We start from the raw sequence: 72,089 nt of genomic DNA, 5'->3' as shown, positions 1-72,089 counted from the left end.
AAGTAATTAGCCTCCAATTAAAATAAATAAATTTATATTTAAAAAAAATAAGTCAAAGATGACAGAAATGAATGGAAACATATACCATATTCTTGGTTAGAAAGAATCTATATTGTGAAAATGACTATACTACCCAAAGCAATATACAGATTCATTGCAATCTCTGTCAAATTACCAGTACCATTTTTCACAGAATTAAAACAAAAATTTTTATAATTTGCATGGAAACTCAAAAGATCCTGAATAGCCAAAGCAATTATGAGAAAGAAAACTGGAGCTGGAGGAATCAGGTACCTTGATTTCTGGCTATACTACAAAGCTACAGTAATCAAGACAGTATGGTACAGGCACAAAAACAGAACTATAGATCGATGGAACAGGATAGAAATCCCAGAGATAAACCAATCCACCTATGGTCACCTAATCTTTGACAAACGAGGCAGGAATATTCAATGGAGAAAAGACAGTTTCTTCAATAAATGGTGCTGGGAAAACTGGATAGCTACATGTCAAAGAATGAAATTAGAATACTTTCCAACACCATACACAAAAATAAATTTTAAATGGATTAAATGTAAGGTCAGAAACTATGAAACTCTTAGAGGAAAACATAGGCAGAACACTCATTGACACAAATCATAGCAAGATCTTTTTTGACCCATCTCCTAAAGTAGTGAAAATAAAAACAAATAATTAAACTTAATTAAAAGCTTTTGCACAGCAAAAGAAATAGTCAACAGGATGAAAAAACAACCCTCAAAATGGGAGAATATATTTGCAAACAAAGCAACTGACAAAGGATTAACTTTCAAAATATACAAACAGCTCATGCAGCTCAGTTTCAAGAAGATAAACAACCCAATCAAAAAATGGGCAGAAGACCTAAATAGACATTTCTCCAAAGAAGACATAAATATGGCCATCGAACACATAAAAAGATGTTCAACATTACATAGTTGTGTCTGACTCTCTGCCATCCCATGGACTGTAGCCCACCAGGCTCCTCTGTCCATGGGATTCTCTAGACAAGAATTTTAGAGTGGGTTGCCATTTCATTCTCCAGGGATCTTCCCAACCCAGGGACTGAACCTGGGTCTCCCACATTGCAAGGAGACTCTTTACCGACTGAGCCACCAGGGAAGACCACTAATTACTTAAGAAATGGAAATCAAAACTGGGGCTTCCCAGGTGGCACGAGTGGTAAAGAAAACACATGCAAATCCAGGAAACTTAAGAGAAGTGGATTTAATCCCTGGGTCAGGAAGATCCCCTGGAGGAGAAAATGGCAACTCACTCCAGTTTTCTTGCCTGGAGAATCTGATGGACAGAGGAGCCCAGTGGGCTATAGTCCATAGGGTCACAAACAGCAAGACACAACTGAAGCAACTAAACAGCATGCATACAAGTCAAAACAATGAACTATTACCTAATACTAGTTAGAATGGCTATCATCAAAATGTCTACAAACAATAAATACTGAAGAGAATGTGGAAAAAAGGGAACTGTCTTTTACTACCTGTGGGAATGTAATTTGATACAGCCACTATGGAGAACAGTATGGAGGTTCCTTAAAAAACTAAAAACAGAATTACTATATGATCCAGCAATAACACTGTTGGGCATATATCTGGAGAAAACCATAATTCTAATATATACATGCACCCCAGTGTTCATTGCAGCACTATTTACAATAGCCAGGATGTGGAAGCAACCTAAATGTCCACCAACAGAGGAATGGTAAAAGAAGGTGCGGTACAGATATGCAATGGAATATTACTTGCCCATTAAAAGGAATGAAGTTGTGTCATTTGCAGAGACATGGATGGACCTACAGACTATCATACAAAGTGAAGTTAATCAGAAAGAGAAAATGCATATCAAATATTAACATACATATTTGGAGTCTAGAAAAATGGTAGAGATGAACCTATTTGCAAAGTAGAAATTGAGACAGAGTCATAGAGAAAAATATATATGGACATCAAGGGGAAAAGTGGCGGGGAGGGATGAATTGGGAGATTGGGATTTACATATACACACTGCTAGGTATAAAGAGTAAAGTTGCTCAGTCGTGTCCAACTCTTGGCGACCCGATGGACTGTAGCCTACCAGGCTCCTCCATCCATGGGATTTTCCAGGCAAGAGTACTGGAGTGGGTTGCCATTGCCTTCTCCAGGAGATCTTCCTGACCCAGGGATTGAACCCGGTCTCCTGCATTGTAGGCAGACGCTTTACCATCTGAGCCACCAGGGAAGTCCCTGCTAGGTTAAACTAGATAACTAATAAGAACCTACTGTATAGCACAGGGAACTCTACTCAGTGTTCGGTGGTGACCTAAATGGGAAGGAGATTCAAAAAAGAGGGGAAATATGTATATGTATGGCTTATTAACTTTGTTGTACAGCAGAAACTGACACAGTAGTGTAAAGCAACTATACTCCAATAAAAAATAAGATACAGAGTACTACTATCAACCTAAAAATTCTCTTATCCATTTCTGATACATGCTCTTGCACCCCCCAGAAGCAATGGCTTCTATGATTTCCATTTCTTTAGCTTTTTTTCTTCTATGGTAACAATTTAAAAATGGAATTATGCAGTGAGTACTATTTGGGATCTAGGTTCTTTAACTGGGTGTACTTATACAATTCATCCATGTTGCGGGCATCTATAGTTCTTTCCTTTTGGTTGTTGAGCAGGAGTCCATTACTGATGTATCAAAATTTTCAATTATTTTTCATGCTGATGGATAGGTAGATAACTTTCAATGTATTTTGTATAAGTAAGGCTACCATGAACATTTTTATACAAATCTTTGTGTGGATATATCCTTTCATGTTTCTTGAGAAAATATCTAGGAGAGGAACTGCTTTGTCAGAAGGTGGGTAGTTATATGTTTAATCATAGCAGTTGCATCATTTTACACTCCATGTAAATGTATGAGAGATCCTATAGCTCTAAATCCTCTTCAACATTGGGCTCTGTTAATTTTTTGAAATTAAGTCATTCTAGTATACACAGTGGTATCTAATCATGGATGTGACTTGAATTTTCCTAATGATTTAAAGGCATTTGTACATCTTGTCATGTTTTGATTGGTCATTACCATTTCCTCTCCTGTGAAGTGTCTGTCTAAGACTTTTGCTTATTTTGCAATTTGGCTTGATTTTATTATTTATATATTCTATTTTATTTAAATATTCACAGGCACACACTTGGAGAGACGGTAGGAGGAGAGACATTTAAAAATTCTATCTGAAATGCAAATCAAAACCACAATGACTATCATCTTACTCCTGTCAGAATGGCTAACATAAAAAAAAAAAAACACAAATAACAAATACTGGCCAGGATATGAAGAAAAGGGAACACTTGCACACTGTTGGTGGGAATGGAAATTGGTGCAGTCACTGTGGAAAACAGTATGGTGGTTCCTCAAAAATTAAAAATATAGCTACCATAGGATCCAGCAATTTCACTCTTGGATACATATCAAAAAAAATTGAAAACACTAACTCAAAAACATACATGCATCCTAATGTTCCCAGCAACATTAGTCATAATGGCCAATATACAGAATAAATTCAAGTGTCCATCAACAGATGAAAGGATAAAGAAGCATATGTGTGTGTGTCCATAAGATGGATATCCATCTTATTCATAACATGTTACAGAAAAACCTGAGCAAACTTTTAGCCAACCCATATATATATATATATATATATATATATATACATACACACACACACATATATATATGTATATATACACACACATACACACAACTATACCCATATACCATGAAAGTCTCCCATTTGCAACAATGTGGATGGCAATATTATGGTTAGTGAAATGTCAGAGAGAAACAAACACATACATGTAATCTAAAAGATTATACAGATATAATGCAAATAAGAACTCACAGATCTGGAAAACAAGCCAACAAACTAGTGGATACCAGTGGGAAGAGTGAAGAGAGGAGGGACAAGACAGGTATGGGATTAGAAATACAAACTACTATGTATAAAAGAGATAAACAATAAGAATATATTGTATAGCACAGGGGAATGTAGCTATTATTTTATAACTGTGAATTGAATATGATCTATAAAAATATTGAATCACTAATGTGTACAACTAGAACTAACATAATATTTTAAATCCACTATACCTCAATAAAAATCCACTATACCTCAATAAAAATCCACTATACTTCAATAGATACACTTCTATCTATTTACACTCTGTGTAGTATCAATATACTAACACCTCACAACTCAGAGCATAGAGGGAAGCATCTTATCAGACATTTTGAATGCATTCACCCCCAGACCTTGGAAGTTTCAGGGAAAACGTAAGCAAGATTCAAATAGGAACATGGAATTTCTGAAAGAAAAGGAATAGCCACTCTTCCTAGACATTCAAAATTATCAATGCTTTGACCTTTGAATTGGGTAAGGCCTAAAGAAGATGCAAGAGTGAGGGAAAATGCAATATATCACATTCAGTATATTTCATACCAGGGCTGTGTCACTGGAGGGATGTATGATCTACTGACTGTGCACCATTAGTGCTAAAATGTATCTGATATCAGAAATCTTGAAACTCTGGGAAACTTTTGAAGCAAAGAGATCTTCAGATATATAAGTTGAAAGTGATATTATTAAAACTGTAATCTCTGAGGCTGGGGAAATTTTATTTTTGTGTATTTAGAGCTAGAATGGGATGAAGGCATATGCACATTTATTCCTTGACAAACCACTAAAGGGAGGAAGGGTAGAAATGGTACATGGATCCTCTTACCGAACTACTCATACTTCTTTGTTGTTTGTTGTTTAGTCACTAAGTTGAGTCCAACTCTTTTACAACCCCATGGACTGTAGCCTGCCAGGGTCCTCTGTCCATGGGATTTCCCAGGGAAGAGTACTAAGGTGGGTTGCCATGCCCTCTTCCAGAGGATCTTCCTAACCCAGGAATTCAACCTGTGTCTCCTGAACTGCAGGTGAATTGGTTTTGGGAAAACTGGCATTTATTTTGCCACAGTGGGGGGAACCATGGCAACAGTAAGAAATGTATGTATGTAGGGCTTCCCTGGTGGCTCAGATGGTAAAGAATCTGCCAGCAATGTGGGAGACGTGGGATCGATCCCTGGGTTGGGAAGATCCCCTGGAGGAAGGCATGGCAACCCATTCCAGTATTCTTGCCTGGAGAAGCCCCATGGACAGAGGAGCCTGGCGGGCTATAGTCCATGGGGTCACAAAGAGTTGGACACAACTGAGAAACTAAGCACTGCACAGTACAGAGTATCACTGGATGTGAAGGTGTTTGCTTGAGCTTTCTATTACTTCCTTTGAAAGGATACAAATCAATTATCTTTTTAACTCATAATTTCCCTTCTGAGTTGGGTGCCTTTGATGAAGCTACAGAGTAACATGCTGTGCATTTTTGTTCTTTACTTGCTTCTTGTCTTTTCCAAGGTCCTACTTAAACAGAATCATTGCAGCAAACTTATCATCAAAAAGCCACTCATCTGAGAAAGCAGACACTGTTCTTGCATGTGCTGACATAGCACAGATGTAGCCAAAAATCCCTCTCCAGCTTCAAATATACAACATCAGGATAAATGACACTGGGGTTCATACTCTTCCAACATCCTGTAGAATCTCTCTTCTGATTCTGACCTTTGAATACCAAGTTTTCCAGTTCTCCAGTTATTATTTCTTCTGGATATTATATGGTAAATAATGTTTCCTAGAAACAAAATTGTATTTTCACCTTTACCGAGGAAAGTTATCTTGATTTCTGAAAATGATTTTGTGTAGTCTAAAGAGAAGTAAGCTCATATGGGAATATAAGGCAGGAATGGGGTGGTCCCAGTAGGAACTAAGTGATCCTCTCAAGTAAATCTGTTATCTGGACGGAAGAACTGACAACACATTCATGGATTGAAAAAAGGATCATATACACCCAAGAATACCAATATGTATGTACAAATACAAAGATAGAGAAATAAACTGTAGGACAGAGATAAGTGAAAGGAGTTTAGTGGGGCTAATTGTAAAAGGCTTCATGGAAGGGATAAATTACTGCCAGGTTTTGTGAGATGTAAAATATGTGAATTGCTAATGTGGTCCTTCCTGGATTCCCCTTCACTAAGTGATACATGAAATATTTGGGATACTTCTGAGGAGGGAACAGGAGAACCAAGCTAGATCTCTGCTAGTAGAGTATGAAGAAAATGAACAAGAGTGGTGATGGCTTCATCGGTAAGAGGCAGGATTGATCACCAGAAACTTGATTATACAAATTGAAGAAGTTATGGATCAAACCTCATTTAATTCAGATACCTGTCAACAGGTATGGTGGGCTAGATGCCACATTAAGATTTCTGACAGTGATAGACCTCAGCATCCGGTGAAAAGCAGGTTACTATACAGCTGTAACTCATGAAAGGAATTGATGAATAATAAAAAGTTTGTGTAATCTCTAGGAGGAGTCTGAGGGCTCTCTGCAAAACAACTAGTGCCCATCCAGTTGAGGGAAATACAAAACCAGATGTCAACACCTGGAAGCAAATGTCGAAGTAAGCAAATTGGCTATGGTCATCTTTGTACAGACAACAGATTCAATAAATGACAACTTGGCTCCCAGGGCTCCGTTCAACTCTATGTCCTTGTCTAATTGGTATTTGGCATCCAAGGACTATATCTACATCCTATTTGCCAGTTTGGAGGAGACATCTTAATAGTTTATGGAGCAGTCTTCAATAAGAGATAAGCAGAAAGGCATGTGGGTTTCTGTATCCATGACTTGGGTACTCAGAGTTCATTTTAGCAGTTTCTTGCTTATTCATCAGATTCAGATGGGTGTATGTGAAGTGAAAAGCCAGTTTTCTTCCATGCTCTGCGTTTAAGAAAACTGGATTAATACATGCATGCTTTTAATACCAATCATCTGATACTACTTCCTCCTGGACCAAAGAAAACATTTTAAGCCTTCTCTCTCTTTTTTTTTTTTCTAACTGCATTAATCACTTTTTGCATTAAAAGTGTTACTTGACATGAATTGCAAATATGCTCATTCTTCCATTATCTTTTAAAATTATCAACTGCACTAACATATTTGGAGGCTTTAATTTGTATATATGCCCTATTTAGTTTAACCAATAAGATTAACTCCAGTAATAATTTTGCACACATTTACTTTAAAAATGAACATGTTGAAATAATTGTCAAATTAGTAAAGTATTGCTTCAGATATTTCAAACTGGGGCACAGCTAAATCTTTGCTACATATTGTATTGCAATTCAAATTAAACTACTCCAAGAACATTATTCGTTTTCTATAGAATAGATTTAGGCAAAGGAAAACTAACTTGCATTCCTTTCTAAATTAACAAAGAATCTCAGAGAATCATAAACTATTAAAAATAAATTGGACCACTACAATATTGTAATTAGCCTCCAATTAAATAAATAAATTTATATTAAAAAAATAAATTGGGCATTAAGAGCTATTATCCCCATTTACAAATTATGCAGCCTACATCTAGGGAGGAAATAACTGGTCTAAGATGACATAAACTAGTAGAGGAAATAAGGCAAGAACCCAGGTTGCTTGAAATCCAGCTCACCTTCGTCTATCATACAACTTGTCAACGTTGTAGAAGGGCTCCTTTAAGGTACTTAGGTTGGGGGTGGTGAACATTGGTCTTAGTATAGTATATTAGTATAGACTGGGCAAATGGATATCATTTAACAGTACCCGCATATTCCAAAACTGATTAAGGTCATGACAAATCCAGGATAAGAGCTAACCCTCCAACCTGTATGTATATCACTTTGGGCAGGCATTATTTGATTTTGTGGGTAGGTTGACAGAGGAGCCTAACAGAGAAGAAAAGACTGTAGAAGAAGGATGTGTGTGGAGGTAGGGTGGAGAAGGAGGGTGGTAAAAAATAGTAACTAGGCATCAGCCAGATTTTTATTTATCTAGATTGGCAGCAAAAATGCACATATTTGATATGAGTATCTTCTATTCTCTCCATTAATCCTCTGGTTACAATCCACTAAACACAAGTGGGCCATTATCCTTCATCATCATCACCATCCATAACATGAATGAAAAGGTGAATAACTACTACTCATAATCAAGCTGGATGGTCTTGTTAAATTTAATTTATGAATCATTTCAACATATAGCAAAGGAACAATTCCTTGAGGAGAATGTATTAATCACAAAAAGACTGACTCTTTGAAAACATGGAGGGGGTGGCAGATAAACTGCCTTCTGTCACTGAAGAAGATGATTTCTATAGAATGAATAATGGATGTCAAATATTAGAGATGACTAGCAATGTTATGGCATACCCACAGTCCAAAAATGAGTTAGAAAAATATTATTTCCTTTTATGTTAATTCATACTCTGGCATGATGGATTACTATATTTGAGGGCCATTTGACTCACTCATTTATTAAACATATATGTGCTGATTGTCTACACTATGAGCAAATGTTAGTCTAGACGCTGGACATATAATAGTGAACAATAAAGACATAATTTCTGTTCTTATAATTTCTACCTTCTAACAAGAGAGATAAAAAGAAACATGTTTTACACACATAGACACAAAGACTTGAATGAAGGGGATGATAATAATAGCAACTAGCATATCTTCAACATTGTATGCCACACACTTGCTAAGTGTTTAACATCCATTATCTCATCTATTCAGTCCTCTTAGATGAGGCTTTGAAGGGAATATTATTCATCCCTACTTTATAGATGAAGAAACTGATGTTCAGAGAGGTAAAATAATCTCCCTAAAGTTTCACAACATATGATAGAGATGGCATTCTAATCTTGATATAACAATGAAGTTTAAATTCTTGAGCATAATTTTAGGATTTGTTCAAATCATATTACTGCCTCACAGAAAATGAGGGCCAGATAAAATTTTTCCTTGTTAAGCAAACTGTGTCTTTGGTTAGTGGGTTTTTCTACATGCTTAAAATACACTGTTTAACAGCTCTGTCTACCTGGGCTCTAGGAAAGTTGTAGTAGCTTATAGATCAATGCTAACAATTTTTAAAGGGCAGATGGTAGCAGTTGTGTCTTGCAAGCAAAGTAAGGCTTCCTGGGCTACAGCAAAAAGGGAGCATCAATGCATGAGTGAAGTCTAATAAAAAGCTTTGGACTGGAATCCAGGTGTCTTGAGTTATAAATCTAACTTGTTTGCTTATATGCTATGGACATGGAGCAAGTCTCTAAAGAGTTATTACTCTGAAAATTACAAAGAACAGACTAGATATTTTTTCCTCTTATAATCTTTTGTTTATCAATCACATAAGAGAAGTTACAAAGACTAGGCATTTGCCTTCCACTCCAGTTAGGTTTCTTTCTAAGAAACAGCTTGTTCCTTTCCCTGCCCTTTCCTTTCTGTTTCTGGGTTATCAGGGGAGGAAGAGACAGTGAGGTGAGGTGAAAATCAACCATTTCTGCACAGATGGAATATACCTGGGCGTTTGTTTCTTCAAGTCTCACTCTAGGGAAGTACTCTTTGAGTTACACTTTTGGAAATGTGAATTTGGTGAATCTCAGGGCAGGCCAAGTATTGTGTCAATGGTATTTGGTAGTACCCCAGAGTAAGGTAAGGATTTGGGGTCTGGCCCATTATGGATGTTTATCAGCTGACATCTGTTCAACTGTCATTTACTGGTTGTTTCATTTTAATTCATTGACATTGTTGCTAGCCTTAACACAGGGGCCCTTTACAGACTAGGTCAAGTCTCTGATGCAATGAATGGGAAAGCATTTAGATCATGACTTTAAGAAATAAGAAATAACTCTGTTTATCTATCATGTGCCTTAGAAAAGGAAAACAAGTTTACATATGTCAAACAAAATGAAAGGCTGGGGAACAGAAAGGCCTCCATGGCTGAAAATGAAATACGAGGTTGCTTCCTAAAGAAGAGGATACAAATGAACTCACAAAACAAATGCAGACTCACAGACTTCGAGAACTAACTATGGTTGCCATAAGGAAAAGATGGGGGGAGGGATAGTTAGGGAGTTTGGGTACATGTACATACTGCTGTGTTTAAAATACATTACCAACAAGGACCTGCTATATAGCACATGGAACTCTGCTCAGTATTATATGGAAGCCTGGATGGGAGGGGAGTTTGGGGGAGAATGGATACATGTATATGTATGGCTGAGTCCCTTTGCTGTTCACCTGAAACTATCACAACGCTGTTAATCGGGATCTTCCCAACCCAGGGAGTGAACCTGGATCTCCTGCATTGCAGGTAGATTCTTCACTGTCTGAGCCATGGGGGAAGCCCCTAATCAGCTATGCTTCAATACAAAATTAAAAAGTTAAAAAAAGAATAAAAGAAGAGAAAAACTACTTTATGAAACAAATGGAGGAAGAGGTTAAAATTTTATATCCCCTAGGTCAAACGATGGAAATCAATTTCTGTTTACACAAGAGAAACAGAAGAATCTATTTTTTCCAAGAACTCTCACTGCAAAAACATACCTGGTGATTCTCACAAAGAACTTCCATATAAAATAGACAAGGGATTCATGGATACAGAATTATAGACATTGCATCTGGTGAAATCCACCTACTACATGCCACATCTAAGGATAATTATACCCCAAAAGGTGAAGGGACTTGTCCTGAAGTGCACAGCCATGAAGTGAGAGAGTCAGGCCAAAACAAGAGAGTGATTCCTAGTTTAGTTTTCTCTCCACTTTATCACAATGTCTTGTTTTTCCCACTGAAAGATAGGGGAAAGGAAGGGAAATTATATTTTCTCTTGTTGATCCTCATACGTCTGGTTTTATTCCTCTTAAAACAAAGTGACCCAATTCAAGTTCCCTACATTGCAAAGATGTTAAAGGGAGGTCACAAAAGATTCGATTGCTGAATGTGAATCATTTCATATGGAGGTGTATATCTGACTCAGAGGACTGCATGTTCTTGAAGGCAATCATGGGTGTGCTTTCTTGCCTTCTCTGCTTTTCTTACTGCCATAGCGTGAAATATTTAAGTACAGCAAATTTATATAAATGTGTAAATTAGCATCCTATATATGATTTTGTATTTATACATTTTACAAATATGAAATGGAAATGGGGTGGTTTTTTCAGAAAAATCCTATTACAGTATTAGTAATTCTTACAATCTTAAAGGTTAGAAGTGTGTTAAAATGATATATGATTATTGACTAACATTTAATATGGTCCAGTTTATATACACTAAAATATTCTCAAATAATGTCTTACCATTTACCTTTACTATAGTTTTCCTCTGAATTCATATCATTTTGTTAAATCCCCAAATAACAAAAGTGGATCAATGTTGTAAAACTTTGTGCATCAAAACATGAAAGCAATGATAAAGATAATGATATAAATGCTACAGCTCAGAAAAATCACAAATGCAAATTGTCCTTTTATATATTTGTGTATATATACATATAATGGGATTATGTATTTGAGAGTATATGATAGTAACATGAGACTTTGCAAGTGTGACGATTTTAAGGAAGTAGTAAAAAATGATGAGGTGGGTTAAAGATGAATTTGCTCAATTGGCACACCTCAGCAGGGACCCATTATCACAAATTTCTTATATATCAGTTATCATTTCAGGGGTATATAACCTATAATTTCAAGAATAAGTTATCTTGCTTATTTCTATGTTGAAGATAAAATAACAGAGCTGTATAAGAATACTCAGCTGTGATGAAAACAGTTTGATTACCAAGAGTTTGACTGTTTTGGAACAATTGGTAATATTCTTTACTCAGAGAAAAAAATAAATAACACTTATTTGGGCATACTCAAAAGCCAAATATACATGTTTCAAAATAATACTGAAACACATTCCCTAGAACTGAAAGAAACCTGAGAATAGATTGGCAATCCATTTATAGCTATCAGGCAGTGTGAACATGCAACCATCCAACTTTTGCTTATGATGTATTCATTAACTTAGCTATTGACAAGTGCTGAAAGTATTCTTAAGCTGGAAGTATCTTTTTAATAATTTGGGGTCTAAGTTGGGCACAAATAACTACCGATTTTTGATGGAGTAATGACACAACTATATTTCATAAGGAATATTAACAAGTGAAAAATTTTAAATTTCAATAAAATTAACAGTCTCCAAAAAATGACTCAATATAAAATCTGACCTATTGGTCAAACTATAATTGAGCAGGCTATGGATGCATATGTGCAAGTCTGAAACCAAAAAATTAATTGGAAATAATACTTTTGAAAATCATAATTTCTTTTGTACTTCCCTTAAAGTGATAGACTTGCACATAGCAAATATCCTTCAACTGTTGACTATACCTAAATTTCAGCAAACACGGATAGATGAATCTCTTATTCAGTCAAACTCACTGTTGATTCTTTTCTCTCACGTTTCTTCCATGTCAAAATCTTGCTTCTCTTGAATTAGTTATCTTAGGTACTAATGCCAATTTTCTGTTCAAGTTTCAAACTTTCTTCAATTTAAACTCATATCCTCTCTGTATGTATGGGCATAACCTCCTGTTGGACATGAGGTATCTAACAAAAATGTACACACAAATGGATTCATTGATATATTCCAGGGTTTTTTTAAACCTCTCTCTACCAATTTACCTTAGCTAATTTTGAGTTCAACATGGTGTGTGTTCAAGGAATGGTGTTGACTATCTTATCACAAATACTCTGGGCTATCAGAGTTAGGTAATACCGGATTTTAAAAAATGACAGATTCTTCATGTAGGTCAGTTAAATTCACACAGAGAAAACCTATTTCTCTATCTTATATTATACCCCTAAATGAGATCAGCTGTCTTACCAATGCCTGAAATTTCACTTCCCCCTTATCTTACTAGGACATGACTTTAGACACCATAAGAATATTATTATAATGAGTAAAATGGTTTTACACCCAGCTTTCTGTGTTCATACAGTTTTCCTCATACTACTTCATTTTTTAACTGCCCAGCTGACTCCCAGCTTGTTTAAATATGATCCATAGGATGACCCTTAAACAAAAAAATCAATCTTGCTACGCTTCTCATACCTTCTTAAAATAACCAGGAACATGTTTTGTCCCCAAACATATAAGCTCTATACCAATGGCTGTTCTACCTTCATCTCTCTCTTTGACACTGAGATGGTATGATCACTCACCTACAGTCAGACATTCTGGAGTGTGAAGCCAAGTAGGCCTTAGGAAGCAACACTATGAACAAAGCAAGTGGAGGTGATGGAATTCCAGCTAATCTATTTCAAATCCTAAATGATGCTGCTGCTAAAGTGCCATACTCAATATGCCAGCAAATTTGGAAAACTCAGCAGTGGCCACAGGACTGGAAAAGGTAAGTTTTCATTCCAATCCCCCAAAAGGGCAAACCCAAAGAATTTTCAAACTACCACACAATTGCACGCATCTCATGCACTAGCAAAGTAAGGCTCAAAATCCTCCAAGGTAGGCTTCAAAGCACATGAACCAAGAATTTCCAAATGTACAAGCTGGATTTAGTAAAGGCAGAGGAACCAGAGACCAAATTGCCAACATCCTTTGAATCATAGAAAAAGCAAGGGAATTCCAGAAGAACATCTACTTCTGCTTCATTGACTACGCTAAAGCCTTTGACTATGCAGATCACAACAAACTATGGAAAATTCTTAAAGCGATGGAAATACCAGACCACCTTACCTCCTCCTGAGAAACCTATTTGCAGGTCAAGAAACAATAGTTAGAGCCAGACACAGAACAATGGACTGGTTCAAAATTGGGGAAAGAGTATGTCAAGGCTGTATATTGTCACCCTATTTATTTAATCTATATGCAGAATACATCATGCAAAATGCTGGGCTAGAAGCACAAGCTGGAATCAAGGTTGCTGGGAGAAATATCAATAACCTCAGATCAGATGACATCACCCTTATGGCAGAAAGAGAAGAGGAACTAAAGAGCCTCTTGATGAAAGTGAAAGAGGAGAGTGAAAAAGTTGGCTTAAAACTCAACATTCAGAAAACTGAGATCATGGCATCCAGTCCCATCACCTCATGCCAAGTAGATGGGGAAACAATGAAAACAGTGACGAACTTTATTTTCTTGAGTTCCAAAATCACTGGATGGTGACTGCAGCCATGAAATTAAAAGACGCTTGCTCCTTGGAAGTAAAGCTTTTACAAACCTACACAGCATATTAAAAAGCAGATACATCACTTTGCTGACAAAAGTCCTTATAGTCAAATCTATGGTTTCTCCAGTAGTCATGTATGGATGTGAGAGTTGGAACATAAAGAAGGCTGAGCGCTGAAGACTCTCAAGAGTCCCTTGGACAGCAAGGAGATCAAACCAGTCAATCCTAAAGGAAATAAAACCTGAATATTCATTCAAAGGACTGAAGCTGCAGCTCCAATCCTTTGGCCACCCAATGCGAAGAGCTGAATCATTGGAAATGACTCTGATGCTAGGAAAGATTGAAGGCGGGAGGAGAAAGGGATGACAGAGGATGAGATGGTTGGATGTCATCACCAATTCAATGGACATGAGTTTGAGCAAACTCCAAGAGATAGTGAAGGACAGGGAAGCCTGGCATGCTTCAGTCCATGGGGCGCAAAGGGTTGGACACATCTGGACAACTAAGCAGTCTTCACCACTCTTTCTTAATAGTATTGACTTCTTGGCTTCCATAGTAACACTTCTTTTCTTGTAGGACACAGATTATGTAATGAAAAAGTACATACCAAGACAGTTCATGATCAGAGCTACATCTTTATTACCTTATTGTTTTATTAATTTATTACTTTATTACCTTATTATTATGTGCACTCAGTTCCAGGGTGGAACCAACTGAAAGTAAAATATTTTTCTCAATTTCTGGCTACTTGTCCCAACTGAAGAATAGAAAGTTTCTGGGAAGAAGTCTTGAATGATTTGCATAGGCTGATAACAGATGATAATTATCTTTGTAATGAATATCATTTCGCTGAGCAACATGTGCATATGAAGCTGACAGGGAAAGAAAGCACAATGAGTTTCCAAAACAAAAACAGAGGAATTAATTGTGAGAATGTCTTCTTCAAAACTTCTGTAGACCCTTCCCAAACAGTGGACGTAGTTACTGCTGCTATAATCAAGGAAGAAAGTGAAAGTGTTAGTCACTCAGTAACACCTGACTCTTTGTGACCCCGTGGGCTGTAAACCATCAGCCTCCTCTGTCCATGGAATTCTCCAAGCAAGAATACTGGAGTGGGTTGCCATTGTATTGCTAATAATCTTGGCAAGGAATGGTCTTTACTTTTAAGCAGAAAGTTTCCACATTCAGGAGAAAGGGGCCAAGTGCGTTGGAAAACTTAAAAAAAAAAAACAAAACACCAAGGAACAAAGCTCCTTCTGGTCGTTATTGCCCTCAGCCTTACAGAACTTCCTTGGGTGTTACATTTGACCATTTGTTCCCCTAACCAGCCCAGCTGCTCTCACCAGGATATTTTTCTGTCCTAGGAAACTTCCTGGTGTGTATTCTATTTTAGAAGTGCACTTATCATTGCTCTTGAAATGCCATTTTGCCTTTGGAAACACTCACAGGAACTAGCATTCAGAAGGTGAAAAGATTTTTGAAAGCTAAAATATTTCCCAGTAGGAGTTTTGATTTTCAAAAAGCCATTAAAGAACACAGGCTGGGTCATTGCTAATACAACAGTAAAAGTTGAAAATATCTCTCAAACCATAATATTGAGCTAAAAATATTATCGTAAGATGGCAAAAAGTAATTAGTAATAATATCTGCTGCCATGCATCGGTTTCTGCTTTTCGCCAATGCTTTACATTGATTATCTCAATTAATATTCACAGCATTTATATTCTGTATAAATGTAGAAACAGAGACTAAGAGAGGTTAGGTAATTTGCCCATGGTTACCCAATTAATAAGTTGGTCAAGATGAGACTCAAACCCGAGTGTCTTTCTCCCACCACTCTGATTTACTTGAGTCCCTTCCATTAATGCAGCCTAGCCCTTAAAACAAATATCAGTGTGATGGACCCGCAAAATAAGCAAGCTGAACTCTGCATTTACATGGTGAAGAAAGCAGTTTCTTCTGACATTTTGTATCTGCTGTTTTACCTACATATAGTTTCTGCTTCCAAGTTTTCAAGAGAAAATGGTGCAAAGTGACAGAATTCTGAGAAGATACTAATAACTGATTTGTGCCTGCTATATGTCAAGTACTTTACATATAAAACTTATTTTCAGGACAGCCCTTCAAGTTTTATAGTATCATTGCCACTTAACACATGAGAAAACCAAAGCCTACTTTAGTATTCTAGCGATTGGAGGCATTCTGTGCTCATGTCCTCTTCCCCAGTCCTCCCCTCTTCTGAAGCATAATGTCATAAATGATTTTTAAATTAAAATGAAATGGAAAAAAAGACTACTTGTAAAATCCTTTTCAGAATTATTAAAGGCAAAACTATGAAATCCTACCATTAGTCAGACTGTGAATATGCCAAATTTAATTTTTACCAAATGAAACAAATCATTGTTTAATATTTTAAAGGTATCAAATCATACTTCACTTTATTTACCAATAGCTGTATTAGTGAAATGTACCCACATCAGATACAGTAGCTCAGAAAAAGGAAGCTTCTTCATTATCTGTGAGCATCAATTGCCAAATGATACAGATTTCTCCCTTCATCCCTCCCTTGATTATACACTAATTTGTTTCTACCTGTTATTTATTGCAACAATAATGCTGTGTAGCAAATCACCCCAAAACTCAGGAACTTTAAAACACTAAATCTTTATTTAGGTCAGGAGTCTGTGGGTTGATAATCTAAGCCACACTCAGATGGATGATTCTGATGTTAGGTAGGCTTACTCACATGCCTGGCAGTTGGTAAATGATACTTAGGTCATAGGGGTGTCAGGGACACATGTCTTTCATCATGCAGCAGTCTAAACTATGAATGTTATTATGTTGAAAGGAGAGTACCAAGAAAAAAAAGGCAGAAGCAGATGCATTTTTAAAGGCTTTGCTTATATTAAATTTTCTAATTTCAAATTAGCAAAATAAAGTCACAAGGCCAAGCCCAACATCTACAAAGATCAATGGTATGGGGAGGTCTGATATAGATGGCCTTTAGTGCAATCCATATAGCATAGTTCACTCTTGTAATAATTATTCACAACATTCCTACATGCAAAATATGCTTTCCTCCAATGAGGATCTCAAAACTTTCATTCAGTCACATCAGACCTAGAATCCAGTATCTCATGATCTATGATCAGGTGCTGACATGGCTCCTCAGATGAAGATCCAAAGATCGACAGATTTAAATGAAAATTATCAGCCACCCACATATCCAACATTCAGTGATGACAGTGGCACTGGATACAAAAATACTCATCCAGAAAGGGAAAGAAAATGGGAAGCTGCTAGCCCTGGTATACATCTATAGCAATTCCCACTGGGTATATATGACCAGAACCCTACAACGCAGGAATGGGGAATGCTTCTTACTTATGTTCCATCATGACTCCAGACAGTGGCTCACCTGTCCATTGTTCTCCATGGCTTTTAACTTTATTCTCTGAAATACTATTCTTTTTCCATTCTGCTTGGTCACTTCTGAAGAGAGCACTTATAAACATAATTTCTGAGTAACTTTTTAGTCTGCCTCCTGCTCACTGAATATTGAAGGACTGGTGCTTTTCTGAGTTTTCCACAATCTCATTCTCTTTTAAACTAGGCTGGTTGCACTTTTGCCCACACAATGCCCTTAAAAACTTTTTGGGCTTCACATAAGTATTTTTCAAGTTCACTTCATTGGCAAAAGCCAAAGTCATAATTATTTTTGAGATAGGCCTCTGTCTCTAAATTTTGTTAGTGTTTCTTTGGAGATATCAGGCTGCTGCAAGGCAATACCCTTAAGATTTCTCCAAATACTTTTGTCTAGTTGAGAGTGTCTACTTTGTTGCTGTTCAGTTGAGTAAGTCATGTCCAACTCTTTTGTGACCGCATGGACTGTAGCCTGTCAGGGTCCTCTATCCACGGGATTTTGCAGGCAAGAATACCGGAGTGGGTTGCCATTTCCTTCTCCAGAATATCTTCCCAACCCAGGGATAGCACCTGTGTTTCCTTCATTGGCAGGGGAGATTCTCTACCACTGAGCCACCAGCAAAGCCTGAGGATCTAATTGAAAGAGACACATGTACCCCAATGTTCATCGCAGCACTGTTTATAATAGCCAGGACATGGAAACAACCTAGATGTCCATCAGCAGATGAATGGATAAGAAAGCTGTGGTACATATACACAATGGAGTATTACTCAGCCATTAAAAAGAATTCATTTGAATCAGTTCTGAGGAGATGGATGAAACTGGAGCCGATTATACAGAGTGAAGTAAGCCAGAAAGAAAAACACCAATACAGTATACTAACACATATATATGGAATTTAGGAAGATGGCAATGACGACCCTGTATGCAAGACAGGAAAAAAGACACAGATGTGTATACCGGACTTTTGGACTCAGAGGGAGAGGGAGAGGGTGGGATGATTTGGGAGAATGGGAATTCTAACATGTATACTGTCATGTAAGAATTGAATCGCCAGTCCATGTCTGACGTAGGGTGCAGCTTGCTTGGGGCTGGTGCATGGGGATGACCCAGAGAGATGTTGTGGGGAGGGAGGTGGGAGGGGGGTTCATGTTTGGGAACGCATGTAAGAATTAAAGATTTTAAAATTTAAAAAAAATAAAAAATTAAAAAAATAAAAATAAAAATATAAAAAAAATAAAAAAAAAATTCCTTAATTCTATCAAATATCTTAACACAGTCTTAAAAAACTGCTTTGGTATTTAGTACTAGATCACATCTTTCTGGGTGTTCCCTGGATTTAATCTTTTATTAGTATGAGAGGCTATAGATGAGAAAAAATGTTTCTTCTAATCCAGTGAGTTGTGGTATTCTCTAAATTTTATTTAAAAACTGGCCATTTCTTTCTTTAACTCATTTCTTTCTTGTTGTTATACACAGCAAGTAAGAGCCAGGTGTGGTTCACCATTTATCCAAGTGCTATAGCAGCTTTCTCACCGTTGTTTCAGCCTCCATTCTTTCAACACTGTCTTCCTAGTCTCTACCTACCGCCTTTCCCAAAGCCAAGGACCCATATTTCAGATTTTTATTATAATATTTTGCTTCTAAAAGGAGAAATATCTCTATTTTTCAACTATATCTACAATAATGCTATATAACAAAACAAATCGAACTCAAGAATGCAAATCACTAAGCATTTGTTAGCTCACAAGTCTGTGGGTTAGGGATTTAGAATGAACTTCTCTGGCCCATGCTTCTGGTCTGAGGTGAACTCCCTCACATGTTTGGAGGTTGGCTGCCTGTCAACCAGGACAAAAGCTATCACTAGGCCAGCCGGTGTCTCACATCATCCAGAAAACTATCCAGGGAATTTTACCATGGTGAAGGCAAAGAAAAATAGAAAAGTGGAAACACTAAGTACTTTTTCAAACTACTGATGGCATCAAATTTTCTAGTGTTTCTCTGACCAAAACAAGTTTCATGATCAAGTCAATATGAGAAAACACTGCCAAATGATGTTGACACATAGAGACATGAAAAATTAAGGCCATTAATTCAATCAATCAAAGAAACTTATTATATAATTGCCTCAAATATATTAACAGTTTTTCATCCCAATAAGATGACAGCCATCTCTAGGGAAAGGAATTACTATGCCTTTTTTGTTTTTGCTAAGAAAACATATTTTTGTAATGAAAGATATGGAAAACAGGAACAATTCAAAGAGAAGAGGACTTTAATGAGGGTTTTCAATACCCAATGCCTCCAGGATTCTGGAAGGTAGTATGATTACTGAAGCCAGTGGGGACAGGAAATGATGGGCCATGGCAGGGATTATGATGAACTATAAAGCCTTATGTAAAAGCAGCAGCTACTCTTCAGTTCCAACAGATCACTGCCCTAAGTATGGGCAAATTATTGCCAGATGCTACAATTTTTTTCAAAAGAACGAGAAATCCAGATTTTTTTTGTTTTTTTTTTGTTTGTTTTTTATTGGATTTTTATTTATTTATTTATTTATTTTTCACCAGGAACTACTTATTTATTTTTTTGTTAATTTTAAAATCTTTAATTCTTACATGCGTTCCCAAACATGAACCCCCCTCCCACCTCCCTCCCCACAACATCTCTGTGGGTCATCCCCATGCACCAGCCCCAAGCATGCTGTATCCTGCGTCAGACATAGACTGGCGATTCAATTCTTACATGATAGTCTACATGTTAGAATGCCATTCTCCCAAATCATCCCACCCTCTCCCTCTCCCTCTGAGTCCAAAAGTCCGTTATACACATCTGTGTCTTTTTTGCTGTCTTGCATACAGGGTCGTCATTGTCATCTTTCTAAATTCCATATATATGTGTTAGTATACTATATTCGTGTTTTTCTTTCTGGCTTACTTCACTCTGTATCATCGGCTCCAGTTTCATCCATCTCATCAGGACTGATTCAAATGAATTCTTTTTAACGGCTGAGTAATACTCCATTGTGTATATGTACCACAGCTTTCTTATCCATTCATCTGCTGATGGACATCTAGGTTGTTTCCATGTCCTGGCTATTATAAACAGTGCTGCGATGAACATTGGGGTACATGTGTCTCTTTCAATTCTGGTTTCCTCGGTGTGTATGCCCAGAAGTGGGATTGCTGGGTCATAAGGTAGTTTTATTTGCAATTTTTTAAGGAATCTCCACACTGTTCTCCATAGTGGCTGTACTAGTTTGCATTCTCTTGCTTTTTAATTATTGGTGACTAAGTCAATGAAAATAAATAAAATATTGAGGAGACCACTACTGTATGGTTTCCCAAAAAGTCCACAACTGCAAGCTGAATCTGAGCTTAGGTTGCCAGTTTGTGGCCTGTGCTTTAGATCTTTGTAGACAGATGGTTCTTAACTTTTTTCCAGCTTTACTGACTGAAGTATAATTAACACATAAAAGTATAAGATATTTGACGTATACAATGCAATAATTAGACATATGTATACATTGTGAAAGGATTCCTCCCATTGAGTTAACACATCCATCACCTGACATATTCAACTTTTACTGTGTGTTGAGAACATTTGAGTTCTACTCTTGGAACCTCCCTGGTGGCCCAGATGGTAAAGTGTCTGCCTACAATGCCGGAGACCCAGGTTCGATCCCTGGGTCAGGAAGATCCCCTGAAGAAGGAAATGGCAACCCACCCCAGTACTCTTGCCTGGAGAATCCCATGGATGGAGGAGTCTGGTGGGCTACAGTCCATGGGATTGCAAAGAGTCAGACACGATTGAGTGACTTCACTTTCACTTTTAGCAAACTTACATTATGTAAGAGTTATCAACTATAATCACCATGTTATATATTATATCCTCAGGCCTTGTTCATCTTATAACTAAAAGTTGATACTCTTTTACCAATCTCTCCCTATTTTGCCCGCTCCCAGCCCCTGTCAACTGCTTCTTTTTGGCTATGATTTTGACTTCTTTTTCTTTTTTTTTACCACATACAAGTGGTACCATGTGGTATTTGTCTCTGTCTGGCTGGCTTATTTCACTTAGCATAATGCTCTCCAGGTTCATATTTTCTTTATCCATTCATCTGTCAAATGGACATTTAAGTTGTTTCCATACCTTGGCTATTTGTGAATAATGCTGTTTGAACACAGGAGGATGACAGATGGTTTTTCATTTTAAATTCAATACATCACAAATAAATCTAGCCTGAAAGTCAGTTGGAAATTAGCACATGATCCAGTACTTTTTGCCTTTCAATGATATTAGATTTGCATCTTGATGTTTCTTTTGCTTTCATGTGTGTTGACCATGCAAATAAACAGTTTATAAAGGTTCATCTGTGCCAAAGCCAAATTCAAAATGGTATAGGCTTAATGAGAATCTAGCATAAGACCTGATTTTTTTTCTAGCACTTCCTATACATAGACTTACTATCCCAGTTTGCTGGGGATTGAGGGAGTTCCCAGAATGCAGGATTTTCAGTGCTAAAATTAGGAAAACAAACCAAGACAAGTTGGTCACCCTAGGGAGAACTTGAATCCATGTTGTAGAAAGAAATACTGAGAGTTTCAGGACATTTACCCAGTAGAAGGCATGATAAATTCTTCTGTGCATACTTAAAGACCCTATTATTTTCTTCTTTATAACCCCAAGAAGTTACAAGGATCAGGAAGTAAAGTTACACATTGTGGTTCAATATAACAACAACAACAAAAAAAAAAAGACTTATAATCCAAGCAGCCTAAAGGTGAAATGAGATAGATCAAGACATTCATGAAAATTCTCAGGTTATGGGCAGCAGTTGGTGTAAAGATATACAAGGAATGTTGCAGAGAGGATTCAAATTTTGGGAAGGGGAGAAGGGGTTTAGATTAGATGGCCTTTATGATTCTTTCCAATTCTGCTTATAACTTCTATGATTCTATTATGATCATAGGATATTTAAGATACAACCAAGTCCCAAGAGGAAGTTTGAAAATTTTACATTCATTTCCAAAAAGTAACAGAAGAATTTTGAAAGAGCAAAATAAGGAGAATGATAGGGCAGGAGAGAAACTGAAATTAGTCTGAGGTTAGTGTAACAGGTGATATAAGCTGTCAAGTCATTTCTGAAGCAGGCAGCCTCAGATAAGAGATCAGCCATGGGTGAAGAAAGATCATTTTAGAAGAGAATGAGAAACAGTCACTGAGGATGGTAAAGTAATTCAAGCATTAAATTAATTCTTACATGTTTACCAAAGGGATGACAAAAAATATGCCTACTCCTCTTTGTCTCAAGAAAAGTGTTTAAGTTACCAGGGTGACTGAAATGCCAAGTATCCAAACAAGATCAGTGCCAAGTATTAACCCTAAGTTTGCCTGCACCAAATTTCTATATCATCTAAGACAGAAACATTAAGCCCATCCTTGACACTTGCTTTTGGGTTAAGTAGCACCAGGAACTAGCAAAATGGAAGTCAGAGTTATGCCCCAAGTACTTTCATCTATTTGGGACCAACCGGTTTTAGTGCCCAAGGGATAGAAGATTGAATGAAAAAGAATGGGCTGAACCTCCAGATCCTAAGGCCCTAATACAAACCTGAATTTTATTTTCAAAACCTTGCTTTTACATCATAACACAGCCTACTGTGGTCATTTTTTGATCATTTGCAAAACTTTTCTATCCCAGTTTCTTATCTATGTTAAGGATGAGTTTTGTCTTCTAAATAATCAAGGCATGATACAGGGTGCTCGGGGCTGGTGCACTGGGATGACCCAGAGGGATGGGATGGGGAGGGAGGTAGGAGGGGGGTTCAGGTGGGGAACACATGTACACCCATGGTGGATTCATGTCAAGGTATGGCAAAACCAATACAATATTATAAAGTAAAATAATAATAAAAATAAAATTATTTTAAAAAATAATCAAGGCATGAGAGTAAATTGCAGTGGGATCCAAATAAACTTATAAACACAGAATAACAGTTACACTTATTGAATTCTCCCTGAACGCATAGTTCTGTACTAATTATAAAAAGTGAAAAGCAAAGTTGCTCAGTCGTGTCCAACTCTTTGTGACCCCATGGACTGTAGCCTACCAGGCTCCTCTGTCTATGTGATTTTCCAGGCAAGAATACTGGAGTGGGTTGCCATTTCCTTCTCCAGGAGATCTTCCCGACCCAGGGATTGAACCCAGATCTCCTGCATTGTAGGCAGACACATTACTGTCTGAGCCACCAGGGAAGTTCACGTACTAATTATGGAGGGACTACAAAGAAAAAATAGCTGCATCCCCTGATTTCAATGAATTTACAGTATCTGGGACAAGGCAGGACAAAATATTCCAATTTGACAAATGTTAACTAATAGGGTTTGATACTTTCACACACTCGTCTTTAAATGGATACTGTCCACATTTTATAAGTGAAGCAATATGAACTGCCTATGAAGTAACCACATGTACCTTTTTGCCCTGGCCAGTTCCAGTTTATATCTATTGTTTTGGTGTAATTTTTAACAGTATCCATCTTCACTCTCCAGGTTTCCTCAGTTTCGATTATCAATTATATGTTCACCTCACAGTAGTACATGACACACCTGAGATGAAAATAATGGTCTGCTAATTTCTTGTGCTCTTTTGAATGTGGTCTTAAATTGGATATTCTATGGTGAGAATGTAACCGAGCAGGATCCTATGGGGCCATCTCATGAGAGACCCCTCACCCATGTCCTCGGTTTCAGCTCCTGTCTGAAGTACCTAGAGAATAGTATTTGATGCACATTTTCTGAGTTGTTTTGCAGATATAACCCCTGCCCCCTCATCAAAAGGGAGATGTTGCCCAATTGATGATCATGTTTGCATAGCCCCCAGGCCTACTAGAGATTGAGGACTGATAAAGTTAATCCCTGTGACACGGCCCTGCTACCGTACCATCAGTCAATCAGAGAATTGTGCACGAGCTAATCACTTATGTACCCTGCAACCCCCGTCCCTCACCTGGGTTTTAAAAGTGCTTCGCTGAAACCCTTCGTGGAGTTCAGGGCTTGTAGAGCATGAGCCACTTGTTTCCTTGCCTGGCTCTGCAATAAACCTTTCTCTGCTCCAAAAGCAGAAGTTTCCATTTGTTTGGCCTCACTGTGCACCGGGCACATGAACTTGCATTAACAAGAATATGACAGGCATGAATTGCTGTCTTGTGAAAGTCCATTGCTAACACTTTCATTTCCACATGATTACTCATTCATACTTAGGTAAGCATCCTTTGTGGCCTGCTACTTGCTCATTCATCCTCATCTATCCTTTCCTACTGGATCATAGCCACTACCACACATTTTCAACGTGGGACTGTAGAACCTCAATATCTTCACTGTTCATGCATCTAAAACCTTGGTCTTAGGCTTTCTTGATTCTTTAAAATCACAATCAATCCACATGGGACACCCATTCCCATGATCATTTATTGAATGATTAACAGGAACTATACCACCTCTTCAAAACTAAAACTTCAATATCATACATAAACCAAAGCTTCCTTTTCTTTCAGTTTTCCTACCATCATTCCTGCCTAACCAACTTCCTTTAGTCTCATTCATAGTTACTGTTTGCTGACCCTCCTCCACCCCTATGATTTCCGCTGGATCGTCTAACTATTTGTGACTTTACTTTGTTTTCTACTCAGCTTGGACTCCATAAAAATCTCATCCATTCCTATGATTTTTATTTTTCATATTCAAATAACATGAAAAGAGGGTCATTCGTTTGTAGCCATAGCACTTCACATAAAAACCAGAGTTATAATGCATACTCAACAAATATGTGTTGAATAAAGAAATTATGATGGGGTATTACCTGCTCTATGTTAAATTTTCTCCTTTAAATTTTCATAACAAAATTATAAGTAGCATATCTGAAAGGGCTAGGTGGTATAGCAACTGGTCTAATGAGGCTGCAGTAATTAGTCACATCCTCAGGTGAACCAGGTTTGCTTTGAACTACAATATGAAAATAAAATAACACCCTAATCTTTGATCAGCTATGCCACTCACTATTATTTTTATGATTATATTTTATAATATTAGTGTTATAAATATCTTTATTCCCTCCTAGGTACTTGGCAACTTATTTTAATTGCTGGCTAGTAGGTATTCAGTGGCTCCCAGCCTTTGGGATTATGCCTCAAATAGCAGGATGTCCTATAGGAATAGTCAGTTTATAGGCAGAGTTAGAATTACACACTGCATATAAGAAGTGCTTCATAATTCACTGGTTTAAATAAGCATATTTTATCACTTATATATGCACAGAAAAAAATTAAACATAATTACAGAAAAAGAGCCAATGAAAACATTTGAAAAACTATTTTTTAAAAGTATGTGCCGGAATTTAGGAAGATGGCAATGACGACCCTGTAGGCAAGACAGGAAAAAAAGACACAGATGTGTATAACAGACTTTTGGACTCAGAGGGAGAGGGAGAGGGTGGGATGATTTGGGAGAATGGGAATTCTAACATGTATACTGTCATGTAAGAATTGAATCGCCAGTCCATGTCTGACGTAGGGTGCAGCATGCTTGGGGCTGGTACATGGGGATGACCCAGAGAGATGTTGTGGGGAGGGAGGTGGGAGGGGGGTTCATGTTTGGGAACGCATGTAAGAATTAAAGATTTTAAAATTTAAAAAATAAAAAAAAAATTTTTTTTAAATAAAAAAAGAAAAAAAAGAAAAAAGAAAAAAATAAAAGTATGTGCCATTCATCAACCAATATTTTCAAAATATAAACACTTTCATACAATGAAATACCTTATTTGTAAACATTTGACTGCTTTAAATGACTCTTCATTATAAGTAGGTTTTTGCAAAATTTATTTTTTTACTCACCTGAACTTTTCTTGAATTCCAGCTTTGTTTGTAGTTGTGGAAAATTCTTCCAGAGATGGGAATACCAGACCACCTGACCTGCCTCCTGAGAAATCTGTATTCTGGTCAAGAAGCAACAGTTAAAACTGGAAATGGAACAACAGACTGGTTCCAAATCAGGAAAGGAATACATCAAGGCTGTATATTGCCACGCTGGTTATTTAACTTATATGCAGAGTACATCATGAGAAATACTGGACTGGATGAAGCACAAGCTGGAATCAAGATTGCTGGGAGAAATATCAATAACCTCAGATATGCAGATGACACCATCCTTATGGCAGAAAGTGAACTAAAGAGCCTCTTGATGAAAGTGAAAGAGGAGAGTGAAAAAGTTGGCTTAAAACTCAAAATTCAGAAAACGAAGATCATGGCATCCAGTCCCATCACTTCATGGCAAATAGATGGGGAAACAGGAACAGACTTTATTTGGGGGGGCTCCAAAATCACTGCAGATTGTGACTACAGCCATGAAATTAAAAGACGCTTACTCCTTAGAAGAAAAGTTATGACCAACCTAGACAGCACATTAAAAAGTAGAGCCATTATTTTGACAACAAAGGTCTGTCTAGTCAAAGCTATGGTTTTTCCAGTAGTCATGTATGGATGTGAGAGTTGGACTATAAAGAAAGCTGAGCACAGAAGAACTGATGCTTTTGAACTGTGGTGTTGGAGAAGACTCTTGAGAGTCCCTTGGACTGCAAGGAGATCCAACTAGTCCATCCTAAAGGAAATCAGTCCTGAATATTCATTGGAAGGACTGATGCTGAAGCTTCAATATTTTGGCCACCTGATGTAAAGAACTGACTCATTTGAAAAGACCCTGATGCTGGGAAAGATTGAAGGCAGGAGGAGAAGTGGACGACAGAGGATGAGATGGTTGGATGGCATCACCGACTCAATGGACATGAGTTTGAGTAAACTCCAAGTGTTGGTGGAGGACAGGGAGGCCTGGCATGCTGCAGTCCATGGGGTCACAAAGAGTTGGACATGACTGAGCGACTGAACTTTCTGATGCAACCTCTCTCCAGCTTTTATTTCATTTGTCTTTGGTAGACTTATGCTTCTGATGGCAGCAGACTAGTTCCTTTCAGACCAATCCATCTACTAGGACACCAAAAATATCTGCATAGAACATAAACGTAAAATTTTTATTTAAAATAGTATAATGTAATATAAATTAAGCACAATGAGTTTATATTCTGTGTATCATGTATATGTATGTATACATATATATATATATATTTATAATTATTTTATACTAAGTAAATGTTAGTCGCTCAGTTGTGCCCAAGTCTTTGTGACCCCATGGACTGCTGCCCCCCAGGCTCCTCTGTCCATGAGATTTTCCAGGCAAGGATACTGGTGTGGTTCACCATTTCCTTCTCCAGGGGCTCTTCCCAACCCAGGGATCGAACCCAGGTCTCCTGCACTGCAGGTATATTCTTTACTGACTGAGCTACAAGGGAAGTCCAATTTTTATACTATAAAAAAAAAACAAATTGTAGTTCAAGGGTAATAAAAGAAGATTCATGTTAAACATTTAAGGTTTTCAGTTGAGAATTTGAAGCTCTTTATGTTTCACTACTACACTACATGGATAAGCAAATCACTAAAAATACATTCAACCTTCTATGGATTATGGAAATTTGGGATTGCTAGTGCTTTCACCCAGCTATTTCTCAGAATGAAAATTAAATCACCTCTGGAGGAAAAACACATCAAATTTATCTAAAATATTATACAAAATTCTTTGGCTTTTGATAAAATAGAACCAACCTTGTACAAATAAAGGATTTGAGAAGTTAATGAAAAAATACATACTACAAATAGACAAACAAGAGATCCATATGTTTAAGTTATCAGACAAGGGCTATAGAATAATTCTGTTACTGTTGAAGAATTCCAAGAAAATCAAATTTGCCACAGAGCTAGAAACTAAAACTTAAGAGTCACATGGGACTTCCCTGGGAGTCCAGTGGTTAGGACTCCATGCTACCACTGAAGGGATTATGCGTTCAATCCCTAATCTGGGAACTAAGATCCCATATGCTATATGGCATGACCAAGAAATTGAAAATATTTTTGATTAAAAAAAAGAACCCCTCTAGTTTGTCACGGAGCACCAAATTGACTGAACACACAAACACACACACACACACACACACACACACACACACACACGCAAACAGAGCTGTTCAACAGTATCAGAGTGTACTGACCAGACTTGATGTATCAAGGTCAAGAGAGAATGAAAGCACACTGAAGTAAACCTTAAAACTCTGTCCCTTTTCTCTTTTAAGGCATTTTACAAGTCTTGCAAGGAGCACAAAGGCTAGCAGAAAACAGATTCCCTGAGCTTGTAGCAGTCTCACTGGGCATAGAGAACAAGTTAGCATTTAGGGCTCCCCAAAAGGCCATAATCTAAGGGCCAATATTTCATAGAAAAGGGAACCACACCAAAGTGAGTCTAACATTCTACACTCAGTTTTCCCTTGAAGTAGTTTTTTTAAGTTTCAAGCTTTACTTGTATGGAGAATGGTTCTGAGAATCCAAACTAAAAGAAGCTGTAGGAGGTGAAAAGGCTAAGAAGAGATTCCAGCAGTGTCATGGCACTAAGGAGACAAAAAAATCGAGGTTAGAACCCACAAAGGAAGAATCACCTGGTAAATGAGCAAAGTCCTCTGGTAAGACTCTGAAAGAGATGTATCCTAGAGAACGGACAAAATGCAAATACACCAGTTGGAGTAGGAGCAAGGCAATTTGACCATACTCTATGCTCCTGTAAGAAGAATAATATATCCTCTCTAAAGGAAAATAATGAGATGTAGAACCTCTAAATTTTTTTTGTGCAATGTCTATTATTCAATATAAAATTAACAGGTATGGAATGAAACAGGACAAACTGACTTAAATCCAAGAGAAAAGGCAGTCAATAGAAACAGATCCAATGGTGATCCAGACAGAAACTTATAAAGAACTACAATGAATATCTTCAAGAAAATAGAAAAAAGGGAAAATTTCACAAAAATAAATAATAATCAAATGGAAATCTTAGAAGTAAAACGTAAAATGAAATAACACTTAAAAATTTTAAGTAATCTAAATTAGTAATTTGATAGACAAGTTTAACAGCAAATCATTCCAAGTAGAATGGATGAATAGTAAACTTGAAGGTAGGTCAGCAGAAAATGTACAGAATGAAGCACAAGGAGAAAAAGAAAAATGTAAAAAATCTATCATACAGGTAAATGGAATCTAAGAAAAAGAGAAGAGAGAAAATGGATCAGAAGAATATTTGGAGCAATATCAGCCAATAGTTTTCCAAAAATGATAAACACCATCAACTATAGATAAGAGAATATCTATGAATCCCAAGCAGTGTGTGTGTGTGTGTGTGTGTCTCCATGCAAAGAATATCATGGTAAAGCTTCTGAAAATCAAAGACAAGATAATATGAAAAATCAGCCAAAGGAATTTAGAGTTCCACTACTTTTCAAACAGCACCATTAGACTAATAGCTAATTTTTCTAAAGAAAGAATAAAATAGGAGTTCTTTAAAGGACTGAAAGCAAATAATGCAAACTCACATTACAATTTATAATGAAAATATCTCTACACATACAGACAAAATAAAACATATTCAAACAAATAAAAGCTAAAAGAATGAATTACTATCAAATTTTCCCTGAAATATACTAAAAAGAAATGTTTATGAGAGGGAAATGATCTAAGGTAGAAGTACAGTAATGTGGAAAAGAATGATGAACTCCTGAAAGGATTAATTTAAATGAATATTGACCTTTTAAAGCAATAATAGTGTTAAATTGTGTGGCTTTAATATTTGCAGAATTAAAACTTTTGGCAGCAAATCACATAAAAATGTAAAAGAAGTGTGAATAGAGGTAAAATATTAGAAAGGTCCTTGCATGTTTGGAAAGTAATAAAAGCATTTATTTTGATTGCATTTTAATGAGACAAGGATGCATGCTGTAATCTCTAGGGTAACCATTAAACAACATGAAATATTTATTATTAACAGGACAACAAAGGAAAAATAGGATTTTAAAAAATATTTGATTAATTCAAAAGAGTCCAAAACAGGAGAAAGAAACCACCAAAATAGGCCAAAAAGAAAGTATATAGCAAAATGGTTCATATAAACACAGAGACATCACTAACTACTTTATATATATACGACCACAGACTTCAAATAAAAGACACATATTGTCAGTCTAAAAATGGAAATAAAACTCAATTTATTAGTTACTAGAGACACACCTTAAGTGTACAGAAACATAAAACATGAATGTAAAGAGTGAAAAAAAAATACACCATGCATACAACTAACCCAAAGGAAGCTAAATTAAGAAAATGAAAGGACACCAATCAGAACGGCCATCATTACAAAATCTACAGATAACAAGTGATGGAGGGGTGTGAAGAAAAGGGAATCCTTGTACACTGTTGGTAGGAATGTAAATTGGTACAACTATTATAGAAAACAGTATGGAGATCCTTAAAAAATGCTGAACATAGTGTTACCATAAGATCCAGCAATCTTATTTCTGGACATATATCCATACAAAACCATAATTTGAAAAGATATTTGCACCCCTATGTTCACAGCAGCAGTATTTACAATAGTCAGGGCATGGAAACAATCTCCATGTCCACTGAAAGATGAATGGATAAGGAAGAAATGATATAATACAAACACAATGGAAAACTACTCATCATACAAAAGAATGAAATCATGCCATTTGCAACAACATGGATGGACCTAGAGATTTTAAGTAACCTTGAGATTATCATACTAAGTGAAATAAATCAGAAAGACAAAGACAAATACCATATGATATCACTTATATGTGGAATTTTTCAGATAAACTCAGAGACATCAGTAATTACCTTTTAAATATAAACGACTAAAGACTCCAAATAAAAGAAACATATTGTCAGTCTAAAAATGAAAATAAAACTCAAATACATGCTTACCAGAGACACACCTTAAATATACAGAAACATAAAACATTCTATCATAAGTTATGATAGAAATGAATTTATCTACAAAACGGAAAAAGACTCACAAACATAGAGAACAGACGTGTGGTTGTCAAGAGGGAGTGGTGTGGGGGAGGAATGGTTTGGAAGTTTGGGATTAGCAGATGCAAACTATTATATATATAGAATAGACAATCAACAAGGTCCTAGTGTATAGCACAGAGAACTCTATTCAATATACTGTGATAAATCATAATGGAAAAGAATATGAATATATATGTGCAACTGAATCACTTTGTTATACAGTAGAAATTAGCACAGCATTATAAATCAATTATACTTCAATAATTTTTTTTAAAAAAAGAATAGGGTAGGACATAAAGGACAAATTTAATAATGATAAAATGTCAACTCAACAGGCAGATGAAAAGTGAAAGTCACTCAGTCATGTCTGACTCTTTGCAGACACGACTGCATAGTCCATAGAATTCTCCAGGCCAGAATACTGGAGTAGGTAGCTTTTCCCTTCTCTAGGAGATCTTCCTAACCCAGGGATCGAACCCAGGTCTCCCGCATTGCAGAAGAATTCTTTACCAACTAAGCTATCAGGGAAACAGTAAGGTACATGCACCCAATAATATAGGTTAAAATATGTAAAGCACACATTTTCAGAAGAGAAACAATATACGACCTGCAAACAAATCAGGCGACATTAAAACACCTGTCTCACTAAAACATAAAACAAATGAATAAAAAATACTGATGATCGGGCAGATGTAAATAAACTGGCTTAATTTGGGTTTTCCCAGAAACACATTTGGAGACAAGGATTTAAATGCTAGTTATTGCTTTGAGAAGCCGAGGGAATACTGGTAGTAGACAGGGGAATTGTTAACGGAAAGAAAATTCAGCTATTGCTATGTGCTGCTGTGGGCACTGGAACTTATTCTTGTCTGTCATCTTTCAGACAAAGTTAAACCAAAGAAAAACACTTCCTTAGTATTATCCCAACTAAGGAGTAATAGATTAGAATATTTATACACATACACCCACTCCCAAGAGTCATCGATTATAGGGCCAGTCTCTAGGGGAATAAATTCTCGAGCACCTCTGGTCTATAGTGTACACACGGTCAGCATGATCTTCCATCTTTCTGCTTTCAGTCATAAAGTTGTAAGTTGTGGGCAATTTGCAATCAGCCAGAGCACACTAGAGTGTTCTAAGGACATGAGTGAGGCACTGACAGCATCTGCTACAATAGCTAACAAGAATGGCCTAATTGATATTTATAGAACACTGTTCAGTTCAGTTCAGTTCAGTCACTCAGTCGTGTCCAACTCTTTGTGACCCCATGAATCACAGCACACCAAGCCACCCTGTCCATCCCAACTCCCAGAGTCCACCCAAACCCATGTCCATTGAGTTGGTGATGCCATCCAACCATCTCATCCTCTGTCATCCCCTTTCCCTCCTGCCTTCAATCTTTCCCAGCATCAGGGTCTTTTCAAATGAGTCAGCTCTTCACATGAGGTGGCCAAAGTACTGGAGTTTCAGCTTCAACATCAGTCCTTCCAATGAACACCTAGGACTGATCTCCTTTAGAATAGACTGGTTGGATCTCCTTGCAGTCCAAGAGACTCTAAAGAGTCTTCTCCAACACCACAGTTCAAAAGCATCAAATCTTCAGTGCTCAGCTTTCTTTATAGTCCAAATCTTACATCCATACATGACCACTGGAAAAACCATAGCCTTGACTAGACATACCTTTGCTGGCAAAGTAATGTCACTGCTTTTTAATGCACTGTCTAGGTTGGTCATAACTTTCCTTCCAAGGAGTAAGCATCTTTTAATTTTATGGCTGCAGTCACCATCTGCAGCAATTTTGGAGCCCAGAAAAATAAAGTCAGCCACTGTTTCCACTGTTTCCCCATCTATTTCCCATGAAGTGATGGGATTGGATGCCATGATCTTAGTTTTCTGAATGTTGAGCTTTAAGCCAACTTTTTCACTCTCCACTTTCACTTTCATCAAGAGGCTCTTTAGTTCTTCTTCACTTTCTGCCATAAGTGTGGTATCATCTGCATATCTGAGGTTATTGATATTTCTCCTGGCAATCTTGATTCCAGTTTGTGCTTTATCCAGCTTCTCATGATGTACTCTGCACAGAAGTTAAATAAGCAGGGTGACAATATATAGCCTTGACGTACTCCTTTTCCTATTTGGAAACAGTCTGTTCTTCCATGAACCCTGTACATTATAGCAAAACTGCAGCATACACATTGTTTCCAAGTGCACATGGAACATTTATCAAAATACACCATATACTGCACCATAAGACAAGTCTCAGCAAATGTTGACGTGATTAAAATCATACCGAAAATGTTCATTGACCACACTGAAATTGAACTAGAATTTAATAACAAAATGATATCCAGGGAAATCCACACATGTCCATATATTGAAGACTACACTTATAAATAAACCATAGTCCTACTTTAAGAAAAACACTCAATGACATAAATCAAAGCAAGATCCTCTATGACCCACCTCCTAGAGTAATGGAAATAAAAACAAAAGTAAATGAGTGGGACCTGATTAATCTTAAAAGCTTTTGCATAGAAAAGGAAACTATAAACAAGGTGAAAAGACAACCCTCAGAATGGTAGACAATAATAGCAAATGAAACAACTGACAAAGGGTTAATTTTCAAAATATACAAGCAGCTCATACAACTCAATGCCAGGAAAACAAACAACCCAATCAAAAAGTTGGAAAAAGACCTAAACAGATATTTCTACAAAGGAGACATACAGATGGCTAACAAACACATGAAAAGACGCTCAACATCACTCATTATTAGAGAAATGCAAATCAAAACTACAATGAGGTATCATGTCACACCAATCAGAATAGCCATCATCAAAAAGTCTACAAACAATAAATGCTGGAGAGGGCGTGGAGAAAAGGGAACGCTCTTGCACTGTTGGTGGGAATGGAAATTGACATAGCCACTACAGAAGATGGTATAGAAATTCCTCAAAAAACTAGGAATAAAACCACCATATGACCCAGCAATTCCACTCCTAGGCATATACTCTGAGGAAACCAAAATTGAAAGAGACACATGTATCCTATTTTTCATTACAGCACTATTTACAATAGCTAGAACATGGAAGCAACCTAGATGTCTATGGACAGATGAATGGATAAAGAAGTTGTACATATATACAATGGAATAGTACTTGGCCCTGAAAAGGAATGCATTTGAGTCAGTTCTGATAAGGTAGATGAACCTAGAATCTATTATACAGAGTGAAGTGAGTCAGAAAGAGAAAGATAAATATTATATTCTAACACATACATATGGAATCTAGAAAAATGGTACTGAACAATTTATTTACAAGGCAACAATGGAGAAACAGACATAGAGAATAGACTTATGGACATGGGGAGAGGGGAGGAGAGGGTGAGATGTATGAAAAGAGTAACATGGAAACTTACATTACCATATGTAAAATAGCCAACAGAAATTTGCTGTATGGCTCAGGAAACTCAAACAAGGGCTCTGTGTCAGCCTAGAGGTGTGGGATGGCAAGGGAGATAGGAGGGAGGTTCAAAAGGGAGGGGATATATGTATACCCATGGATGATTCATGTTGAGATTTGACAAAAAAAACAGCAAAATTCTATAAAGCAATTATCCTTCAATTAAAAAAAAAAAACCTGATGTTGTCAGCTATGGCAGGGAAGGCCACCTTGAGGTAGAAAAATGTATGATAAGACCTGGGAATCAGAGAAGGGTATGTTCCATACAGAAGGAATAATATGTCTAAAAGTTATTTTTTTTAATGGAAGGCTTCTTGGAGGAGGCATCTTGAAATGGGCCTTAAACGATTACTGAGATTTGGCTGGCCAGAGGGAAAATGAATAAAGGATATTGCAGGTAGAAAGAGCAATATGAGTAAAAAGAGGTTTGAACATGACATGTTAGAGTCCATGAACTTTAATGAAATCTAGCTTCTTTGATGTGTAGCCATGGGGACTTAAGTTGGAGAAATAGGATGAGATCAGACAATGGTGTGGAGAGCAAAGATTTTTGGCTATGGGTCAATACACAAGAGATGAATGTATACTTATGTAGCAAGCTTCCTTTATAAGGCAAGCTTCAGTAGAATATTTAAAAACCTAAATTTAATTCAAAGAGATATTAAAAGCCACTGAGTAATATATCCCTTTAATAGCACATGTAAAAGTGGTCCACCTTCTGTTCCAGGGAAAGCATTCTTCTGTTCAGTATATATTGCAACAGCAGGTTGCTATCAAGCCCAATATTATTTAGTAACAGATTGTTACAGTATAACAATCTAACTCAGGCCATTCTTGGTCTTCCAGCAGTCCAACAGGAATGGACTGCTTCCGTTAATTGAATATTCTGTACATTTGTCATGCAAATACAGAAGGTTTAGCAACATTTACAAAATCTGAGTACAACTCAAGTCACTTAACACAGATTAAGAACTCAAAATCCATGTGCTCAAATTATCTTTCAGTTCATTTCAGTTTATCTTTCTTTGATGATTCAGAAAGCTCTCTGGGTCTTAAGGGGTCATCTGTAGAAATATTTTCTTGTGTGTTCAGAAATGCTTAGAGTAGAAGTCCAGCCAGGTGGTGCTGGAGAAAATGATTTCTTGTAAGGTGATACTCTAATTCAGTATGGGGGGGGGGGGGAAGTATAATAGGGTATTGGAAAAACCTAGAAGAGTATCCTGCCAACAGTTGTACAGATTTGGAAAAGGAGAATGTCTCCAGTGCTGGGCATGAGGGATGTAGGACTGTGTATTCCTCTTTACAGTCTTCAAGATACTGCGTCAGGCTTAAGTCATAATAGCTACATTCTATAGCTCTGTTCATTCACAATGATTGCCCTCTATATCACCAGCCTAGCTTTCAAGAGGGAAAGGGAGGCATTACAATATATGCAGGATGGTATGGAGAACTCAGAATATAGAAACAAAATATACTCTACTGTTAAAATAATTTTGAGGTCCAGAAAGTGTTGAGGAGAGAATTCACATTTAGTAAGGCTGAATCTTCACAACAACTATTATTCATATATTATAATTGTGAAATTATTCCAATTTTACAGACAGAGAAACTGAACTTCACTGGGATTAGCTAAACTAATGTATAGGTTAGCTAATAAATCTTTAAATCAGTATTTAAACTCAGTTTTGGCTCATTCCCAAACTGCTAGCTTTTCAGTATTCTACATACTCTCACATTCATTTTGGCCACAGCTGTATGTCAGGCAGGGAATTAAGCACTTCCCATGCATCACCTCATCTCAGAGTTTTAGAGACTGAGGTCCAGAAAGCTTAGGTAACATGTCTAAAGTCACACACTAAATGGCATAAACCAAGATTTGAACCTAGACTCTGATTTCAAAGTCTCCTTTGTTAAACACTGTGATACATGTGACTAAAAGCAGACCATACATATCCCAACCTGATTTTTGCCACTCAAAGTTAGAATGCCCAGTGTTCTTCATCCAACTAGGACATAGATACCCAATTAGGAAGTTGAAATTAGTTTTCTTGGTTTTGCCCCCAAACAATCCATTATTAATACAGCAGTCCTTAACCTTTTTGGCACCAAGGACCAGTTTCATGGAAGATGATTTTCCACAGAATGGCAATAAGGCAGGGGGTAGGGATGGTTTTAGGATGATTCAAGTGCATTATATTTATTGTGCATTTTATTTCTACTCGAACCTTTGTCTCCTGCATTTCAGGTAGATTCTTCACCATCTGAGCCATGAGGGAAATCATGGTATTATTACATCACCTCAGATGAACTGGCCTTAGATCCCAGAGGTTGAGGACCCCTGCATTAGAAGATACTACAGTACCTAGCAAAGGAGAGAAGACAGTGTTTTCATCATGGACAATGCCACTTGGCAAAAGGCTACCTCCTGGGGCATCTAGTGCCTGTTTTGAAGGGGCACTATCTGGTTCAGAGCTGAGAGTAATATAGGGATTCAATTATGTCAACTTATGTCACATGGCCCCAGATGATCTCACTAGCTTCTTCTGAACTGTTTCATCTTCTATAACCTTCCTTAGTATGTGCTTTCATTTCTCATAGAACTCCACCCTCAACAAACAATTCCCTATCCTTTCCTCTCCTCTAGGAGAGAAATGCAGTAATGAATTGCATATATTTGTTCTCAAGTTTGTGATGTGCCAGAGGGGTTTCAAAGTACTGCCTGACTCTAGAAATCCAGTTCACGAAAAAAAAAAAAAAAAAAAGATCGAATCTCTTACTATATTAATGGAGTATCATGTTAGCTATAATTACACTAATTGTAGAAAGGTCAGGCTTTGAAATGATACAGAGAAACGATTCCTCCTACTCACACACTGCTGCTGCTGCTGCTGCTGCTAAGTCACTTCAGTTGTGTCCGACTCTGTGCAACCCCATAGACGGCAGCCCAGCAGGCTCCCCCGTCCCTGGGACTCTCCAGGCAAGAACACTGGAGTGGGTTGCCATTTCCTTCTAAAATGCATGACAGTGAAAAGTGAAAGTGAAGTTGCTCAGTCATGTCCGACTCTTAGTGACCCCATGGACTGCAGCCTGCCAGGCTCCCCTGTCCATGGGATTTTCCAGGCAAGAGTACTGGAGTGGGTTGCCATTGCCTTCTCCAACTCACACACTACTCATCTATAATACTGTTGTCAGAAGGGAAGGCCTGACACCTGTGTTCTAATTAACCTGTGACCTATGACCCTTCCACCAAGGCAGTGGTCCCCAAAATTTTGGCACCAGGGACTGGTTTTGTGGGAGACAATTTGTCCACGGACTGGGCAGGGGTTGGGGGATGGTTCAGGCAGTAATGCAAGAGATGGGGAACAGCTGACGAAGCTTCACTCACCTGCCACGCAGGAGGTGAGCAGCCCAGTTCCTAACAGGCAGTGGACCAACTAGGGGTTGGAGACCCATGTACTAAAGAATTCTTACTTAGGGGATACTTTCTAATCTGTGGAATGTCTAAAACAGATACGAGGTGATAAGGTAAGACACCCTGCCTCTAGCCAATAGCTCTCTAGATGCAGGAATAAATAAACCATGGCATATGGACCAAATCCAGACTGCTGTTTATTCTTGCAAATAAAGTTGTATTGGAACACAGCCACACTTGTTTATTTAGGTATGTCTAGTGGTAAAGAATCTGCCTGCCAATATAGGAGATGCAAAAGATGCAGGTTCGATCCCTGGGTTGGGAAGATTCCCTGGAGGAGGAACTGGCAACACACTCCAATAGCTTTCCCTGGAAAATTCCATGGACAGAGGAGCTGGTGGGCTTCAGTCCACGGGGCTGCAAAGAGCTGGACGCGAGTGAGCACAGCACATTCTGTTCTACATTCTACTTTGCCATTGTTGCTGATGCTCTTCACTCAGTCGTGTCCAACTCTTTGTGACCTCATGGACTGTGGCATGCCAGGCTTCACTGCCTTTCACCATCCCCTGGAGTTTGCTCAAACTCATGTCCATTGAGTCGGTGAGGTGGCTGAACCATCACATTCTCTGTCATATCCTTCTCCTCCTGCCTTCAATCTTTCCTGGCATCAGGGTATTTTCTAATTAGTTGGCTCTTTGCATCAGGTGGCCAAAGCAGTAGAGCTTCAGAATTGAATAGCTGTTCTAGATAACATGTAGCCTACAAAGCTGAAAATATTTACTACCTTATTCTTTACAGAAAAAAAATTTGTAACCCCTGGTCTATTGGGAACAGTTGACTTGGAATCTACAATGAACACAAAATCAACCCATACAGATAAATGCCCCTCAGGTACCTTCTGTTCCCCACTACCCCTCCTATTGTTTTCTCTCCAAATTCACAGGAGAACTGAGAGGGAAGGTACTCTATGAAAACTAATGTGAGTTCTTTAGGGAATTTTGGGTTTCAGCAAATGGGAAAAAAAAAAAAGAGTGGGATAAAATTTCAGCATACAGAACACTTAAAAGTGGTAGGGCTGAACTGAGAAGATGGCAAATTTAGCAGAGTTTAAGTTAGCATGAAGACATTTAGGACCTCAGGAGAAATGATATTTTAGAGCATGACAGTTACCTAGGGCCTCTTCATTTTTATATTTTTACTACAAACTTCCTGACTCATTCATAGCAAATAGAAAGTAAATACCTCTTCTCTAGTCCCTATTCTCATTCCATTCATTCAAAGTTTTGAGCAAGATACTAAACTGGATGCTGAGAATGTAGCATGAATAATCAGAGCTTGTTTTCTATTCTCACGGGGCCTGCAGTTTAGTGAGAAAAATAATTAAAGATAAGCTCACAAGAATTTATAATTTTGATAAGTACCACACAGGAAAACTATAGGATGCTCTAAGAGTCCAAATCTAGACTGGAGGGGTGGGGATAGTGTTACAGTAACAGCAACACTGATAAAGAACACTTAAGACCTGAAGAGTAGAGAGCAATTTATGTGAAACGCTCTTTCTCCTATTTCTATTTTTGCCTAGGATAGGAATCTGGCGTCTCCAAAGACTTGAAACCAAACTAGATTCCTAAGCAAGGATAAAAGAAACAGAACATTAGGTTCAATATACAGGTAGATTACAAATCACACTGGACAATGAAAGCTCTAGAATTTTATTACAATAATAATAAAACACAACTTAGAAGTAACAGGGACCATGATTTCACCTACAGTTTGCTCTATCGATTCAAGAAGAAGGTAGAGAATAGACAAAAAGGGAGGGAGGTCATAGTTTTCATGGGCAAAGTCTTAGGGGGCTCTTGTAGTATCTTCTGTCTCTCCTCACTTTTAGTCATCTTTTTTTCCTTTCCTATACTCTCTCCTTTTCTGCTTATTCCTTTCCCTTGCCTTCCTCTCCTCTAGTATCAATGGTCCAGTGCCCTTGGTTTTCAGCTCTCAAGCTCATGCTATTAGTTTTATTGCTTTAGCAATCAAATCAGCTCTGTGGACTGGCCTGGGAAGTCAGACATTGCTTAAAGTGTTAGAACATATATTGTGTGCCAGGTTGAGTTTGTACATAGGGCAATTTGTATTTGGAAGCTGGAAAACATCTGTACTATAGATCTTGGTTCAGTGGATGCCCAATGCTTGATTACTGATAGGTTAACATGAACACCTTTGCCCCTCTTATTTCCAACTCAACTGTAACACTTAATCCCTTACCCAGCATTGAACACCCACATTGTGCTCTCTCTGACTTTCTCCTCCCATATTTTTTCTTTTCTTCTTTTTTTTAAAAAGCATTTTCATAGCATTTTTCTAATTGAGGAACAAGCAGTTTTATCTCTAGCTAAACAACTGTGCCATTAGCAAGCAGATCAAGGGTGGGGGGAAACATCTTTTGGTAAAAGTGTCCTTTCAAGCACAGCCGCAACCTCACCATATTCACAACTGACTGCTTAGGCTACACAGAAGGCTGGACTGTAGCAAACATATACAGATACAGACTACAAGACCACAGCCTACTGTGATTTAATCATAGCTGCCCATATACTTCATACATCACTGCTGCGCATCACCATAAAGTTTAGCCATTACAGCCATAACTTGAATAATATTGTGATGGAAATTTCTGTTTAACAAAGATTTTCAAGCCTTGAGTGATGGCCTATTTATTTCAAGCAATTTACATTTATATAACTTTCATTTTCTGTCACCTAGAAATGAAAAGCCAGGGTACCAGCGAACCATCTATTAGGATTAAGCTCTCTACATTTTGGTCTTGGGGGTTTGTACTTTATCAGACCTCCTTCTTCTTCTCTCCTCTGTTGCCTGGTGATAAGTTCCATGCTCACAGTGAGAAGGAAATGAATATACAAGCACAGAATAGTATCTGCATTGTACTGGAGCTCCTGAGAGCGATCCACTGAGGCAGTCAATTTCCAGCTGAGATATCCAGGTGCCCCTCAAGGCAACAGAACCCTCAGTTGCTCTGGTAACTTGATGTATTGCTTTCCTTACCCCACCTGTGTCCTAGTCTAGCTTGACCCTGGAGCTGCTGTTGATTCTACCTCTGTGTGTCCATGCAATGCCATCACCACTTTCAGAAAGGAAGCCTACACTACTCTCTTTGATGTTGCCTTTTGATTTCAGATTCATCCTAGTTTACATCTTGGCTACAAGCTTTCTTCAGGTGTCACATATTTTCATCAGCCTCTGGCCCCTTTACTTTATACAAGTTCAGTTTATTCTTTTTAAGATTGGTATCTCCTTAAAGAGTGAGGCAGCACATCATGGTCAATTAGAGCAGTGCTTCTCACAGCTTAATGAACATAAGAATCATCTGGGGATCTTCTTAACATGCAGATTCTAATACAGTAGGTATGAGTGGGGCCTAAGAGTCTGCATTTTTAATATGCTCCTAGATAATGCTGATAGATCCTGGTCCACAGGAAGATTAATACCTAACCTACAGAGTTGTGTATTAGGTAAACCAACCAAGCGAAAGTGCCTGGTAAGAATGAAGGGATCGAACCCAGGTCTCCTGCGTAGCAGGAAGATTCTTTACTGACTGAGCCACCAGGGAAGCCCAAGAATGAAGAGAATCAGCATTTTTTGAATACTTACTTTGAAAACTACTATGAGATTCTCATCCATGATTTAATTTAAACCTCACAAGAACCCTATTAGGAAGCTACTATTAGCGTCATTTTCATGATAAAGGCACAAGGTTGATACCTTGTCCAAAGTTCCGAATGTGTCTTATACAATGTTCAGGTTCTTAACCATCATATAAATAAGTACTTGGCAAGTAAAAGCTAGACTTTTTGATCCAAGATAGAGCCATATAATCAGGTGTGCTCACGAGAGGTTAGATAGTTATGAGTTTGGTGTACAGGCACTTGATTATAAAAAAAAATGGTTGAACAAGAGTGAAGATTGTCTCAACAACTAAGACTCTATGATGCTGTATTTAGTAATGGTTACATTTCAGGTGAAAAATATTTATCACTTCTGGATTGAGAACAGGGAAAGCCAAATAAGCAGCTTTATCCATGGTAAATCTAGATTTGAAAAATGGATTTGATTCAAAAGCTGAATTTGGACTTCCTACCCCCTCAACACTCCTAATTTTAAGACAGTGACCTCCACTAAAGGGAGGAATGACTTACTAACCTAAGTGAATAAATGGTAAAAAAAAAAAAAGTAGAGTAGTAGTTGGGAGTCACTAGAACCGATCTGTTTACCCCATAAAGATTGCAAGCACATATGAAGTTCACCTTGTCTGAGTACAAGGAATCCAAAAGAGATAGGATAGAGAGAGAGATTGAGGTAAGCCTGAATTGTCTTCTCAATACATCTATTTTGCCTTCTGATTAAAAGAAAATTCTTGGGAAGGAGTGTGTACGATTTGAAGATAAACTGAAAATATTCTCTCCAAAATAACTCTCCATATCCCCCTAACTACACAAAAGAGAAACAAAAGTCCCCTTATATGTATTATCAGGCAAGAATCATGGAACAGATAAAAATACATCATCTCTCCAGGTAATGATAAACATGTATTTTCTTGATTTGACAGCATGGAGTAGAGGTTAATGGGGTTGGAGGTGAGAGGGGGGTTCAGGATTGGGAACTCATGTACACCCGTGGCTGATTCATATCAATGTATGGCAAAACCAATACAGTATTGTAAAGCAAAATAAAGTAAAAATAAAAATAAAAAAAATTACAAGGGCTTAATTCAGGCTTTGCTAATTACTCTGTAACATTAACAAAGTCACTTAATCTGTGTGTCAGTTTCCCCACATCTAAAATGGTAATAACAGGAAAGAATTTGGGGGAGTTAGTGGAAACAGCAGCATTCTTCTTGAATCTCCCTGAATTTGAAAATAAAATAAAAAAAATACGGAACAACTAGATATCACAATAAAATTAGGAGCAACAATTACAACAAAATTAGGTAATAAGATACCCTCACAATCTCAAAATACCAGCAAATGAGCAGGAGAGATATCAACATGCAAAACTAGCATGATATCAGGGAATGTGGAGAACAGAGTAGAGGGAAGCAACAGGGCATCTCATGGACCTCAGAACAAAAGAGCCCCAACATAGTTTAAAAGTGTTTATAGGAAATACAGCAGAGTAAATTGAGAATAGCAACAGAAACTGCATGTAGAATACAAGAAAGGAGATAAGCAGAAGAGGTTAAGTAAAAACTTTGTAGCCCTGAATTGGATGAAATAAGAAATACACATACGAACTCCTAAGGTTTCCTTTCTTCCCTCCCTGATCTCCTCTCTCCCCCTCCTTTCCTTCTTTCTATCTATCTTCACCAGCTCTACACATGGCAAAGGCATAGAAACACTGGCCAAAGCAAATAGTAGCAAGTTGTCTAACATACAACTTGTGACTTGAAATACTGTGTTCTATCAAAAGAAACTAGGGCATCTTAGAGAAATAACTGATTCTAGGTCAGCCATATTTTTTCATATAAGACAATATATATGTTATGAAAAACTATTAGAGTCATGTTAAAAGAACTCACGGGCCAGTTTGAAAGGGATCTTACTGACCGTATATGGAAAAGTTTGAGATTGAAAAAGGACTACATTAGCAAAATTGCATAGTAGGCAGCTCCAAGCTTTCATTTCACCAAAGAAACATCACAAAATCACCAGAAGTTTTCAGAACTCTAGAAAAGAGTCAAAGGTTTAGAGCAATCAAGTAAACACTGAATCACGAAAAAAAAAAAATCTGAAACAATAGAAAAATTTTATGGAATTTATACTAGCCCTTGAGCCACTACTTTCCAGCATGGTGGCAGTTTTTCTATTAAAGATAGAAATCTGATTTCCTGGTGTGGGATCCTGACATCTGGATCCAAAGGGAGAAGACTAGGCCTTGTTCACAAATTATTATATATGTGTATTCTAACTCATTTGGAGGATACCTGAAGGACAAAGGTAAGGCAACTAAGTCTGTTTCAAATAACTAAGAATTTAGGCTAGAAAAGTGGTAGCATTTGCTCAAAAGTGCTACAAGCTGAAATAACAGTCCACAGATGCTTGATGACAAAACAAAATAGTCCACCTAAGGCCCAGGAGACAAAACTTGAGTTTCTTGGGGAAATTAGTACACTCAAAAGGATCTATATATATAGGGAAATTTAGAAAGCCATGTGAATGCTCAGTAAAAGCTGAAGAAGATACAGTTTTCAACTAAAGCTAATCCTCCAGCTCAGTTCAAGCCTGGCCAGTTGTGGAAGGTATGTCCTCACACAGAGCAAACCAATAAGGAATAGGAAAAGTATTTTGTGTTTTAGGGATTTTTCTTTTTTTTTTTCTTTGTTGTTGTTGTTGTTTTAACTCCTGGCATTCAAGAAAATCTGTTAAAATATTACCTGAGCACATACTAAGGAAGAGAGACTTCACTGACCACAAACAATGAATATAGTATACAAAAATAGTTTTAGAAAGTCATTAAACAAAATAACTAGTGTATCCCTCAACAATGACGACAACAGAAAGCAAATCCTAGGGAAGAGAGAAAGTCTGATTTCAAGAGTTATCATATTATAATATTCAAATTTCCCATTTTCAACAATAAAACATATCAAAAAGCATATAAAGAAGTGGGAAAGTATGACCCATTCAGAAAAACAAAATAAGAGTGACAGAAACCACACCTGAGGAAGTCAAGACATTACACCTACTAGAAAAAGACTTTAAAACAACTATCTTAAATATGCCCATATGGACCTGCTGTATAGCACAGGGAATGCTACTCAATAATCTGTAATGATCTACATGGAAAAAGGAACCTACAAAATAGTGGATATGTGTATATGTAAAACTATTCACTTTGCTGTTCAGCAGAAAGAAAGCAACATTATAAATCAACTATACTCCAATAAAAATGAAGAAAAATAAATAAAATGGCAGTTTTGCATCAGTGTAACAAAGTGAACAGAACAACATGCACATCATGTGAGTCCAAGAAGGAGAAGAAAAGGGAAGAAAGAATATATGAACAAACAATGGTCAAAAACTTCCCAAATTTCGTGAGATATATGAATCTATCTGTTATCTACAAGAGATCCAAAGGTATAAATATTTTGAAAATGTGCTATGCTCAGTTGCTCAGTCATGTCTGTGTCTTTGGAACCCCATGGAGTGTAGTCTGCCATGCTCCTCTGTCTATGGGGATTCTCCAGGTAAGAATATTGGAGTGGGTTGCCATGAGTTCCTCCAGGGGACTTTCCCAACCCAGGGATCAACCCATTGCAGGTGGATTCTTTACCATCTGAGCATTGCAGGTGGATTCTTTACCATCTAAGCCACCAGTGAAGCCCATCTTGAAAACAGACAAATGAAAAAAGACTTTCTATCCAAATAGTAACCCAAAGAGATCTAGGGTGTCTATACTAATATCAGAAAAATATACTTCAAGTCCAAAACTGTTACAGGAGAAAAAGGACATTATAAAAGACTCAATTCATTCATAAGATATAATAATTATAAAAATGTGGTTAATAAGAAATGATAAACCAAATAAAAGCTCTCAAATGAACCAAACATTGAAAGATTGGAGAGAGAAATAGATAATTCTACAATAATAGTTGGAGGCTCCAATACAACACATACAATAATGGACAGAATGACTATATACATCAATAATGGAATAGAGGATTTGAAAAACAATATAAACCCATGATGCATAATAATAATTCTATCCAACAACAGCAGAATAAACATTCTTCTCAACTGCACATAAACATTCTATAGGATAGACCCTATGTTAAGTTATAAAGCAAGTTTCAAAAATTTAAAAGATTGAAATCATACAAAGTATCTTTTCTGACCACAGTGGAATGAAGCTAGATCAGTTCAGTTCAGTTCAGTCGCTCAGTCGTGTCCAAATCATTGCAACCCCATGGATCGCAGCATGCCAGGCCTCCCTGTCCATCACCAACTCCCAGAGTTCACTCAGACTCGCGTCCATCAAGTCAGTGATGCCATCCAGCCATCTCATCCTCGGTCGTCCCCTTCTCCTCCTGCCCCCAATCCCTCCCAGCATCAGAGTCTTTTCCAATGAGTCAACTCTTCGCATGAGGTGGCCAAAGTACTGGAGTTTCAGCTTCAGCATCATTCCTTCCAAAGAAATCCCGTGGCTGATCTCCTTCAGAATGGACTGGTTGGATCTCCTTGCAATTCAAGGGACTCTCAAGAGTCTTCTCCAACACCACAGTTCAAAAGCATCAATTCTTCAGTGCTCAGCTTTCTTCACAGTCCAACTCTCACATCCATACATGACCACTGGAAAAACCAAAGCCTTGACTAGACGGACCTTTGTTGCAAATAATGTCTCTGCTTTTGAATATGCTATCTAGGTTGGTCATAACTTTTCTTCTAAGGAGTAAGCATCTTTTAATTTCATGGCTGCAGTCATCATCTGCAGTGATTTTGGAGCCGAAAAGGATAAAGTCTGACACTGTTTCCACTGTCTCCCCATCTATTTCCCCTGAAGTGATGGGACCAGATGCCATGATCTTCGTTTTCTGAATGTTGAGCTTTAAGCCAACTTTTTTACTAGATCAGTAATAGAAGGAAAACTTGTAGGTTCACAAATATATGGAAAATAACACATTGCTAAACAATCAATGGAGAAGGCTATGGCACCACACTCCGGTACTCTTGCCTGGAAAATCCCATGGATGCCTGGTAGGCTGCAGTCCATGGTGTCGCTGAGGGTTGGACATGACTGAGCCACTTCCCTTTCACTTTTCACTTTCATGCATTGGAGAAGGAAATGTCAAGGCACTCCAGTGTTATTGCCTGGAGAATCCCAGGGACAGGGGAGCCTGGAGAATCCCAGGGATGGGGGAGCCTGGTGGGCTGCCATCTATGGGGTCACACAGAGTTGGACATGACTGAAGTGACTTAGCAGCAGCAGCAGCAAACAATCAATGGTCAAAGAAGAAATCACAAGAGGTATTTGATCATGCTAAGAGATAAATAAACATGAGAACACAATACACCAAAAGTTATAGGATGCAGCAAGGGCAGCATTCAGAGGGAAAGCCATAGCTGTAAATGCCAAAGGCACAAATATCTTGAAAATGTGCTGTGCTTAGTCACTCAGTCATGAAAAAAGAAGGATCTATCATAGATAAATTAAATTTATACCTTAATAAACTAGAAAAAGTAGAATAATTTAAAACTAAAGCTAGCAGAAGGAAGAGAATAATAAAGACTGGAATAGAAAAGAATGAAAAAGAGAATAAAATAAACACAGATTTTTAAAAAATAGTTGGTTCTTTGAAAGATCAACCAAAGACAAACATTTAAGTTAGACTGTCAAAGAAAAGAGAGATGACACAAATAACTAAAACCAGAAGTGAAAGTAGGAGGAACATTATTTACAACCTTACAAAACAAAAAAGATTGTTAAGAAAAAACCATGAACAGTTGTACAACAAAATTAGGTATCCTGGATGAGATGGACATATTTCTAAAACCACAAAAATTACTCAAACTGACTCAAGAAGAAACAGAAAAGCTCAATAGTTCTTTAACAAGAGATTAAATCAGCAATCAAAAATAAAAAAAAGAACTGGACCAGATTGCTTCTTCACATATAATTCTCATGAAATATTTAAATAAGAAATGACCCAATCCTTCTCAAACACTTCCAAAATGTAAGAGTAGGAACCAATAACTTATTCATTTGATAATACCAAAGCCAAAAAAAGACATAACAAAAGAAAGTTACAGACCAATATTCCCTATGAATACATAAGCAAAAATTCTCAACAAAATACTAGCAAACTGATTCCACGAGTATATTTAAATGATTATACACAATTACAAAGTGGCAGTTCTCACAGCAAGGCAAGGATCATTCTACATAAGAAAATCAATGTAATATACTACATTAAAGAACATGGGGAAAAAGAGACATTTCTTTCAATTGATAAGAAAAAAGGCCTTTGACACAATTTAACATTCTATCAGGATAAAAACATACATATAACTAGAAAGTAGATAGTGGTGATAGCTACAAAACACCGTAAATATAATGCTATTGAACTGAACTGTACACTTAAAAATGCTTAAAATTTTAAATATTATGTGAAATATACATATAAAATTTCAAAAATGATAAAATGAATTGAAATCTATTAAATATGTTAAGTCCATGAGTATTTAATGATATTAAAAAATAAATGATTTGTTCACTTTTGGAAGTTCACCTTTCTTTATGTTAAAGTAGGTAAATAAAAGGAAAGATAATGCATGTGTCCTTCCTCTTCTATGTAAATTTTACTTCTCATTAAACAATTTGTAGAAGATACATCTATTCTAAGTATACTATCCATAAGCAATAATAGAATTATAATTTTTACCATTTCCAGTCCCTAATTGATTATTTGATATAAGCATTGACCATAAATAGCTGCTAACATCACAAAAAGAGATGGGACAAATCATGTATGTCTCATTATTAAAAATATAACTCTGACTGTAGTTTACTGTAGTAAACTGTAGTTTTATTTTTTCTCTAAAAAATAAGAGTCTGAAGCAAGCTTCAGATTGATCTGCCAATTTGCAGGAAATACTAGGGTAGAGGAACACGTTTAATGACACCATGAGCATGCAACATATTCTTTCAGTTCTTCATCAGATATTAATAAAGCTAACAGGTGTAAGCGGACTCTTCAGAATGAAATAATTATTAAAATATAAAAAGTTTAATAAAAATAGGCAAAACTGTAAATACATATGAGGAAAAGATTACTGTAAAACCAAGATGGAAATCACTGTGGGGAAAGAGAGAGGTTTTGACTTGATGGGGAAATTGAAGGGCTTCAGGGTGGCTGCTATATTTCTGTTTCTTGACCTCAGTTGGGTACACATGGGTTTACCTTATAGTAACCCTTCATGCCATATATTTGTTCAGTATGTTTTCATAGTCTATGTTTTATTTTACAATAAGAACATTAAAATTGATTAAGGAGAGAAATGCATGCACAAATTATTTTTTAATGGCAATATTAGCATTTGAAAGACCAAGCCTTTAACTGTGTGGATCACAATAAACTGTGGAAAATTCTGAAAGAGATGGGAATACCAGACCACCTGACCTGCCTCTTGAGAAACCTATATGCAGGTCAGGAAGCAACAGTTAGAACTGGATATGGAACAACAGACTAGTTCCAAATAGGAAAAGGAGTACGTAAAGGCTCTATATTGTCACCCTGCTTATTTAACTTCTATGCAGAGTACATCATGAGAAACGCTGGGCTGGAAGAAGCACAAGCTGGAATCAAGATTGCTGGGAGAAATATCAATAACCTCAGATATGCAGGTGAGACCACCCTTATGGCAGAAAGTGAAGAGGAACTAAAGAACCTCTTGATGAAAGTGAAAGTGGAGAGTGAAAAAGTTGGCTTAAAGCTCAACATTCAGAAAACGAAGATCATGGCATCTGGTCCCATCACTTCATGGGAAATAGACGGGGAAACAGTGGCAACAGTGTCAGACTTTATCTTTTTGGGCTCCAAAATCACTGCAGGTGGTGATCGCAGCCATGAAATTAAAAGACGCTTACTCCTTGGAAGGAAAGTTATGACCAACCTAGATAGTATATTGAAAAGCAGAGACATTACCTTGCCAACAAAGGTCCATCTAGTCAAGGCTTTGGTTTTTCCAGTGGTCATGTATGGATGTGAGAGCTGGACTGTGAAGAAAGCTGAGTGCTGAAGAATTGATGCTTTTGAACTGTGGTGTTGGAGAAGACTCTTGAGAGTTCCTTGGACTGCAAGGAGATCCAACCAGTCCATCTTAAAGGAGATCAGTCCTGGGTGTTCATTGGAAAGACTGATGCTAAGGCTGAAACTCCAATACTTTGGTCACCTCATGTGAAGAGTTGACTCATTGGAAAAGACTCTGGTGCTGGGAGGGATTGGGGGCAGGAGGAGAAGGGGATGACAGAGGATGAGATGTTGGATGGCATCACTGACTCAATCAACATGATTTTGAGTAAACTCCAGGAGTTGGTGATGGACAGGGAGGCCTGGCGTGCTGCAGTCTTTGGGGTCACAAAGAATCAGACACGACTGAGGAACTGAACTGAACTGAACTGATTAGTAGTACCTTAAATGGAAGACTATGAGAGTTAAGTGAAAAGTATATTCAAAGCACTTCGACATGCCTGGTATGTCTAAAGTTCTTACTATCAGGTCATGCTTTATTTCTGATTCTAAAATTAAGTTTTAAATCTAGGTAGTTGTAACACCAATTTAAACACATTTGTCATCTCACCATCATAACAAGCATAGAGGTGAGGTACTCATTTTTTTTGTTTCAGGGGTGTAACTGGCCATTGCCTTAATATGTTAAAGTGTCTGTTTTGCAATAATAATGGTGAATTGGAAAATTAATTCTATTATGAGGCCACTGACTTTGAATAAGTTACTTTCGTCACATATGAGCTGTGCTAAACTGTGTGTGCAAGAAATACACTTCTATTTGGTTAAGTCCTGAGTTTGGGGAGGACTTATTCATATTACAGCAGCTAGAATTATCTTAACTACGACATTTGGGCATATTGTTTAACATCTTTGTTTTTTGGGTTCAGTTCAGTTCAGTCACTCAGTCATGTCCGAGTCCTTGCGACCCCATGAACCACAGCACACCAGGCCTCCCTGTCCATCACCAACTCCCGGAGTTCACTCAGACTCGCGTCCATCGAGTCCGTGATGCTATCCAGCCATCTCATCCTCTGTCATCCCCTTCTCCTCCTGCCCCCAATCCCTCCCAGCATCAGAGTCTTTTCCAATGAGTCAACTCTTCGCATGAGGTGGCCAAAGTACTGGAGTTTCAGCTTTAGCATCATTCCTTCCAAAGAAATCCCAGGTTGACCTCCTTCAGAATGGACTGGTTGGATCTCCTTGCAGTCCAAGGAACTCTCAAGAGTCTTCTCCAATACCACAGTTCAAAAGCATCAATTCTTCAGCGCTCAGCTTTCTTCACAGTCCAACTCTCACATCCATACATGACCACTGGAAGAACCACAGCCTTGACTAGACAGACCTTAGTCGGAAAAGTAATGTCTCTGCTTTTGAATATGCTATCTAGGTTGGTTATAACTTTTCTTCCAAGGAGTAGGCATCTTTTAATTTCATGGCTGCAATCACCATCTGCAAAATGGGTATCAGTCTCTACCCCCAAAGAGTTGTTGTGAGGATTAAAAGGGTTCAGGTTTATAATTGTTTTGAACAATACCAGGCAGGCTCTGTCATTAACAGCTTTCTGGCCGCTTTTTGTCAGAACTGGCTCAAGGACTGGGCACCACTGATCCTGATGTTTGCAGAAAATTCTCAGGATTGCAGCTGACAGCTTGGGGCAAAGACTCGTACACATGTGCTTTTGGTTATCTTTTTATATTGCTTAATTTATATCTGTGCTGACCACACATTCAAAACACCTCAAACCTTTTCTTTCCCTGCTTTACTTCTTAATCATGTATGCTGCTTGATAATTTATTGGCTTTTCTTTCCACTTAAGCACAGGGGACCTGTCATATACAAAGTAGTTCCTCCTAGAAGCATTTCAGAAGTTAATAATTCCAATAATATTAACCTGAGAGAATGGCACTGTTTGACTGAGGCTGCATGGCTATTCCCTTATGTGTCACTTGCTGCTTGCAATATGCTAGGAACGATGCCTTGTTATAACTGGGCCTGCTTTCAACTCTTTCTTTGTGGTCCCTCAGGTAAAATAGGTAATACGTCAAAGTAATTAATTATGGCTAAAACCAAGAGCTGTATTCTCCCAGCCTGAACTCTTTGGGAATGGGAATATGAGGACATTGTCCTCTCTGGGCAAATTTGCTTATGTTTATATATTTTAAAAATTGCTTATCCCTGAAGAAAAGAAATTAAGTCTCACAGTTATGGATTGGAAAGTCATGAGGACTTTCTATTTTGAAAAGAAGAGCTAAGACGAGTGGCTAGAAGTAAATGCCCCAACTTCTCTTAGCACTGCAGTTTTTAGAAGGCAGGACTAATATCTACCTTAACAGCCATCTAGAGTTGAGCAGACTCTTGCTGTATAGGGTTATAGTTTAGGGATTCAAAATGTGACCTTTAGAATAGGCCCTGTCTTGTAAGTGGCTAGAAACATCAGTCACAGGCATAAAATGAGGGTTCTGGACTTTCCCATTACTACCCATGTATTCTTGGGTAGGTCAATCACAATTCTAAGTATAAAGCAGCCTCACACACATGTTATGAACATGAAATATGGAAGGCATCATGCCAGGTATTCCAGTGACAAAGATACATAGGACTAGGTCCTTTTCTCTCTCTTATATAGGTAAGGAAATTGAAGCCATTGGACTTTGGGGTCTCTAAAGCTCCTTTCAATCCAAAAAATTCTTCTATGACCATGTCTGATGTTTCATTTATTTTGAATTATTGTGCTATGCTTAATCACTTCAGTCGTGCCTGAGTCTTTGCGACCCCATGGACTGTAGCCCATCAGGCTGCTCTGTCCATGGGCTTCTCCAGGCAAGAATACTGGAGTGGGTTACCATGTCTTCTTCCAGGGGATCTTCCCAACCCAGGGATGAAACCTGCATCTCCAGCATTTCAGGCAGATTCTTTACTGCTGAGACACCAGGGAGGCCATTACTAGAAGCTTCAAATGTAGTATTTAAAAGTTGCAGCAGTTTGGGTGGATTTTCTTATTATTTCCAATGATCCAAGACTTCTGAAATGTAATGGTAAAGGCAGAAAATTTAGCCATGTCCTAAATTTGGGCTCCTATCAGCACCTCTCATGTCCCCCACTGTCTCTGATGAGATACCGGGTGGCTGATTCCAAATCAGAAAGATCATCTTCTATGTCAATATGAGCATTGTTGCTATTTAGGGTTTGCTACCTTCTTAACATCAAAGGACCGTCTCTAAATGAGGACTATTGCTAAGGTGATCATTTGGAGTTATGGCAGGCAGAAGTGTAGGTTAAACTGTGGTGATGTATTCCTTAACTTAGGTGCTTCAATGTGCAAACATATATCCTATATCAATGTGCACAGGAAAATAGAGGAGAGAGCCTGCACTCTGGACTCTGAGAGGAGAAACAAGACAAAAAAATAGGCAGGTTCTATGTCACTAAAATGATATTTCCTTCCCTGGAGAAGGAAATGGCAACCCACTCCAGTATCCTTGCCTAGAAGATTCCACGGATGGAGGAGCCTGGCAGGCTACAGTCCGTGGGGTCGCAAAGAGTTAGACATGACTGAGCGACTTCACTATGTCACTAAAGGAGGAAGTCAACTTGACTTTTGAGACTACTTGATGGGAAATTAAAGAATATTTGTGAAGGGCAAGAAGAGCCAACCTTAGCTAATGGCTAGGTTCACTCTATCTGTCTTAACTGAGTAGGCTTCTTTCCCAGGAAGGCTCCAAAGGGCCATCCTAAACATCTCAAGAAGTGACATCACAGTAACCTAAGTAGAATGCCAGAATAGCACTTCAGAGATAAACATGGAGATGGAGTGGTAATTTTTTCATCTCTTAAATGGAAAATCATAGTAACAGTATCTACTTCATAGACTGATGTGACAATGAAAGAAATTCATACATGAAAGGGTACACAATAAGCACTATGATAGTTTGTCAAACAACAATTTTAAAACAGGAAAAGGAATGCTACCACTGAAGACTGAATCAGGCTATAATTATCCCATGGTTTTATTCTCCAAAGTGAGTTCAAACATACTTGTCACACACATTTGTATATTAATGTACACGTGAGTACATTTATAGTATGGCTAAGTTGGCGGGAGTGTAGGCATACATATGTGTACATGAGCAGGGGGGGTCAAGTATAAGAGGGAGTATGTGGGTACTTAGTACAAAATTACATTGTACTTGGACATGATTGACATGGCATCATTTTGCTTATTCTGCTCCAAAACATCTCTTTTATTGCAACCTGTTTACTTACACATCCAGCTGACTTTCTACCACTTTAATTCCTATTCTAATAATTTCCCCAGTATTCTAATATCCTTATCATTTTTGTAAAACAAACTATTTGATAAAAGAGACTGCCTGCATTGTTCCTTATGCACTAAATTTTTAAACCTCCTAAAAATGGATGGCTTCCTTGTTGATTTTTCTCACTAGTGTCATGTCCTGAAGATAACCTCTTTTTACTGTGCTGGTTGACACATAGCAAAGAGGGACTTTAATGCTTTTTCTTGCCAGCTAATCTGAGTCTCCATCAAGCTTAAAGTTACTTTCTTTGTTTATCAGGAGATATAAATATAATAAGCATTTCCACTATCTTGAAACTGATATATAACAATGATACCCTAGGTCAAAATGAAAATTAAGGCAGTCATGATAACTATGTAGGAGATAGCTTCCTTATGATAACCCTCCCCATCTGTACAAAGATATGTTAAAGTTTCACCAATCCAGGGAAACAACCCTATGTTCTTTTAAATTGCTTTTAGGAGACTGAAAAAAAGATTCAATTTTTTAAAACTTGGTCATTACTGATTGATTAAATCTTCACATTTCCCTTGTAAATAATGTATTGTAGCTACATTGTAACAGAGGGTACCACTGTGTGTGTTTTTTAACATCAGAGTAATCACATCAAGAGTCATGGCACCATGATGAATTATTAGGATTTCTTACAACTGTCTCAGGTTACTGCGCCAAGGATCAGATGTACTCAGTTGGAATAATGGTAGTTAGATTTTGTGATAGAATACTAAAGGTGAATAGAAGCATTTCCAGAGATTGTTTTGTTCTTACAAAGACCTGCTATTCAAAAAAAAAAAAAATCCCGATGAATAAAGTTCAGTTCAGTCTCTAAGTCATGTATGACTCTTTGTGACCCCATAGACTGTAGCACACCAGGCTTCCCTGGCATTAGCCCATCACCTGCAGTTAGTCTATAATCAAATCCCAGAGCCTGCTCAAACTGATGTCCATCGAATTGGTGATGCCATCCAACCATCTTATCCTCTGTCATCCCCTTCTCCGCCCCCATTCAATCTTGCCCAGCATCAGGTTCTTTTCCAATGAGTCAGTTCTGCACATCAGGTGGTCAAGTATTTAAGTTTTAGCTTCAGCATCAGTCTTTCCTATGAATATTCAGGATTGATTTTCTTTAGAATTGACTGGTTTGAACTCCTTGCTGTTGAAGGGACTTTTAAGAGTCTTCTCCAACACCACAGTTCAAAAGCATCAATTCTTCGGTGCTCAGCTTTCTTTATGGTCCAACTCTCACATCCATATGTGACCACTGGAAAAATCATAGCTTTGACTAGATGAACCTTTGTTGGCAAAGTAATATCTCTACCTTTTAAAATGCTGTCTAGGTTGGTCATGGTTTTTCTTCCAAGGAGCAAGCATCTTTTAATTTCATGGCTGCAGTCACCATATGCAGTGATTTTGGAGCACCAACAAAGTCTGTCACTGTTTCCATTGTTTCCCCATCTATTTGCCATGAAGTGATGGGACTAGAGGCCATGGTCTTAGTTTTCTGAATGCTAACTTTTTCACTCTCCTCTTTCACTTTCAACAAGAGGCTCTTTAGTTCTTCTTCACTTTCTTCCATAAGGGTGGTGCGTATCTGAGGTTATTGATATTTCTCCCAGCAATCTTGATTCCAGCTTGTGCTTCATCCAGATTGGCATTTTGCATGATGAACTCTGTGTACAAGTTAAATAAGCAGGGTGAGAATATACAGCCTTGACATACTCCTTTTCTGATTTACAACTAGTCTGTTGTTCCATGTCCAGTTCTAACTGTGGCTTCTTGACCTGAATACAGATTACTCAGGAGGTAGGTAAGGTGGTCTGGTATTCCCATCTGTTGAAGAATTCTCCACAGTTTGTTGTGATCCAAACAGTCAAAGTCTTTGGCATAGTCAATAAAGCAGAAGTAGATGTTTTTCTGGAACTTTCTTACTTTTTCAATGATCCAATGGATGTTGTCAGTTTGATCTCTGGTTCCTCTGCCTTTTCTAAATACTGCTTAAACATCTGGAAGTTCATGGTCCACATACTGTTGAAGCCTGGCTTGGAGAATTTTGAGCGTTACTTTGCTAGTGTGTGAGATGAGTGCAATTGTGTGGTAGTTTGAGCATTCTTTGGCATTGCCTTTATTTGGGATTGGAATGAAATCTGACCTTTTCCAGTCCTGTGGCCACTGCTGAGTTTTCCAAATTTGCTGGCATACTGAGTGCAGCACTTTTCCAGCATCATCTTTGAGGATTTGAAATAGCTCAACTGGAATTCCATCACCTCCACTAGCTTTGTTCATAGCGATGCTTCCTAAGGCCCATTTGACTTTGCATTCCAGGATGTCTGGCTCTCGTCCAGTGATCACACCATCGTGGTTATCTGTGTCATGAACTATAGAATGGGAAAGACTATAGATCTCTTCAAGAAAATTAGAGATAACAAGTGAATGTTTCATGCAAAGATGGGCACAGTAAAGGACAGAAATGATATTATCCTAACAGAAGCAGAAGATATTAAGAAGAGGTGGCAAGAATACACAGAAGAACTATACAATAAAGATCTTCATGACACAGATAACCAATGTACCAAAGATCAAGATTAATTTAGATTAGAAATTCTATAATAATTATCCCAATGAATTATATAAGTATGTAAAGTGTGTCAAGCAAGCTATGCTGCACTCAGTCGATGATTCTGCCATATTAAAGGTCAGAATTGGCAAAGATAATATGAATCATTTACCTTCTATAAATTTCTTCCTTTTTCCCTCTTCTCCTTTCTTCCTCCCTTCCTCATTTCATTCAACATTTACTGAGCACTTGATATTTACCAGGCACTGTGCTCACTGCTATTGACAAGGGACACAATGAAGAATAATTTATAATCCCTCTTCTCAAAGAGCTCACAGTCTACTGTTCACATACCTCCTGAGCATCACTATTAACTGATTGTTAGGCAAGGGTATTACAACAGGGAGCACTGGTTGGTAAGAAGGCACATATAAGTGACACATAACCCAAATTTAAAAAACAACTGAAAAAGCAGTTCTAATATCTTTGTCTCTCTGTTAAGTCAAACTGTCCCTCATAGTGGAAGTACTGATTTCAGCTCAATATATTAGAGAGTTTTCTCCTGCCCAGTTTTCTGAAAACAAAATGGGCTATGACTTGTAAACAAGCTAGAGACTGTATAACATGATGTTTAATGCCATTTCAAACTGTATTCAGTTCAGTTCAGTTCAGTTCAGTCGCTCAGTCGTGTCCAACTCTTTGCGACCCCATGAATTGCAGCATGCCAGGCCTCCCTGTCCATCACCATCTCCCGGAGTTCACTCAGACTTGCGTCCATCGAGTCCGTGATGCCATCCAGCCATCTCATCCTCTGTCGTCCTCTTCTCCTCCTGCCCTCAATCCCTCCCAGCATCAGAGTCTTTTCCAATGAGTCAACTCTTCGCGTGAAGTGGCCAAAGTACTGGAGCTTCAGCTTTAGCATCATTCCTTCCAAAGAAATCCCCGGGTTGATCTCCTTCAGAATGGACTGTTTGGATCTCTTTGCAGGCCAAGGGACTCTCAAACTGTATAAAATGACTATATTTAAATAAAATAACAGAGCTTATTCAATCCCTGCCCCCTTCAGTTCAAGCACTGTAAATTGTTTTGGGTCAGGACCCACTGAACAAATAGTACCATCATCCTCCATGGTAAGAAGTCTACAGTACTAGGAAGCTCCTTCTTCTTCAATGTGTTCAGTCTCAAAGCTCAAAATATACCAAAGAAATATATTTGTTGTGGGGGTTCATATTACCCTACATTTGATATCTGGCAATGACTCTAGGTATCTGAAATGGAGTCAAACTATTTTGAAAATAAATAAGAGTCATACAAAATCACTATAAAATGTATTATTTTAGACCTTGACAAGAAACATTTAGGGAAAACAAACTCCTTGACATAACATTACTACTACTGCATTTGCTTCATTTGAAATGCAGAAAAAAATTTCAGTTGAATCAAAACTATATTTTTCTGTTGATGCAAGCATGCAGTTATGTTTTTTTATTTGCTGTGGGTTGCTGTTGTTGTTTATTTCTTTTTGGCAGCTTCTTCCAAATGTGACATCTAGTCAAGAGAATGATTTTCTTGCAAACTTTATGCCATTATTTCCAAGGATAATAAAATAAGAAAAAGAAAAAAGAAGATCCTATATTCACTAAAAGTACATAGAAATATAAGCTTTCACCCATAGACACCACAAGATTCCACACACACACATACATACACATACATGGAGAGAAAAATAGTTAAAATATTTGTAAAACAGACATTTAACATCTAGTTTTAAAATCTGGATATTGTCCCCAAGCTCTGGTGAATTTCTCCCTTAGTGATATCATCCTCTTTTACCATTTCAACCATCATTCCCCTCCATCTGTCTTTTCTATCAATCATCTTCACCTGACTTGTGCAATCTCCATCTTGATGTCTCAGTAACATATACAAATAAATTCAAAGGTACAACTACTCTCCGTCTTCCTTATTTCTACCACTGTAAAGGAAAATCCTTTCCCTAATCATTCAAGTTGTAAACATTTGATCTCTTGCCCTTCATTTTGGCCTTTCTTATGTAGCCAATCATTTAATGATGCTAACTCTTCACAATGGCTATCGTCTTCCTTCTCTTGCTCATGGTTTCTACTCTATTTCAGGGATTAACCATCTTTAGTCTGAAGTATGGTAATAATCTCGTTCAGTTCAGTCAGTCATGTCCGACTCTTTGCGACCCCATGAATTGCAGCACGCCAGGCCTCCCTGTCCATCACCAACTCCCGGAGTTCACTCAGACTCATGTGCATTGAGTCAGTGATGCTATCCAGCCACCTCATCTTCTGTCGTCCCCTTCTCCTCCTGCCCTCAATCCCTCCCAGCATCAGGGTCTTTTCCAATGAGTCAACTCTTTGCATGAGGTGGCCAAAGTATTGGAGTTTCAGGTTCAGCATCAGTCCTTCCAATGAACACCCAGGACTGATCTCCTTTAGGATGGACTGATTGGATCTCCTTGCAGTCCAAGGGACTCTCAAGAGTCTTCTCCAACAACACAGTTCAAAAGCATCAATTCTTCAGTGCTCAGCTTTCTTCACAGTCCAGCTCTCACATCCATACATGACCACTGGAAAAACCATAGCCTTGACTAGACGGATCTTAGTCAGCAAAGTAATGTCTCTGCTTTTTAATATGTTATCTAGGTTGGTCATAACTTTCTGGGCTCAATTCAGACTCTCTTCCCAACCTACTTCACAAAACACCAGACAAATTCTACTGAAAATAATATTTACACGTGTCATATTTTCCCCAAAACTTTCAATGGCATTCCCAATTATTTTAAGAACATTGTATGAAACCTATAACCTAGAATTCAAGTTCCCACATATTCGGGCTCAGGTGTTATTCTTTTAAATTGATCAAAGTGGCAAATTGTTTAGCATCCCTTACCACACTTAAGAGGAGACTGAAATTGGAGAAAGAAATAAAATATTGTACAATAAACAAGAATACAGGATCTTCAGGCTAGTTCTGTGCCTCTCTGCCTATGTCTTTGCTTATATCATTTTTTTTTCTACCTGCAAAACCACCTTCCTTGCTCTGCATATGCCTACTAACCCAAGCTCTCGTGTCCATATTAATCACTTTACTTGATCTTCTCTAGAGCTATCCTCTGTGTTATTTGCATTTAGCATCCTCTGCCTTATACTGGAATGATCTCTCTCTGTGGGTATCATTTTACTCCCCATTTAGTCTGTCAGCTAATGAAGGTCAGAAAAAGGCCTGGCACTTCTTTGATAGCCCTTGTGAACACTAGCCAGGCACTCAATACATGCTGGTGTTTGAATATGGAGCATTTACCATAATTGTGTCTTTGTCTAGTTTAGGGTAAAATTCTTGACCTGACTCAGTCCTTTATTTTACTGATGCCAGTTTGTGTATCAGTGTGTAAACCTAGCCCCAATTGGTCTGCTATTCCTGTAAATTATAACCTGCAGGGCCATGTACCTAGCCTTTCTCTGCAGATTGAGTTTCAAACTGTGACTGCTTCTTTTAAGCATATCAGTCAAAATCCTGGTTCAGAGTTATTTAAAGTGGTTTGTATTTTATGGTCCTATGAAGACTTCACATTGCAACTACTGAGCTTTAAAAACACAGAAACTAGAAAGAGGGTACAAGGAACTGCCATCTGTCCCTATAAACAATTATCGGCCAGCCATCTGCCCTTATACTGGGTAATGATGTTAATGCTGATAATATCTGACTGAAATATTCTCTCTCCCTGGAGCCAAAGAAAGGGAACCCATTAAAAAGTGCTGATCCTTCTAGTTGTTGTTTGTGACTGTTTTCTCCCATAGAAGAGCCTATCATTTCATTTGAATCTCTGTGTTCTTCCCTATGTATTGAAAAGTTATTCTTCATGACCCATCTACAAACACTGCAGCTTATCAAACAAATAGGTGCTTCTTCTTACAAATTACCAGAAAGATTAATAGAACTGTAGAATATCATTTAAAACCATTCAGAATGAACCAAAGTGTTGAATACAGTATAAAAGAGAGCTAATAGTAAAGGGATTAATGATTAACCTCAGGTTCAAGCCAAGCAGAATACAGAAATGAAAACCAGTTCTATGTCTTTCAAAATCAACTCCACAGAAGTTCACAATTCAATGTAATCCTTCTAATGGGTTCACTGCTTTATTTTTCTGTGATCAAAACTGAGGTAAATTAACATGTGAGTGATAATGAATTATTCTTTTAAGGTAGGGGACAGCTATTTGACAATGCATGGATTTTTACACGTGTGACTTAATACATGAAATCAAGGTCCTGTTTGTGGTATTAACTCTAAATCATGGTTCATTCAACTCATTCCTGTTTTATACACAATTGTCCTAAAAGATATGTGGTAGTTTGTAGCTTTTATCAATAACGTAAATCTCAAGGTTAGGAATATTACCCAAATGAGCAGTGTGGGTTTTCAGTCAGTACCATTTCTTGAGAGACAAGCATTAACTAAGTTTCAACCCACAGTGTCCTATACTAACTCATTTGTCCTGAAATTATTTGTTATTCAAGTGTAGACTCAATTTTTTTAATAAAATAGGTTTCAATAAATGTGTCATTTCATATATTTAATGTGAGACAGAGATCTTGCCAACAAGTTTCATGTCTAAATTAATTCTAATAATTTATACTTAAAGAATTCAATTATGTTCAACAATTCTTTGCCTTGCTTTTAATTGTTTATTATATTCTTTCCTCTAAGAAGCATGGCTTCTCAGAAGTCTGCCTTAAGTAATGGGAGATGAGCTCCTACAATATTGGCTAACCCACTGAAACTAGCTAGGAAATTTTCAGCTAGCTGATAGAAGGTATGAAAAAAGTAATTCTCAGACACCCTGTATAATTTGAGCTTTGCTTGGTAAATGATGTGAGAACTTTTGCTGCAAATTTCAGATCTGGATCTACAAACAAGTATCACGCCCATAGAAGCTTCAGGGACTGAGAGTTTTAAGGGCTGTTAAAACCCTAAGAAGAATGCATGTTCCTCTAGAAAATGGCCAGCTTCTTTGACTTGACAAATGATGCTAGACAATGTATAAAATAAAACCTCAGTTTAGAGCTCAGAACTATTAATGAGGTGTAATTTTATTTACATTTTAGTAAACAAATTTAAAAAGAGATTAATCATAAGTCTTTTTACAGAAAAATATGAAAACAAGACACATTTTTATTATTGCTGCCTTCAAATGTATAACTTTCTTTGTTCTGCTGTACCTGACAATTTTAAATACATGAGTTATGCTACTTATATTATAATAATCACAACATGTTGTTTAAGAATAAAAGGAAAACATAAATTTCCACATCATTCAACTTTCATTTGAAATCTTTGCTATTTTTTTTCTAAGTCTTTTCTTGGAATAACAGAAATTTGTCATCATCTTGACACTTCAGGTGCAAAAAAGACATTAATAAGGCAGATATTACTGTTATCGCCCCACTAGGAGTATGAAAAGATAATGAGTGAATCTGGTAAAAGAAAAAAAGTGGAAACAGAAAAGAAAATCTATAGGTGACAATTTATTCACCAATGTCAATTGATGACTCATTCCCCCTAGCTAGCTCTGCAGCTTGCCAAGGAACTTTGCTGGAGAAAGGACTCCTGGGCTTGGTTACTGCAGTGCGTTTTTGCTTGCTGGTGTTAAATTCCTGCAGTTGTTGCTTTTTCCTGCAGAGGGGCTGCCACTATAAAAACTCAAATGCTACTGCAGTAGCAGTATGTATTGGATTCCCAGAAAGTCTTTGGTAGAACAGTGAAGAAAGTGAAATAAGCACCTCAGCATCAGGATGAGCCAAGTTCTTGTACCAGATCATTTGCAAATTAGCTGTGAGACCCTCACTAAGTCATTTGCCTCCTGTAAATATCACTCTCCTCACCTGTAAACCAAAAGATGTGGATTCAACTACGTAATTTGTACTCCTCTTACTTTATGACCCTAGGAATAGCTTCTCTGTATTTGTATTCATTAAATGGAGGATTCTTAAGATATTTAAAGAAGTCTATTTTTTTTTTCCTTTGGTGTGGGTACTCTTGCTTAATAACTGATGGATTTGTGACTTAAAAGCTTTTCAGACATAACTACCAATATAAATACTATGGTGATCTCAGGCCTTTCTTTAAAAACAGAATCAATGCCTGTACAACATATTTGAATACTTAACACAATATTCAGGGATTCCCTGGAAGCTCAGTCCATAAAGAAACTGCCTGCAATGCAGGAGACCACCTGCAATGCAGGAGACCTGGGTCTGTTCCCTGGGTTGGGAAGATCCCATGGAGAAGGGAAGGCAATTCACTAAAGTATTCTTGCCTGGAAAATTCCATGGACAGAGGAACCTGGTGGGCTACAGTCCAAAGGGTCATAAGAGTTTGACACTACTTAGTGACTAAACCATCAAACCAATACAATATTTAATCCCATGTCTTACTTATATTTTGCCTACGTAGTAATCATTTCCTTATTATTTGTTACCCATTTCCAATTTTTTTCAGCTATTGGGTGGCCAAATGCTCCAAGGATCTGCCCTCTTCTCTCTCAAGGGGTTCACTGTGATTAGCCTAAACCAATCAAAGTAATCCTATTTCTCTTCTTAGAGAAATTTAAGGGTAGGTGTTCTGGGATAGGCTTACTTAACAAAAAAAAAAAAAAAAAAAAAAAAAAGGACTTTCAAAACAAATATGTGAGAATGTGCCTGGATCACAAAATGCCACAACCATTTCACAAACACAAGTAACCAAATTGCTAAGAATGGTAGAATAGAAAGAACAAACTTGGATTACTATTGACATTATATAGTCTCTTAACTAACCAATCCTTGACAGTTCATAGTTTCATAGTTCTTAAGTGAGATAGTAAAATGTCCTTTCTGTTTTAGCTATTTATAGTATTTTTATAATTGCATCTATAAGCATCCTGATAAACATACTATAAAAGAAGATATTAAATAAACAATAGAATATATTATAGCCTCCACTCTCAAAATGATACATTTCTACTTGAAAGTTTGAGAATCTTGTTTTCTTTCCTATTATAGCATGTAAAGGACACCAAAAGTTTATAATGTACTCATTTATATTGATAGTTCCAAATAATGATATCTGCATTGTATTTGATGATGAAGTACCTGTTAATGTTTAACCAAATTTTAATAATTTGCTTGAATGTTATGTCTCTACTATCCCACATATTCACCATTATTGAATTTTATATGAATTGTGCTAAAATGACCAGCTATTTTGGAGTTCTGTATTATTTATTATAGAGACACAGTTCCAAAGTACTTTGTATCATCTTATATTTAATTCACAGAAACGAAAAACAGTAATATATTATGTCACTAGATAAGAACATCATGAGTTATGAACAGACAGTGCCAGGTTCCTCAAATGACAGCTCAAGCCATCCACCTAATTTTTTTCATAGGAGTTAGGTATGAGTTTCACTCTCAGCCAAGGGCTTGAGTTAGATCATTCTATATATTTCCCAGTATGAGAGATTCTCAGAAATGAGATCCAGACTGTCAACAGACTTAATGCCATCCTGGCCCAGAATTCTGGGATCTCCCTTTAATACTCTTTCCTCCACCTCTTCATTGGACAAGTCTCAAATTTAGTTAGAATTTAAGTTCTTTTTTTTTTTTCATAAATTGCTGAACACTGCACTAAATTTAAAACCTAAATTTAGAGCTAAGAGCTATTAATGAGGTGTAATTTTATTTATCATTTTAGCAAACAAATTTAAAAAAAGATCAAATCTTTTTATAGAGAAAATGAAAATGAAGCACATTTTTATTATTGCTGCTTTAAAATGTATGACTTTCTTTTTTCTGCTGTACCTGTTAAGTTTAAATACATGAGTTGGATGCTGGGTTTTTAATAGTGAACAAGATACATGAAATTCTGCTCTGCTGAAGTTTATAGACTAGTGCTGTCATCCTGTGTCTAGTATTAAACTCTAGACCATCATTCTAGTATAGACAATTTTATGTCCTCCATACAGTCTCTTGATTAACCAATATATTACAGAAACTCGGAGAAGGGTTTTGTCAGACAATCCAGGGTAGAGTTTGGAATTTTTTAAAAGATGAATTTACCAGCAAATCCCTTGATCTTAGCCTCAAGACTCTTGAAATTTCACCCACTTCTACATGTCCAAAATGCTTTTTCCAGCATCATCTTACACAAGTCATAGCATTAGCCAGGCTGGACTATTCGTTATCCTCAGAATTGGCCACAAGCATTTGTGATATCCTGAATTGTAACTCAAACTGGCTTTGCTCATAGAAATAAATCACACTGGCAGTTAGGTATTTGTGAAATATTGCTCTAAGTAGATATATCGAGTATATTGCTGGTTAAATCTCTAAAACTTAAACATCAAGCATTTAGAACATTGAAACTCAGAATTCATTTCACCATAGAAACAAACTATTCCATTAAAGATGAATTTTGGGAGCACAAGTAATTAGTAAGCATTAAATGTTTATTCATGTAAGATGTCATCATTCTGATTTTTGAAAAGATTAAATATCAGTATTTCTACTTTGACTATATTTTTCTAAAAGTACATGTTACCACTAAGTCTTGGCAAATGCTCAATAATGTTATGGAATAGTCTACCATGAGCTTGTTTCATTACGTTTTGCCTCTTTCTTTCAAAGTTTAAAATTCTCTCAAATTTAGTTAATTAAAATATTCTATTAATTGCTCTCAGAGTAATTAGAATTTTACTATCTTTACAAGGTCAAGATTAAACTGACTTATTCAGAAGAAACTGCTATCAATGAATGTTACAACCATTTCCCAGTCAGCTATTTTGTAACAATGTTTCCATACTGGTTCCTGCCCTATGCTGTATTTCTTTGCCATCATTTTAATTTCTGAACAGAGAATAATTTAGGGTATTTGAATAAAGAAGATGTACTCACCCCTGGGTGACAGAAAAGGGGAAATGCTTTAGCTACAAGAACTCTTTTGGTTAAAAAAAAAAAAAAAAGAAAGAAAGAAAAAAGAAAGAAAAGAAAAATGGACCTAAAAGCTCTTCCTGACCTTAGTAAAGTTCAAGTCAGGGAAAACTCCAAAGATATGAAACAGCTCTGTGTGAATGTTTACATATAATGTATGGCAAAACTAATACAGTATTATAAAGTAAAATAAAGTAAAAATAAAAAGTTAAAAGTTAATATGTGGAGAGTGGGAATCTTCCTAGTCATCTCTATTCACTAATGCCCCAGAAAGACACATAAAATCCACAATCTGATTTTGCTTGATAAAGGCAGCAGATTCATTCATACTTAGTAGTCCAATCTAGAGACTACCTTGCCATCAGTCCCAAGCCTCCGGCTAGCACGCTGCAAGAGTTTCTATCTCTCTTGTAGTTTGTCCTTACAATCCCACCCCTCCCCCACTAAAGACTCAAATAAGCACCAGGAAGCACTTATGTAAATAGCAACTCATCAGATTCCATCCTGAAACAGAATTCTTATGATTCCAAATCCATTCTCCTTCCCGCCTCCTAACATATGTCTTTAAATTCACTTATCTGAGAGCACCATGAGTAAGCATGCTGCTTCACAGATAAAACTTGTATAAGAGGATTAAGAAATCCTCACATTTTGTCTCAGTTAAAAGAAACGGGGAAGATTTGCTTCAATTTTCAAAATCAATTCACTCTCTTTGCCTTTTTACAAATTCATATCAACAGTAGTTAAATGATGTTTATTTTATTCATATCATTTTATTTTAACCCATTTCATAGAATTTCCTTAATGTATAGCTCAGAATAAGGACATTTTTAGTAAGTTCTGTCTTACTTGTTAAGGGAGAGCCTCATTATAGATTTTCAATTTCTTTCTGAACCAATAATTTTCACTAAATTCAGAGATGGACTGTAGGCTATTTTCATGTGACACCACTTCAATTTATCAAAAATAGAAAAATATCAATACATTCACTGACTGCTTTACATAACAAAACCCAGTCAATTAGGTAGAAAATAATGAGTGACTTGAATCTGTTTTAGGAACAGTTATGTGAGAAATAAACTGTTGCATTTCCGTTTCGATAAACTGTTGCATTTCAGATTGGTTGGAAAAGTAGGTATTCATTTTGCTTTTTCAGAGCATTCTTCCAAACTTTAATCTGATTCCAGTCGTCTCACATTTCTCACATAACTGTTCCTAAAACAGATTCAAGTCAATGATTATTTTCTATCTAATTGACTGGGTCTTATTATGTAAAGCAGTCAGTGAATGTATTGATATTTTTCAATTTTTGGTAAATTGAAGTGGTGTCACTTATGGAGACGGCAATGGCACCCCACTCCAGTACTCTTGCCTGGAAAATCCCATGGATGGAGGAGCCTGGTGGGCTGCAGTCCATGGGGTTGCTAAGAGTCGGACACGACTTCACTTTCACTTTTCACTTTCCTGCATTGGAGAAGGAAATGGCAATCCACTCCAGTGTTCTTGCCTGGAGAATCCAGGGATGGGGGAGCCTGGTAGGCTGCTGTCTATGGGGTCGCACAGAGTTGGACATGACTGAAGTGACTTAGCAGCAGCAGCAGCAGCAGGACACTTAACATGAGATCTACCCTCTTACTAGATTTTCAGCGTACCACATAGTATAATTATCAAACTGGGATTCTTAATTAAAGAAACATACTGAAATGAAATGAATGAGGGGAAATATGACCATACCATCCACCTATGTCACAAGGATGGGGTGGGTATATGAATCTATGCAGAGACTTTTGCACAGTTGTATTGATTGTGATGGGCAGACATCTAAATGGTGGAAAGTTTTAAACTATATTTTGAATCTCATCTCTCACTGGAGTCAAAAGTGTATTTATTAGAAAAAATTTATTACCTCCTAGTGTGTTAAAAATTATTGGTAACTTCTATACTTATAATGAAGTGTTTGTGGAAGAACATTACCTAATTTGGCAATCAACACAGTTTCAATGTATGTTTATTGTAATTTTAATCCATCAATGAGCTCAAGTCAATAAGAATGCAATAAGTTTCTATTACACACAAATATGTACTGAGTAGAGGGTGAGTGAAAGAAAATGCACAGAGATGGCAAGACATAGGTTTTGCCTCCAGGGGCTAACAGTCTACTGGAAGAGACCTTCAACTTACTGCTACAGAAAACAGAATGAAAGTGAAGCTATACGGAGAATAAAAAATATGATATGAAATTAACATCTTTTTTATGGTAGAGTTATCTTATTAACCCCACACAGAACTACATTTTACACCCTGTGAGGAAAAAAGATGGGTATTATAACTATTTTTGAATTTCTAACAGTGCCTTTCACATAACTGGTTATTAATAAATATCCACTGAATTGCAAACTGCACTCAAAACAAATTTTGTGGTCTTGACAACAATAGAAGGCTGTCTTGCTCTTTATAGTGATGCTACAGTCTGTGGTATGTATAGCTTAAATCTTCTGACTTTCTTTACTTGAGTGTGCAGTAAAACAAACAAGTAAATATAGTAACTTTTCAAATCTTGTTTAAGAAATAGCTAGAAGAAAATCAACAGTAAAAATAAAGCCAACTGCCACCTTCCAATTTTGAGCCAGTCACTTTCCTTATCTTGACCACAGTTTTTCCACTTGAGTCCTTCCATATCCAGCAGTTTGTGATTCTCTCCGCTGACAGCAAGTATTTCCTCAAGCTACTTCCTCATTTCCCTGTTTCTCAGCAAATTTTCTCAAAACTGGGCTAATATTTACTATTAAAATAGTAGCAAATGTCCCTCACTTCCCAGTCTTTCACCAAACCCACTTCAGTTAAGATTTTCTTCCCACCATTTCACTGAATCTACTCTTTTCAACATCAACAGCGACCTTCAATTTATGAAACCCAACAGCTACCTCTCTGTCCTCATCTTCTGTGCCTCTTAGTAGCATTAAATACTCCACCACTATCTCATTCTCGAAAGCCAGCCTTCAATTGTTCTCCATGACACCTCCCTCTTGGCTTCCTTCCTTGTTTTCCTGCCCTGCTCAGATTCCTTTCCTTGCTTGGCCTCCTCTAATTGAGGGCCCTGCACTCTTTCCTGGATTGTCTGCTCATTTATGTCTAGAGTTTCACACTGTGTGATTTCAACCAACCCAATGGCTCTCAGTAGCACGGCATACCAAGGACTCTTTATATAACTGCATTCCTGAACACCACACTTTTTCACAAAATATCATACCTGAAGTCTCTAGTCTATGCCTAATAGGCCACTGCGAGTTAATTTGATCAAAACTAAAATCTAATCCAGGGCAATTATCTTAAGGCTGTATTATCTTTCTCCTCACTGTTCACCTCCATGGGGTTGATGACTAAATGACTATAATATTCTTTTACAAACTGAAAATTTTGAAAATGGAATTTACCATAAAATAACTTTCTAAGCATACTACCAAGAAACTCATTTTTCCCCCTAGTTAGTAGCAGATCTGTTTTCAGCTGTGAAATTTCCATTTTTTTCATAGTTATAATTCTCTGCTGAGAACTAGTCTCTTCCCATTCATTTTAAGAGCATTCACCTTTTCTTCATGGAGCATGCTTATAATAGCTGCTTTGAAGACTTTATTTTATAATTTTGACATCTGGGTCATTTTAGGATTAGCATCTGTTTTCTTTTCCCTTCAGAATTGGCCACTTTTCCTGGCTCTTCATACAACAAATAATTTGGGATTATAGCTTAGATTCTGAATATTATGTTGTAAGATTCTAGGTTCTGTTAAAATTCTCTGGAGATGTTGATTTTGGTTTTGTTTTTGTTTCAGCTGGCAATCAAGCTGGTCATGTTTAGACTGTAGGTTGTTTCTCATTTTATGCAGGCAATGATTCCAATGTCGGTTTTTGGTTTTCAAAGACTTTGTTACACTTTTCAGCTGTATTCTGCACATGAACATCCCAGTGGTTAGTCTGGAACTCGGGTGGCATTGTGTATTGCAGTTCCATCCTTAAAGCCTTTCTTGTTTCTTTGGGTCTGTTGCATGTATGCATAGGGGAATGTTGGGGATGGGCCTGGGACTTGATTAATTCATACACGGAATTTGGAGTGCCCTATTTTAGTTCTATCTTCTTCAAGAAACCTTTCCTCCCAACTCTTCAGGTCATCTGGGCTCCTTTTGCTCTCAGGACTACAGGTGCCCACATGGCCTCCTTTCCTGCCATTACAGCTGTGCAACTTCTTATCTGGGACTTGCATTGTGACAACGCCCAGGGAGAAAAGAAAAGGAGAGACAAACAACTCAAGGATTCTTCCCACATTTTTTTGTTTGTTTAGATTTACAGAATCTCCTTTCCCTAGCTCTCTGGCTAAAAAGAGGTGGTTTCTCTCAGACTTCTTGCTTTCCCCACTCAAAGTGCAGTTCTGAGGACCTTCTCTGGTGGGTCAGTGGTTAAGAATCTTCCTTCCAATGCAGGGGACATGGGTTCAGTCCCTAATGGAGGAATGAAGACCCCACATGCCTTGAAGTAACTAAAACCACGCACTATAACTTGAGTCTATGGCTTCAGAATCTGTGCTCCACAGCAAAGATCCTGCATGTTGCAACTGATGCAGCCAAATACATAAATAAATAAACATTTGAAAAAAAAAATTTTTTTAAGTGCAGTTCTGAGGCTTGGTTTACCCTTGGTTTAAAGCCAAGCAATAAAGAAGGGGGGAACAAAAAGAACATTCCTGCCATTATTTACTTTCCAGCATTTTCAGGCAGCTGCATTTTGGCTGTAATTAATTGGAGAAATAGATTGTAGTGACTTTCTCTCTCTTAGCCAACACTGAAAGTGCCACTATCTTTTTCAATCATCCTTTGTTTACCAGTGAAAATGTAATGTCCATATAGGCTCTCATAATCACTGCTGAATTCACAGAGCCAAGAACAGTGCTCAGCACATAATGAACTCTCAGTATGTATTTGTTGAATGTATTAATCAGCTAATTAATGTGTATTTATATCCTTTCATTAATTTTTTTTTCCTGGAATGATGCCAACTACAAGAATATGGATTTCAGGATCTCTTATTTAATGATGCTGTTTCCCTTGTCATGACACTGGAAACTTGTTCTTCCATGATGTTCAATGGAGGAGGATAGAAGTTAAGCTGGAGGGTCACTGGACAATTTTTTGTGGAAGGGATGCAAAACTGAAATAAAACTGAGCTGCTATCTTGTCTAAGCCCTAAGTCAACCTCACTGTGCTTCTATTAGCATTACAATATATTGAAAAATCTTTATGATAGTAACTCAAGACCCCTAGAGAATTTAAAAAATTCTAACATTTTCTTAAAATTACTTCTCAGAAGCCAGCATTTTAGTAAAATACCCTTTAACAACTTAAACATTATGTAAGTTGCAATTTACCAGTTCTGAACTTTCTTCCTTTTTAGAGATAAGGTATTAAAATGGCCTGTAATTTAAAGGAAAGAACACTGTGCCTATCTTTGCCCTTGTTATGCACTGAGGCAATTGAATTGGCTTTCCATGGGCACACACTGATCATTAGGCTAGCAGTAGAGCAAGAACAAAATGAACTGAATTTAATGAGTAGCTGAGTATTTGAGAAATGCAGCACTTCTAATAGCAAGTATCATAGGACAGTATCAACAAATCTTTTCCAGTATCTGATGAATGAACATACTATCCAAGCAGTGCTAAAAATGCTTAATAGTCCAGAGGTTGAAAGGATCCAGAGCACCTACCTGGAAACACAGTATAAGGTCCTTCTATATTTAACACTTCAGCTGTCTCTATCAGGGCCTATTTAATTTATATAAACTATTTCTGGAGTTCTACTGGAGAACTTTAAGATATAGATTTAAAGTAGTGCTTCCTATAATATAAATGAATCATATAATTTATAGTCTAAATAAGGACATAT

This window comes from Capra hircus (genome assembly GCF_001704415.2).
Source record: "Capra hircus breed San Clemente chromosome X unlocalized genomic scaffold, ASM170441v1, whole genome shotgun sequence".
NCBI classification, from domain to species: domain Eukaryota; kingdom Metazoa; phylum Chordata; class Mammalia; order Artiodactyla; family Bovidae; genus Capra; species Capra hircus.
Note: the sequence above shows the minus strand (reverse complement) of the source record.